General features: G+C 35.4%; 9 protein-coding genes and 1 long non-coding RNA gene across 18 annotated transcripts; 7 read left to right on the top strand and 3 right to left on the bottom strand.

Moving 5' to 3' along the window:
- The first annotated feature begins 2,132 nt into the window (after positions 1-2,132).
- Positions 2,133-5,298, top strand: LOC125214113 (uncharacterized). Of its 2 annotated transcripts, none has more exons than XM_048114998.1 (5): positions 2,133-2,482; positions 2,827-2,956; positions 4,178-4,398; positions 4,722-4,895; positions 5,044-5,298. In XM_048114998.1, exons 1-5 carry the CDS (start codon positions 2,279-2,281, stop codon positions 5,128-5,130), a joined length of 816 nt encoding a protein of 271 aa, XP_047970955.1. In that variant the 5' UTR covers positions 2,133-2,278; the 3' UTR covers positions 5,131-5,298. The 2 variants fall into 2 exon arrangements, with proteins under 2 accessions (XP_047970955.1, XP_047970956.1); XM_048114999.2 differs by having other exon boundaries at positions 2,134-2,482; positions 4,193-4,398.
- A 3,519-nt stretch (positions 5,299-8,817) lies between these two features.
- On the top strand, positions 8,818-10,018 carry LOC125209920 (aluminum-activated malate transporter 7-like). Its single transcript, XM_048109496.1, has 3 exons — positions 8,818-8,896; positions 9,356-9,456; positions 9,521-10,018. Exons 1-3 carry the CDS (start codon positions 8,818-8,820, stop codon positions 10,016-10,018), a joined length of 678 nt encoding a protein of 225 aa, XP_047965453.1.
- A 4,005-nt stretch (positions 10,019-14,023) lies between these two features.
- Positions 14,024-16,569, top strand: LOC125214111 (uncharacterized). Of its 2 annotated transcripts, none has more exons than XM_048114995.2 (6): positions 14,024-14,324; positions 14,801-14,930; positions 15,109-15,329; positions 15,602-15,775; positions 15,882-15,975; positions 16,258-16,569. In XM_048114995.2, exons 1-5 carry the CDS (start codon positions 14,121-14,123, stop codon positions 15,966-15,968), a joined length of 816 nt encoding a protein of 271 aa, XP_047970952.1. In that variant the 5' UTR covers positions 14,024-14,120; the 3' UTR covers positions 15,969-15,975; positions 16,258-16,569. The 2 variants fall into 2 exon arrangements, with proteins under 2 accessions (XP_047970952.1, XP_047970954.1); XM_048114997.2 differs by having other exon boundaries at positions 16,261-16,569.
- A 1,013-nt stretch (positions 16,570-17,582) lies between these two features.
- On the top strand, positions 17,583-21,765 carry LOC125213636 (signal recognition particle subunit SRP54 2-like). Its single transcript, XM_048114281.2, has 9 exons — positions 17,583-17,965; positions 18,543-18,642; positions 18,816-18,969; positions 19,715-19,865; positions 19,946-20,094; positions 20,327-20,427; positions 20,513-20,670; positions 21,030-21,144; positions 21,273-21,765. The coding sequence occupies exons 1-9, from the start codon at positions 17,735-17,737 to the stop codon at positions 21,599-21,601; spliced, it is 1,488 nt and encodes a 495-aa protein (XP_047970238.1). The 5' UTR covers positions 17,583-17,734; the 3' UTR covers positions 21,602-21,765.
- A 526-nt stretch (positions 21,766-22,291) lies between these two features.
- LOC125213637 (uncharacterized) lies at positions 22,292-24,393 on the bottom strand. The gene is made up of 2 exons (XR_016137073.1): positions 24,027-24,393; positions 22,292-22,602 (listed from the first exon to the last, which is right to left on the bottom strand). It is a non-coding gene; the product is annotated as an uncharacterized LOC125213637 (long non-coding RNA).
- Positions 24,394-33,211: 8,818 nt separating this feature from the next.
- Positions 33,212-34,718, top strand: LOC125213558 (anthocyanidin 3-O-glucosyltransferase 2-like). Its single transcript, XM_048114171.2, has one exon. The coding sequence runs from the start codon at positions 33,284-33,286 to the stop codon at positions 34,679-34,681; it is 1,398 nt and encodes a 465-aa protein (XP_047970128.1). The 5' UTR covers positions 33,212-33,283; the 3' UTR covers positions 34,682-34,718.
- Positions 34,719-34,907: 189 nt separating this feature from the next.
- On the top strand, positions 34,908-36,018 carry LOC125213559 (Hus1-like protein). Its single transcript, XM_048114172.2, has one exon. It carries the CDS (start codon positions 34,912-34,914, stop codon positions 35,854-35,856), a length of 945 nt encoding a protein of 314 aa, XP_047970129.1. The 5' UTR covers positions 34,908-34,911; the 3' UTR covers positions 35,857-36,018.
- Positions 35,730-38,509, bottom strand: LOC125213556 (protein FAR1-RELATED SEQUENCE 6-like). Of its 5 annotated transcripts, XM_089068063.1 has the most exons (3): positions 38,387-38,509; positions 36,020-37,917; positions 35,730-35,852 (listed from the first exon to the last, which is right to left on the bottom strand). In XM_089068063.1, exons 2-3 carry the CDS (start codon positions 37,915-37,917, stop codon positions 35,810-35,812), a joined length of 1,941 nt encoding a protein of 646 aa, XP_088924189.1. In that variant the 5' UTR covers positions 38,387-38,509; the 3' UTR covers positions 35,730-35,809. The 5 variants fall into 5 exon arrangements, with proteins under 5 accessions (XP_088924189.1, XP_088924190.1, XP_088924187.1 ...); XM_089068064.1 differs by lacking the exon at positions 35,730-35,852 and having other exon boundaries at positions 35,962-37,841; XM_089068061.1 differs by lacking the exon at positions 35,730-35,852 and having other exon boundaries at positions 35,962-37,917.
- A 3,080-nt stretch (positions 38,510-41,589) lies between these two features.
- Positions 41,590-47,561, bottom strand: MMH-1 (MUTM homolog-1). Of its 2 annotated transcripts, none has more exons than XM_048116538.2 (10): positions 47,241-47,561; positions 46,872-46,923; positions 45,912-45,969; positions 45,467-45,535; positions 45,210-45,335; positions 43,711-43,761; positions 43,359-43,436; positions 43,172-43,271; positions 42,475-42,509; positions 41,590-42,390 (listed from the first exon to the last, which is right to left on the bottom strand). In XM_048116538.2, the coding sequence occupies exons 1-10, from the start codon at positions 47,467-47,469 to the stop codon at positions 41,956-41,958; spliced, it is 1,233 nt and encodes a 410-aa protein (XP_047972495.1). In that variant the 5' UTR covers positions 47,470-47,561; the 3' UTR covers positions 41,590-41,955. The 2 variants fall into 2 exon arrangements, with proteins under 2 accessions (XP_047972495.1, XP_047972494.1); XM_048116537.2 differs by lacking the exon at positions 43,172-43,271 and adding an exon at positions 43,018-43,120 and having other exon boundaries at positions 47,241-47,559.
- Positions 47,562-56,329: 8,768 nt separating this feature from the next.
- Positions 56,330-61,691, top strand: LOC125209990 (putative N-acetylglucosaminyl-phosphatidylinositol de-N-acetylase). Of its 2 annotated transcripts, XM_048109570.2 has the most exons (11): positions 56,330-56,489; positions 58,191-58,396; positions 58,713-58,779; positions 58,911-58,981; positions 59,722-59,786; positions 59,901-59,945; positions 60,237-60,317; positions 60,478-60,545; positions 60,860-60,911; positions 61,098-61,258; positions 61,360-61,691. In XM_048109570.2, exons 2-11 carry the CDS (start codon positions 58,288-58,290, stop codon positions 61,424-61,426), a joined length of 786 nt encoding a protein of 261 aa, XP_047965527.1. In that variant the 5' UTR covers positions 56,330-56,489; positions 58,191-58,287; the 3' UTR covers positions 61,427-61,691. The 2 variants fall into 2 exon arrangements, with proteins under 2 accessions (XP_047965527.1, XP_047965528.1); XM_048109571.2 differs by lacking the exon at positions 56,330-56,489 and having other exon boundaries at positions 57,769-58,396; positions 58,719-58,779.
- Positions 61,692-68,629: the final 6,938 nt, after the last annotated feature.

Below are 68,629 nucleotides of genomic sequence, written 5' to 3' on the forward strand. Positions count from 1 at the left end.
AGGGGCTATCTTTGGCTATTCTTAAATGAAGAAAAGAATCTTTAAGCACCTAATATATAGTAGTATGTGTTGTAAAGGAAATCAGTAATTTAGGTTTGCTTGTCGATTTTTTAGCATGGTAGTATGATACAACCAATTGCTAGATTTTGGATAACTGAAATTGTGCTTGGCAGTGGCGGAGCCAGGAATTTTGCGGTGGGGTGTCCAAGAAGAAGAAAAATTATAGCGCTCCTTGTTAATAAATATAGATATCTTTCGATGATTTTGTCATCGAAATTAGTCGTAGGAAGACCCTTTTATGTTTTGTCTTTTTACATCATTTAGAATTAGAATATCTTAAAAATAAAGGAATGTTTTCACATATTTAGTACACAAGAAATAAATGCATATCAAAAAATTTAATCTAATCGAGAATAATTGATATAAAAACTTTGTGATGATCTTAAAAAAAATTACCTACTAATAAAATTAAGTTTTTCATAAGTAAAGCAATTGTTTAAGTGTACGAATTAAATTTTTTGATAAAACTATTAATTATATTACAATATTAATTAAAAAGTAGTTTAAAAATGTATATTCAATATTTACAAGTTACTGAACAAATAATATCCTTTCAAATTGTACACTTTAAAAGTCATGAATTAAACACATATCTAAAAAATGAATTGACAGTCTAAGTTATTGAATATATATAGCACATCTCTAAAATATAATTTGACAAAAAAAATTAGAATATATCATTAGATAAAAACAATCTTTCTTAGTGATTAGGTATAAATTTGCAAGAAATTGCTTACTAAATTTTGGGCAAATATTTAAAAAGGGAAGGCATGGCTGGGAATCAAACTCAGTACCTCTGGCACAACTGTAATCTGTAGCCAACTTAACTTGCCAACTGCGCTAACAAGTTATACCTCTATTGTTTCTGAATATATATAGGGAGTGTTCGGTTGGTAAGACTAAGTCTCATGATTAAATATGTATCATGTTTGGTTTATAAGATTGACTCCCTCAACTTAATCCTAGATGGATAGTCTCATGATAATTAGTCATAGCCTCCCTCCTCCAACTAAAATAATCCTACAACTTAATCCTAGATGGATAGTCTCATGATAATTAGTCATGACAACCGAATGCCACCATAATATACATAAAACTCGGATGGCTGGGGTCCAAGGGCCCCCCATGCCCCAGCGTAGCTCCGCCCCTGGTGCTTGGGGTAACCTTACCATATTATGATTTGATTTCAACTGATGCAATCCTTTGTTTTTTCATTTAACATGTTTGAACAAGAATCATTGCTTTATTGAAACTATGAAACGAGCTTTTTGTTTGGAATTGGTTCACCATTTGTGTATTTATCAACAGAGGAGACTAGCTAGATACTAAAGTTTTTTCAACGACTAGCACGTTTTCGTCTTGTTCAAAAACGGCGATTGCTAAATGACAAGCCACTATACGTAAATTGTGTATAGTTTGTACTATAAAACTAGTAAAGTATGAGAGATCATAATAAGATAATTATTGCACAAATGGAACATAATTATTTATGCAAAATAATTGAAATTAAATCATATCTATAGTCAATTGAAATAATAAACTCAAATTATAATCATAAACTAAAAAAAAAATGCAAATTCAATATAATAAATACATTTAACTCTAATTTGACTAACAACCATTATGAGTAAATATAAAATTAAAGAAAATGAATTCTAAGAATTTAAGAATATCAAGAAAAACAATACAAAATGAAAAAAAATCAATTCGAAAATTTTAAAAACAAGAGATATAGAATACAGAAAGTTTCAAAGTCTATATTATGAAATTTTAATTAATCATAATTTTCCTGGTTGCAGTTGTCATTTTTATTTACCATTCCATAAGCATAGTATGAAAGTAAAGCTTGTGTCCTTTTCTTTAGTTTATGTTGTACGGTATTCAACGTTATACCATCGTATCCAGAAATGGATATACTTTTATCGTAGTATTATTGTATACGTCTAATATTTTATATATATATTTTTATATATAATCCACACGCTAGAATGTTTAAAATGATAAAACTGAATTTTGAAAAGGAAAAAGAAACGGTAAATCCTCCCACTATAAAAGCCCACCGCGTAGATTATGTGTTGAGGAAAACATCTATCGAGGGAAACAAAAGCTTTGAATCTCTCCGACGCCCCTCAAAATCCTAACCCTAATCCCTTTTCAATTCCTATTCGTTTTAAATTCAAGGATCGAATTTATCATTATTTCTTTTTATTCGACAAAAATGTCAGCGATGGTGTGTGGCAAGAGGTCTTTCTTCGAGGATATCGACGCCGCCGCGGCGTCGCCGGCCAATTCATCGCCGCCGCCTTACAAGAAGTTCCGATGCTCTTCGTCGACGTCTCCGGTTCGGTTCACGTACTCGCCGCCGGTACAAACTAGTTCGGTTGATCAGCTCAAGGCTTTGTTTCCTGGATTAGAAATTCAGGTAAATCCGTGAATGTTTCAGGATATATTGGGTACAAACTAGCTCTTCTGGAATTGTTTGGCCAGAAATCTAGATTCAAAATTCCAATCTTTAAGCATTCTTTTACTGATGTTTTATAATAAATCTACTTCTCAATTTTCCCTTGGATATATTGGTCTTCAATGGAAGGAATACTTGTAACTTGCAATATGATTAATTGTATCATTTTAATCTTTAGCTCTATGCTTTTTGTAGAATTTGATTGGTGATTTTTCATTGCCCTTATGGATATTATTACAGCATTTTCATCTCATTAGACTTGTCTAGATTCGTGGCTTCTTATAATTTCATAACTATTTCATCAGCTTTTAGAGAAAGCTATTGAAGAGTCGGTTGAGGACTTGGATTTGGCTATAAAGAAACTTCATGAGTTTTGTCGTGGACATGTGAAGGACAAGGTTGACATTGCTGAAGAAAGTTCAACCATGGAAAACGGTATGTATTTACATTGAATCCACTATTAAGATGATGTAAGCACACATGGATTGATACTTAGGTTTGGGATACATGTTTAGCTTTCAGTCATTATGGTAAGCAGATGGCTCTAATTTCTCTTTTTGGAAAGATGTTTGCGTTTTCTTCTGGTTACTGATTTTGTTTTCTTCTACCGTATCTGTTTATTGACTCGAATATCAGATCAATTTATTTATTCATAGTTTTACACATGCTATCGTCCTAGCTGAAAATTATATTCAAACCAACCCCCCTTATAAAGCTCTTAGCCTCTTACACAATGCATGTTCCGCTTTTATAACTCTGGGTTATAGAAATCTAGGAAATTGGCAGACAAAAGATTTATTTAACTTGTGCAATTGCATTACATTTTACTGCCAATCTTATAGAAATCTCTGTACAGATGCTGGTGCCGCTGGGATGCCTTGGATTCCTATGCCTAGGCAGCACCAAGAGCCAGCCTCAAATTGTCTTTTTTTCGAGCTTTCATCATGAACCTTAGACATAGTTATGTGATTTATACAGTATGTATATTCTATTTTTTGACATTTTAATGTAAGTATACAAACTAAGTACGCGAATTAATAGGTAAAACTTGCAGCACACTCATAACATTGTGTAAAAAACTCCAAACTTTTTGTAATTTGCCATGCTAGCAGCTCCCGAGGCCCAATGGCATGCAATTGAGTCATATTCTGTAGCAACATGACTTCCATAGCCTCTTTAAGGAAAGTACCGTTTTGCTCTGTAATCCAGATAGTCATTTCTAGCTGACCTTAGAGATGTCCGGGCATATTTTTTTCAGAGATTGAAAGTATATTTTGTGCTAGTCAAAGTTCTGAACAATCAAGAGATAGCCCATTTATTTGGTGGTTAAAAGGAGGGACATATATGTGCAAGTAGCTGCAGTGCCAGTTGAAGGATTAAATGTTCCAGATCCAGAGCCTCGGGATTTGGCGTGCTAAAGCTTGATAGATTTTTCATGCTTGATCTATAACTCTAACTAATGTTGCTCATAGATAATCTTTGTTGGACATCTTTAGGCAATAGTGCCATGTTTATTGGCGTGTCCTGAAAAAGTTGCTCTTCAAAATTAATTTGACATTTACGGTTTTTGTGCTGGAGCATTCTAACTGTATAATGCCTTTTAGAATTAGAATTTGGATAGAAGATGTGATTATAGTGATGGATTTTGACTGGCAGTTGCATCCCAAACAGGTGGGGATTCAGTTCCTTTGCAGCAGCCTCAAACTCAAGACAACCTGCCGGCAGATGGTGCAGAATGGGTGGATTTATTTGTGAGGGAGATGACGAGTGCTACTAGTATAGATGATGCAAGACTCCGAGCATCCAGCATATTGGAGAGTTTGGAGAAATCTATCAGCTCTCGGGCCAGTGTTGAGGCAGCTCAAAGCTCTCATAAGGTCAGGATCATACTATGTGACTAAATTATGTACTACTATAAATTGTAGTAGTTGAAGTCTGGTCATGTGATTTGCAAAGTTTGGATACATATTAGCATTCATGGTGGATAAAGTTTGCATTGCCTTTGTGGAATTAGATAGGACCATCAATTATCAGCTAAAAATGATCAGCTCCATACCCTGACATCATCTGGGAAAAGATGATCTTCAATCTGATATGCTTTGATTGTTGATCCGGAAAGATATTACTGCTCTTTTGGTAGTAGCATACATGCAAATTGCAAAATCAAATTCCATAACTCTCCATCTTTGTATCCTTGTAGGAAAATTTGATGCTGAAGGAACATATCGAGGTTCTTCTCCGGGATAATGCCATCCTCAAGCGTGCTGTAGCAATCCAGTACGAGCGCCAAAAGGAAAATGATGAGAAGAGCCAAGAGGTGCAACATGCAAAGCAATTGTTAGCACAGTATCAGGAGCAGTTGCGAACTCTGGAGGTTAGTCTAGTGCAATGCATTTTACATTTTTTTGTGCTTAACAAATTCAAAATATTGGTGGTTTTGGTTTATTTGGTACTGTATATGAATATTTGGGTGAAAGTTGTTACTGTGTGTTAACTTGTATTTATGTTTGCTACTCGTACAGGCAAACAACTACGCCTTGACATTGCGTTTGCAGCACTCTCAACTAAGCAACTCGTTTCCTGGTCGTTACAATCCTGATGTATTCTAATCGATAGGTGGGGACTGACTTATTTTAGTTGTGTGCGCCGGCACGAACTGCTGCCTATGTTTTCTTTAGGCTGTAAAAGCCAAAATGTCCAATGCTAAGATCATGTACAAACCTTGATAGATATCTATCTATACCTATACATATATAAAAGCCGAGTTTTGAGCAATATTTTGAATGTGTATAAATTTTGGGAATAATTATAAATATTACTACTTAATAAGTTATGTTTATAATTTATGTAGCCAAGGGAAATGTTAATGCCATTAAATGTATAACTATATACTATGTAGTCAAATGAAGAATGTTAATGCCATTAATTTGGTATAACTATAAATTAATATCCACTAAACTATAAATTAATGTCGGCTAAAAGTATCTGAATCATTTAGCTATTTTTTCGAACAATATGTCATTTGCCATAATTTATTAAGGAGACGGCAACAGATTTATATACTACGGAGTATGTAGTCAAATGGAGGATGTTAATGCCATTAATTTGGTATAACTATAAATTAATATCCACTAAATTATAAATTAATGTCGACTAAAAGTATCTGAATCATTTAGCTATATTTTTAAACAATATGTCATTTGCCATAATTTATAAAAGAAACGGCAATAGATTTCATACAAAAAGAGCACCTAAGTCAACGAAATGGCAAAAGTTGTAATGTAGGGTAACAATATGTCATTTGCCATAATTTATAAAAGAAACGACAACAGATTTCATGCAAAAAGAGCACCTAAGTCAACGATGGCAAAAGTTGTAATGTAGGGTATGTAGTTGATTTTTGTTTGAAATTATTACATGTAGATGGTGAAAAATTGGCTTATGGAATAGATTGCGCCGGTGTAGGATAAGAAAGGTGCAGGAGATGATAACTGGTGATGAAGAAGGGCACCCGAGCTAGATGGAGGCGGATAAAAGATATCGGGAAAAATGATAAGGTAGAGATGTATTGGAGTACAAAGAGAAGTCGGAGGGTAATGTTTTAATATGAATAAGTTACTATACCTAATAAATTGTTTGTTAACAATATATTTTCTAATTAGTTGACCCAATTATATAGGTGAAGGATTTACATGATTATTTTTTTATGAGACATATATGATATAACAAATTCTTATGGATTTATGTGATGACTTGGATTAATGTGATGAATTTATTATTTAATTTAATAAATTACTCTCTTCGTCCGCCATTAAATGTCTCATATTTGACCGACACAGGTTTTAAGAAATTGTTTGACTTTATAAAGTAAAGTGGGTAGAAAAGTTGGTGGAATGTGAGACTTACTTTTATATATTGGTTTTGTAATAAAATGTGAGTGAAATGAGTTAGTGGAATGTAGGGTACACCTACCAATTATGGTAAAAGAGAAATGAGACATTTATTGGCAGACGGACGAAGAAGAAAAAATGAGACATTTAATCGCGGACAGACGGAGTAGATCTTTGAAATTGATAAAATATGAAGGTAGATTATATTTATTATATTTTTCTATGACAATGGCTCCATATTTTGAACATTATAAATTGTATATTAATAAATGGTGTTAGACATTAAATTTTACTATTTATTGTTTAAATAAGATTGTTCTTTTTATATCCAAAAATGTTTTAATCAATATATGTGTTTTCGTTGTTTTAATATAATTTTAAATATTATACTAATTGCATAATTGATTTTAACATTTTTTTTACTTAAATTACTCTAGATTGACATTATAGTTATTAGTTGTGATTAATTTTACTATATTATAATTTTATTTTTATACTTAATTATTGCTATATTCATACATCTATTTAATAAAAAAAATTTATAGGAGTATTAAATATACAAATTGTAACTTGCGGAAGTACAATTGTATATGAAATTGAGAAAACCATCTTAAACCTACTTACCACATCTTTTCCGAAAAAAATGATCAATAAAGATTGCCTATTAATTCTCGTGATAATCTGAATTCCTAACCTATTGAATTGAGAAAAAATGTTTTGTCAACTGAGTAGTGTTTCATCGTCTTCTTATTTTAGTATTTTTATTGTACGGAATGTGTTCAAATAAATAATAAGCCAGATTTTTATAATTAAAATTTGAAGATAATTTATAATAGAAATATTTAGGAATAAATAGAATATATAAGAAAAAAGTAGAGAATTCTAGAAGAGAAAAAAAGTAGGATGAAAACTTTAGAACAAATACATATGCCGTCTATATATATGCCTATTGTAAATATTTTGTAGATGTTACGTTTTTCGCAAGTTTAGTTTTTTAGTTTTGAAATTCGAGTGATGATAAAGTGATATATTAAATTAATTTTCGTAAAATTAATTGAACCGTGCATCGCACGGGAGTAGATACTAGTATATATAAAGTTGGGGCTGATTGTTTGCTGATTAATCTTCTTCGTTGGGTCACGTTTAAATTTTCAATGAATACTAGTACTAGTAAATTTTATTAGTCTAATTAAGTTGAGTTTGCTATTAGAATTAAGCCAAAATAAATAGGACTGTCAAGCTTTATGTAAAAAATCTGATAAGTTATCAATTAATCGTGTATATCAAAATAATTTTAGATTTTTCAAATTTTTATAAATAATTATTTTGATAAAATGAAACCTAATAAAATAGAGAGATTTCGGTATATGAGGCTCAATTCACTGACCTTTCGAATTGAGAGATTAAATTCGCTGACCTTTCAGAATATGGGCTCGGGGCATGCAAATTTTTCAGAATAAAGGTTTTTTACTTTTTTATATTTGTTCTATTCTTTTTTCTTATCTTCCGTTCCTAAATAATTATAATTGACCAAATTACCCTCTAATCTAATTTTATCAAAAATTCAATCTTCTCCACTCCAAACCAGATTATCCATTCCACCCCAAAAATTCAATCGGAACTCTCACATCACAAATCATTTCCCTTTTCAAATTTATGAAAAACCAGTCACTCTGGGAGTTCTATAATATATTAATATTAAATTGATATTTAATTATGTATCATCCTTCTTAATCCTAATCCATGTTTGCAATATTTGATCAAGCATTACACGCGTTAATTAAGATGGAGACTGAAAGAATAGTGAACCACTCACCCATTGCTGCTTTTAAAACTATATATAAATATGCATAGAAAACCAACAGACATGGTCACACACCTTTAAAAAGAATTAAAAAATTGGAAAAATTAAGAGTGAATTATTCGGCCATTACAGCATTTCTGTTTCTCCAAATAATCTCCATTTTTGTTTCTCCAAATAATCTCCATTTGCTGTTCATCGCTGCTTCGACTAACTCGTGAATTGTGATAGACAGTGGAGCACATAAAATTTTGATAAATTAGGTTAGAGAGTAGTTTGGTCAATTATAATTATTTAGGAATGAAAAATAAGGAAAAAGAAGAGAACAAATATAGAAAAAGTAAAAAACACTTATTCTGAAAATTCGCATGCCCCGAACCCATATTCTGAAAGGTCAGCGAATTTAATCCTTCATTTCGAAAGGTCAGCGAATTGAGCCCAATATTCCGAAATCTCTCAAAATACTAGGTACTAAAGAGTTATACATATGAATTGATGTACTCCACTCAGGTGGTAGAGCTTGTGGCTTTCAACCATGTGGTTTTGAGTTCGATTCCCACCAATGAAAATATAAACTCCCTTTCCCGTTGACCATCACGACCGTCATGGGCGTATTTGAGTATACCGAAAACAATTTTGCAGGAGCGACGCTGGAGAAAGGACTCATGAACCGAGTGTCGTATTGTAATTCGTTTGATTTTGAGATCGTGATTTCTCATTTCGATTTCTCATTTCATTTTTAGAACGGACTGAACCGAGTGTCGTATTATAATTTGTTTGATTTTGAGATCTTTGCTACTTACGTCATTTTTGTACTTAGAATGGTTAACAATATAAGGAAGATGACCGAAAACGGACCGAAAATGTCATGTGTCAATATGTTGAAATTCGCACGGTGCTTGAAATGCTTGAATTTCGCACGGTGCTTGAAATGCTTAAATTCACACGGTGCTTGAAATTTGCCATTAATTTTGAGATATTTGCTACTTACGCTTTCGTCCTTAGAATGGTTAACAATGCATAGAAGATGACCGAAAACGGACTAAATATGTCATGTATTTTTTTGATGAAATTTAATGTTATAGATTTTTTGATGAAATTTAATGTATTGATCTAATAATTATTTGTTTCTCTTTGTATTAGCTTTCGGCGGTGTGTATTTTCAAGAATCACACGACGATGATATAGAGGCACTCAAAGATTACAAGAGTGTACTCGAATACAAAGGCAAGGAGGACTCACTGGTGAGTAGTCTATTTAGAGATAGTGCTTGAAATTTGATGTTTACTAAATTAATTGCACGTGTAGGTCAATTTCGCACAGTGGGAGCCGGGGCACAAGAAGTTCCAGTGTTGTCACCCATGGGACCAGTACCTCGTGACCGGGTCGGCTACCCGGCAATGCGCCTACAAGATTGAAGCGCTCAACTACTATCTCGTCTCGGACGTGCAGACGCCATTGGAGCTCTGGATGAAGATCCGAGACTTATGCACGGATATCAGCATCGAGTGCGGCTTAGCCCTAAAGGAGGTCGCGGCCAGGCTTCGGACGATGAAGTCGTCCTTGTACAGCGAGATACACATCGCGGACGCGAAGGCCACAGCTGAGACACTCAAGGGCATGCTGGAGACCGAGTTTTGGCACCACGGTAAGTTCCTGGACGCAGTCTCAACTGTGGCGATGGCGTCACAGCTGATCGAAATTGTGGCGTGCACGGCCAAGATCATAGACTCTGAGGAGGTGCTGTCTACAGAGGCCAAGTTCGAGAAATCCGACTTGGCGTTGACTGCAATGGTTGAATTATAGACCACCAATTGAAGCTAAGAGAAAGTAAAGTAAAGTAGATGATGAAATAAAGTAAGAATGATTAAATGTATTTTATTTTTGGCCAAAAATTAAAATGACACAACTATGTTGGGACATTCTAAAAAGAGAATATGAATCAACTTAGTTGGGATGAAAGGAGTAGTATTTTTAAAACACATTATTTAAAAGTAGAAGTATTAGTTATAATTGGAAAAGAAGAATAAATGGAATCAAAGTCAAAAGCCAATAAGATAAGTAAATACTTTTTCAAGCGTAATCCGTAAATCACATTTGCTATCAAAATAGAGTGATGATAAATAACCAAATTTTGTACACTCAAAAAAAGTTATACTATTAGTAATTTGATGTATTAATTATATATTAAAATAATAAGTGTAGTTAGGGGACAAGTTAAAAACACTTGATTAGTCTTCATCCTCATTTTCATTTTTTTTTATATTTGAATTGCCTTTATATTACTTTTCAAATTTGAATTAAAGTATGCATTAATTATATTTTATGGTTCCGAAAAAGTAAAAATTTAAACACAAATCATTAATATATGACTACAATATGTTTTAATAAATGCATAAATAAACCAGTTTTTTTCTTAAATAAATCAGTTTTTATTGTGCAAAATTCGGTCATATAGATTTATTGATCAAAATATAGCTGAACCGAGACCTTGACTGAGATAATACAAGTTGGGAGAATAAATCTTGGCAACATAGATAGGACTGCTTCAGTTTCGGAAACTACACCTTTAAAGCATCGGGAAAACTGAGGTGGATCCCCTATGGTGCACAAAATCGTGGATCCCCTATAGTGCACAAAATCACACCAGCTTGTGTCGTGCTTAATACACAAGTTTTTAGGAACAAAACGCAGCATTCTTAGTTCTTCTCTTTTTTCCAATATTTTCGTTCTTTGTTTAATGCTTTCTCGTCTTTCTCTACTCTTAATATTTTGTGCACCATAGGGGAGAGGTCTTCTTGAAAAATCAATCTAGCAGTGTAGGGGAGAGGTCTTTCTCTTACCTTTTTTTTCATGAAAAATTAATTTCCAAATGGAGAGTTATTTAAGAAGGTATTAGACATTTTTTACATTTTTAAGAGGTATCTTTACCTCCCCATGAATGGAGAGGTAAAATCTTATTACTATCAATCTACCATGTTTACTTCTTTTCATGAAAAACCCTTCTTTAAGGGGAAAGATAGTTGAGAAGGTATTACACTTTATGTTTTTTAATGTATTTTATACTATTATTTTATTTTTAAAAAACAATTTACCTTTCTATATACCTTCTCCCTTTGGAATGTGTTATTTTTTAGAAGGGTATATTTCACTTTTTAAGAAGGTAAATGCATAATATACCTCTATATACTTCTCCCCTTTTAGATGGGCGAGGGTAAATGGAGAGGCATAGAGAAGTAACTATCATATTTACCTCTTCTTCATAAAATTTTATGCTCAAATGGAAAGGGTATTTGAGGAGGTATTATATCTTCTTTAATTTTGAGAAGGTATCTTTACTTACCTCTTCTCGATATAAAAGGTAAGAAGTTAGTTATTTTGTTTGCCTTTTTAATTTACCTTCTTTTCTTGGAGTTCATTACGTTTTAAGAAAGTATAATAACTTTTTTGATAAGGTAAATGAGAAATATACCTTCTCAATATACTTTTCTTCCTTGGAGTTTATTACGTTTGAAATCCTTGCAATTTTAGGTTATAAGCGACGTTAGGCCTGTCAAATCGGGTACCCGCGGATACCTATCCGAAATTTTCGGGTACCCGATCCCGAAATTTCCAAAAATCAATACCCGATACCCGATCCGAATTTGATTTCGGGTACCCGGATACCCGGCTCGGGTATCCAGTCCCGAAAAATCGGGTATCCAGTCCCGATTGTAATTTTGATTTTAATTATTTTTAAAAAATTAAATACAAATTTTTAGAATTTATTTAATAGTACTATTATTTAGCTCTAATGATCAAGACACCATTTTTCTCTAGTGTTTCAGAATCAAGACGTCATTTTTCTTCTTCTGTTTTAGAATCAAGATCCCATTTCCTATGTTTTTAGAATCAAGACACAAATTTTCTTTTGTGTTTTAGATTAGAATCGAAGCTTAGAATTATAAATTCATTGTAATTCTTAAGGCATAAAATTTTCCCTTCAAACATAATCTAAGAATCATAACAACTCAAATAAGGTGGAGGCAGTGACAGAACTACTATTCCGGCGTCTTCGGAGGCTTTGGCAGTTGCAGATGGCGGAAGAAAAGGAGGCGGCAGCTGGGCAGTAGAGAGCAGGAGCCGAGAGGAGACGGAGAGACTGCCGAGAGGAGAGCACGTGATGCTGGGAGAGGAAACGCCGCCGCAGCAGCAGTGGGCGGCGGCGGAGGGAGGCGCAAGCGAGGGCAGAGCAGGAGAGGTGGCGCTATGAATTTTTGGGCTACTGGTATACGACCTAAGTCACTAATTACACTAACTATTAACTAAACTCTAATTAAAAAAGAAAATTATACTTTATTTAATTAGAATAAAAATGTAATTTATTACTTAATTAAAAAAATCGGATATTTCGGGTATACCCGATCGGGTATCGGGTTATCCGATACCCGATAATCTAAAATTCTCAATACCCGACCCCGATCCGAAACCCGATTTTTCGGGTTTCGGGTATCCAATTACCCGATTTTTTCGGGTTTGGATAACGGGTATCCAATACCCAATATCCATTTTGACAGGCCTAAGCGACGTCGTTAATTTGTATAAGGAATATTGGTTAATTTAATAATGTCAACAATGATATTGATTGCATAATCATATCATAATTTTGGTAGACATGTTAAATTAGCATAAGATAATTAATTAAGATGGGCTTTAAGATAGATATTCTATCTCAATCTTTTGTGTTGTTATATAATCCACCAATTTGAACTAATTCGCTTCGGACCTCAGTGGGCCGAGATGGGCTTTTGATGATCTAACAAGGCCTAATTTCAACTACCAAACCGCTAAATAATCCATATAATTCATAGATGTTGGTCTATTTAGGCTACCAAACAAGCATATTATCACATTGAATTTTAAGTTAATATGGAAAAATCAGAATTTGTTGAAACATTAGATCTAAACACTAAACTTTAGTATTTTTTTATTACGTGTAATTGAAAAATATTAAGCAAAACAATTTTGCATATCTTACTATAACACACAGTATTGAAACATTTCAATTGTCGAAATTGCAAATTGGTTTATTTCGAAGACTCTTGAGAATTCACCTTGTACAAAATATGTGTGAATCAAAATTCAAAATACATAAAGGTGCTAAAATACCTACCAACATTAACGTATAAAATGATAATATTCCCTAAACAAATGAGCCACAACATATATATCTAAAATAATAAAACGAAGAAATACTCTTACATTTACCGTTGTTCTCAAATGATCAAATGTTGGTCAAACAAACCAATACTCCGTCCGTCTCACTCAGCCATTTTCCTTTTATTTTTATCCAAATCAAAATCACCACTTTCTTCCTTTGGTATCATACTCATTGAAAATCTACTTTTAATATATGCATATATTATAAAAGTAATTTTTTTTTTTTTCATTATCTAGTTTAATACGCACATTGAATATCTTATGTTTGACGTATTATAATGTTATCTCAACACATTAAATATCTTATATTTGGCGTATTACAACGTATATCAAATTGATATTGTAATTTTGATATTTGTTGTATTTTTTTATATGATAAATAATCTATAATAAATTGGATATTTCAGGTACACAAAATATATAAATTAAGCATTCTGGGTCTTGCTCCACGAGATAAACAATAAATTAGAATTAATAAATAAAGTAAAATTAGTAAATTAGAATACGTTACATTTTGCATACCATAGTTGATTAAAAGATAGCGTAAAATTGAAGTTTTGAAAGGGGAAAAAAAACGTTAATTCACCCACTATAAAAGACCACCGTCATCAAAATCATAACCCTAATTCCCAATTCAATTCCCATCCAATTTGAATTCCAGGAAGATACGACTACTCGAATTCAAATTATTTGTTTTTATTCCATAAAAATGTCAGCGATCGTGTGTGGAAAGAGGTCCTACTTCGAGGACATCGACGCCGGGGCGTCTTCACCGGCCGCTGCATCGCTGCCAGCTTACAAGAAGCTCCGATGTTCTTCTTCCACGTCGCCGGTTCGGTTCACGTACTCTCCGCCGGTACAAACTAGTTCGGTTGATCAGCTCAAGGATTTGTTTCCTGGACTGGAAATCCAGGTGAATGTTTAACTATTATGGTAGGTTTAGTATATATTGGCTGCTAGGCTTTCACACTTCTGGGATTTTAGGTGTTAATGGAAGAAATGAATTGTTCATTCTGCTAGATATATTTATTCACGGAATTGTTATTCTGGAATTGTTTATTTGGAAATTCGGGTTCGAAATTCCCATCATTAAGCATTCTTTTGTGATGTGTAATACTCCAACAATAAGTTTCTTTATAATTTAATGCCTGAGTTCAGATTTATCGCCTTGGATACCTAATATATATTGCTCGTCAATGAATTGAATAATTGTAACTTGCAATTGACTAATGTATACTGTTAATCTCGGGTTCTATGCCATTTTGTAGAACTTGATTGGTGATTTTGCATTACCCTAATGGATAGTATTTGGTATGGTTATCACATATTAATCTCATTAGACTTGTCTAGATGTGTGGCTTCTTATAATTTCATGACTACTTTTATCAGATTTTAGAGAAAGCTCTGGAAGAGTCTGTCAATAACTTGGATTTGGCTATAAAGAAACTTCATGAGTTTTGTCGTGGACATGTGAATGACAAGATTGACACAACTGGAGAAAATGCAACCATGGAAAAAGGTATGTAATTATGTATTTACATTGAATCTACTATTGATGATGTAAGATCACATGGATTGATACTATTACTTAGTTTGTGGCACTGGATATTGTGCTGGAGCATTCTAACTGTATAATGCTTTTTAGCATTTGCAATTTGTACAGAGGGTGTGATTATAATGATGGATTTTGACTGCAGTTGCATCACAAACCAGCGGGGATTCAGTTCCTTTGCAGGAGCCTCAAACTCAAAACAATCTGCCGGCAGATGGTGCAGAATGGGTGGATTTATTTGTGAGGGAGATGATGAGTGCTACTAGTATAGATGATGCAAGATTCCGAGCAGCCAGCATACTGGAGAGTTTGGAGAAATCTATAAGCTCTCGGGCCAGTGTTGAGGCAGCTCAAAACTCTCATAAGGTCAGGATCATACTATGTAATCAGTTCCATACCCTGACATACATATTAGCATTCATGGAAGATTAAGTTTGCATTGCCTTAGTAGAATTAGAAAGGACCCATCGATTATCAGCTAAATATGATCACTTCCATACCCTGACATCCTGTGGGAAAAATATAATTTTGAATCTGATATGCTTTGATTGTTGATCTGGAAAGGTATAAATGCTCTTACAATTGCATGCAAATTGAAAAATCGAGTTCCATCACTATCTAACTTTGTGTCCTTGTAGGAAAATTTGATGCTGAAGGAACATATCGAGGTTCTTCTCCGGGATAATGCCATCCTCAAACGTGCTGTAGCCATCCAGTACGATCGCCAAAAGGAAAATGATGAGAAGAGCCAAGAGGTGCAACATGTAAAGCAATTGTTAGCACAGTATCAGGAGCAGATTCGAACTCTTGAGGTTAGTTTAGCACATGGCGGTTTTGGTTTATTAGGTACTGTATATAAATATTTGGATTAAAATTGTTACCCGTGTAAACTTGAATTTGTTGTTGCTACTCGTACAGGCAAAGAACTACGCCTTGACACTGAGTTTGCAGCACTCTCAGCTAAACAACTCATTTCCTGGGCATTGCAATCCTGATGTATTCTAATAAATAGGTGGGTAATTGACTTATTTGTGTGTGTGGGCACGAACTACTGCCTAGGTTTTCTATAGGTTGTAAGCTCAAACTACTAAGATCATGTATAAAACCTTGATATGGAGTATATAAAATGCCATATGTAAAGTTGGGGCTATTCATTTGCTGATTATCTCAATGTTGGTTAAGCTAATATTGTTGAGTGTATGGTATGTTAGATAAGTTGAATAGATAAATTTGACATACTATTAGTTTGTATTTCCCTTATTATTTACTGAAGTAACAGCGTGTTTACTCTCAGCAGCCGCGCTTGGTGGAACAAGGAGTCGGATTCGTTGACGTTGTGGTTTCTGTTGAGAATTTTTGTTGAGGATTTGTTATAGTGCATTGTGATTTTGTTACGGTTGTGTTTTGGTTTGTGCGTATTTCACTGCTACAAGTGTTTTTAATTAAAGCAATTTTTCGATTTCCCAGTGATTGAATCATAGTATAACTAGGAAGTTACTGATGTAAATTATAGTGTTGATCATTATTTTTTGTATTGAAGCGTAATTGTCCGAGAATGATGGGCACTTCGCATGGATGACCAAATGTAATTGAATATATTTTCCAAGTTATTGTTGTAATTGGCATTGAAATGTAATAGTATGTCATATGATTACGGTCATGTGATTGTTTATGGGAACCTAGTTTTTTGTCTAGGTCATATGGTTTTAATTAGAATGATTAGTTGAACTACCCATAGTTAGCAATTTGTTAAATTATGATTAATAATTGTAGTGCACTATAATAATAGTAGCTTGTATTTTTATAATAAGATTTATAAAATATAGTGAATTTTACGGTGGGACAAAAGGACAGTATTCTCAAATTCAAAGCCATCTCCAAATGCGAAGCTTTTGCAATGCATTTGTTGTTATTGTCAATCATGTTTGTCTGCATTCAGTTAATGTTTCTACCTTATACTAAGTAGACAATGATTGGGTTACAATCGAGAGTTGTGTTTTCAATATAAAAATATACTCATTTGAGTATGGTTTTTTTATTTGTGAGCCAATATGAAATTGATAGTGAGAGAGCACTAGTCGGCAATTTCCCAAGGTACATACCTTTGTAACAACACCCAAGTATTTAGACTCAACACATGATATACAAATGAAATACTCCATACTTCGGGAAATGAACTATTTAGGGGTATATTGATATGAGTGAATATCCGGCCGTCGGAATGAAAGTGTTTTTTTTTTTTTTTTTTTTTTTTTTTTTTTTAACTCGCAGTAAGCCAAAAGATACCCTACTAGAGTTATTTAAACATTTCTTTATTAATTTTATCATTTTATTCAAAACATTGAATTTCTCAGTTTATTTTTAACCTTTATTGGTATATTAATTTCATTCTAAAATTTTAAACTCGTCGATTATATTTCAAAATTTTCACTTAGTTTTTGAGATAATTATTTCTAAAATACCAAATAGGAGTAATTTACTAAAAAATACTAGTACTACGGAGTAGTATATCATCTTCCGATGCCGTTGACAAAAATCGTCATAAAATGATAAAATATAAAATAATAGTAGTAATTCTTAAATTTCAAAATTTACATAAATTTGTTAAAACCAGAGTGGATTATTGTTTGGAAAGATCCAAATTCCGAATTCCCAATCTATTGATTCTTACGTTTGTAGATATCGCCGTCTTCCACAACACCCTGATTCCTCTCTTCCCCGTGAACCAGGCTAATCCCTAAACCTAATTGGATCATCGACGATCAGCGAAGATGGTGCTCGCTCAGTTAGGAGGAAGCATCTCGCGTGCTCTTCAACAGATGAGCAATGCCACCATTATTGACGAGAAAGTGCTCAACGATTGTCTCAACGAGATCACGCGTGCGCTTCTCCAATCCGATGTCCAGTTCAAGCTCGTTCGCGATATGCAGACCAATATCAAGAAGATCGTCAACCTCGATGATCTCGCCGCTGGCCACAATAAACGTAAAATCATTCAACAGGTCAAGGCTTTATTCTATATTTTTTGGTTCTATTGACTGTTGATCTTTTCAATTCAGCTCAATTTCTGTTCTAGTTTAAGATTTTGAGAGCGTAGAAGAACTTTTACCCGGAGAGGTTAATTAAGGAAGAAATTAGATGAGGAAATAAATGTTTGAACACAATTATCTAACTGTGTGAACTCCAGAGTTCAACTATCTTATCATCCATCTTGAAATTTTCATGATGCCTAAATGGTAGAGAAGATTTGCCTTTTAATGCAAGGGTATTAAAATCTTATTCCAAATGCAATATGAAAAGTTTCTCTTAAGTTCAGGTTGCATATGTTGCTAGTATTTGGTCCATTGCGTCACTAGTTTAACTTTTCTAAAACTGTTTTGCTTATAAGCTCGCTGTTGAGCAATGCTAGAATATGCAATTACCCCTGTATCTTTGTTTGGCTTTGTTCTGTTATTGTGCGCTTCCATCCCCATTTCCTGGCCCGTTGTGGAAGGATGCAAAATATGCAGCAGTCTTGGTTTGTCTGTTTTAACGCCTCTGCTATTCTTACTTTTTTTTCTTTTCCCTTGCTTACTACAGGCTGTTTTTAATGAGCTATGCACGATACTGGATCCAGGGAAGCCTGCTTTCACTCCAAAGAAAGGGAAAACTAGTGTTGTAATGTTTGTTGGTCTACAAGGTATGCTGCTACCTTGACATTAGAGCATGTTTAGCCCATTATAGGCGTTCGTGTGGATTGTATGTTGCTCTGTTTAGAGTTGGAGTTCTCATAATCTTGATGCCATTAATATTTCTGTTACCACTTGTGATATGTATATGCATTAATATTTGCTGGCTTGGATCGTATTCCAGGATCTGGGAAAACAACCACCTGTACAAAGTACGCATATTACCACCAGAAGAAAGGCTACAAACCAGCACTTGTTTGTGCAGATACATTTAGAGCTGGTGCTTTTGACCAGTTAAAGCAGAATGCCACAAAAGCTAAAATTCCTTTTTATGGAAGGTATGTTTTAAGTTTTATAGTATCAATTTTAGCTTCGGAAATCCTGTTAAAATTACCCCTCGTCAGCCTTGTTGTGCTGAAGAACCGAAAAATTTCTTTTGTTGGCTCAAGTACCAGAGCATATGGACTCTTTCATTCCATGATAAATGAGGTCATCTAAACGTAGTTTCATCATATGAATTAAACTGAATTTCCACTATGCAGTACCCTTATTCTGTTTTAGAAGGTGAGGAGTTGGGGGTGGTTGTAGGGGCTGTATATAGGGAAGTAGGATAATGCATCATCAAGTGAAAATCTTCTCCCCCTCTTTAGCAAATATGCCGAAGTTTTTATTGGTAATTAGAAAGTTGAGTTAACTTCTCAGTAATATTCTGGAACTCTTCTTGTGAAGATTTTGAACACTCGTGATAAACAAAAAACTAATCCTTGCACTTCACTATAGTTTTTCATTTTCTATCATATCTTTCAAACTTCAAAGTACAGATATAGGTTCCTAAAGAAAAACTTGGGCCTGACTTGGTGGAATATTATACAACTAGCATGTTACTTTATCTGGACCTCCTATTTGTATTGTGTATTGTGTATTGTTTCTGGTGTAATTAAGAAATGTATGCAATATTTTTAGTTTTTTAATTCTATACTTGGGTATTGTTTGTTTCTATTAGATGCTCAATTCTTCTGCAGATAGGTATGTGTAATCTTGTTTCCAATTTGAATTTGGTATATATAATGTGTATTGTAACAGCTATACGGAATCCGATCCCGTAAGAATTGCAGTAGAAGGAGTTGAGAGATTTAAGAAGGAAAATTGTGATCTCATAATTGTTGATACCAGTGGACGTCACAAGCAGGAAGCAGCACTTTTTGAAGAGATGCGTCAAGTTTCTGAAGCAACTGTATGCCTCTATTGTATTTTCTGATGTTTTAATTGGATCAAGAAACTGATAATGATGAGCTCCTCTTTTTGATGCTCCAGAAACCAGATCTTGTTTTATTTGTCATGGATAGCAGTATCGGTCAAGCTGCATTTGACCAGGCTCAAGCATTCAAGCAAAGTGTTCCTGTTGGTGCCGTGATTGTCACAAAGATGGATGGCCATGCTAAGGGAGGGGGTGCTCTCAGCGCGTAAGTTTAGAAAAGTAACGCATTGTACTTTCCAATTCAAGTAATACATAATGGCGAACACAATATCTTGTCACATGCTGGTCCAACATATGTTGTGAAGGGTTAGAGAATTTTCGCATGGAGTCTGTTGGCTCTGCTTGTAGCATAAGTATAACTTAGGTTAAGGCATAACCTAGGATGTCATGATATTGAATCTAATGGAAAGTGTCGTGATCCTTTACTACATTTACAGAGTTGCAGCAACTAAAAGTCCAGTCATATTTATTGGGACGGGTGAACACATGGATGAGTTCGAGATATTTGATGTCAAACCTTTTGTCAGCCGTCTTTTAGGTTAGTATTCCTAATTATGGTTGCAATTATTTTGTTTCTAGTCTTCTTCAGACAAGCCATATATTAATGTAATTGAATTCCACAGGTATGGGTGATTGGTCTGGTTTTATGGACAAAATTCAAGAAGTCGTTCCGATGGATCAACAGCCTGAGCTTCTCCAAAAGCTCTCTGAAGGCAATTTTACTTTGAGGATCATGTATGAGCAATTTCAGAATATACTTAAAATGGGCCCTATTGGTCAGGTCTGGTAGTTGACTGCCTATCTCAATTGATTTATATATGCTTGCTCTGTTTTTATAGCTGTCAATGTTGTGACATCACCGCTGCTTCCTTTACTTGGGTTCGTGTTTTGCTTCACCTTTTAGTAGAAGTTTGAACAACATAGTCTTTGAAGGATATAGATATTTTGCTGTTCATGATAAAGACAAATGGCTTAATGATAGTATGATATATATTGATCTGGGTTTTTGTAGTTAAAGTTATTATGTTCACAATGCTTCCCAGGGATTTCCTGAAAGTAATTGCTTGAACTAAGATTGTCTATGAATGAAACTTTTGCAGTAGTTGCGTACTTAACTGACACACATTTTCTTGTTTGAAGGTATTCTCTATGCTTCCAGGATTTAGTCAAGAACTGATGCCTAAGGGCCGTGAAAAGGAAAGCCAGGCAAAGATTAAGAGATATATGACAATGATGGATTCTATGACTAATGAAGGCAAGTATTATTAGATGTCTTTAGCTTTAGGTGTTTACTATAGTCCAGAATTTCTTAATTTTATAAAATAATATCATGCATAAATCACAATTTATATTGCATAAACTTACCCAATAAGTTATTAACAGAGTTGGATTGCACCAACCCGAAAATCATGAATGAATCCCGTATCATACGGATAGCTAGAGGGTGTGGTCGTCCTATAAGGGATGTGATGGAAATGTTGGAAGAGTACAAGCGGCTAGCCAAGATCTGGAGCAAGATGAAGGGTCTTAAGATCCCAAAGAAAGGAGATATGAGTGCACTTTCGCGAAACATGAACGCGCAACACATGAGCAAAGTCCTTCCGCCCCAGATGCTGAAGCAGATTGGAGGTATGGGTGGCTTACAAAGCTTGATGAAGCAGATGGGTTCTTCCAAGGATATGATGGGTATGTTTGGCGGTGCGGACAAGTAGACTGTTGTGCTCAAGCACAGCTTGTTTCAGTCCTCAAGCTCCAAATTACAGATTGCGATGCTCGGCGAAGATTCCATTTATTTATTGACAGATCACGTATGCAATTGTAATTCTCAATATAGCTACCACTCGTTCTAATATCTAATGGCAGTCTTTTTTGTTTTCTTGTGTTTGTTCATCTATTAGATGTTATTGAACTTCCATATATACTCCTACATTGTAACTTAATCTAGTAGAGACCCTGTATAATTAGATCCAAGTCTGGTCTTAAGGAAGAAGTGCTTCTCAGTATCGGAAAAATATTATCTTCATCTTGGAAAGAATAGCACGAGTATTAGTACAAAATAAATATAACATATACATGGTCAATACAAATACATTATTTGATGTGTTTCTTTGGAGCAGAGCACACATGCCTTGCTGAGATAAATGGTCAATACAAATGCATTTTGTTTCCTCAAAATGGCACTGTCAATGAAAATTTGTGTTAGCATCTTCCTCAATTCATCATCTGTTGTCATCAAGTAATCACTCTCATGCCTTGAACTCGAGACTGGAATGGCCACTTCCTGTCCAAGGATTTGCGCCAGTTTAATGAACACGCAAAACGCTAGAGAGGTAGCCAAAACAGAACATCTAGAATGCAAGTCCAGGCAACAATATTTAAACTAGGAGTGGTGGCACCTTAAATATTACAACACAAATTATCATTATGCATTACTACCATCATAATACTGTTACATTGCCGATTGTCTGTAATCTTGGACATTTTATTAAACAAGTAGCATGGTTGACAACATAATGGAGGAATGTATATTAGGTTGCGGACAGGAGGGAGTAAAATGGCAAGGAAACATATTGGCATCACATGTTGAGATGGGTCGATCTGCTCCTTAAATGATACCACAAGTTATTATACGTAAGATGCTCCATGAAGGAACTGTGACACAACAACACCATCATGTGTGGAAATCATGAGAGCAGATTGTGTTCACTCCAGCCTACATTGAGAAAAGAGGCTCATAATTCTACTAAGCATGGCCAAAATTTCATGCAATTACATAAACAGTAAATGATCAATTTTATGCATACCGCAATTCACAAAAACTAACACATTAGGCACAAATTTTATGCAGAATAGGTAATTGAATGATTTCTTGATTTTGAAAAGAAACTTTGATTTGGTTAACCCAGCAAGGTTTTATTAAAAAAATGAACACAGTAGGCACAAATTTGATGCAGATTCCAAGTTCAAAAATGCATATTTGATACCAAGATTTAAGTTAGTAGAGAGAAGAGGAATACAAAATATAACAAGGTTGGTCACTTCGTTACGTCCACAAGTGAAATTCCCATAGGTCCTTCAATCATATATTATTGCAACTTTCTTTTATGCAGCGACTATTTATTTGTATCAATGAATAGCACATGAAAAGTATTGGACATACTAAAATTTTGTGGCTGGAGAGTTAATAGGAAACAAATAAGGAACGATAATATGACTATGATGTGGAAGAGCTCATGAGCAGCAGAACCCAACTGCGTGAAGAGTGACAACGCTTATAAGACATGTCGTTTACATTCTTTTTTAATTAAATTCATTACAGTGATAACTTGTTTGTTATACTCCATTAAACTTAGCAATAATAATAATAATAATCATGAGAGCATATCACTTCAGCATCAAACCAAATGAGATTTCACATAGCACCATCACAAAATGATATATTACTATTCTGGGGATCTATTCTATAAGTATCAGTTTCCCTTTCACACTCCCTCAAACTAGTCATGCAATTACTATTCAAAGTGTTCAACATAACAAAAGCAAAAGATGTTCACTTATGCACAAAGTGCAACAATTCGTGGTTGAAAATCTAGATGGGAAACAGCCAGGCCACAGGATGACATATGTATGCATTTCCCGAGGAAGAAGTTCATAACTATAGTCAAGTTTTTGAACGATAGAAAGCAATAGGGTTATGCTGTGGGTGGGAAATATCATACCCAAACATGGCATTTTCCACATTAACATTTGAATTAAAAGTGAATACAGAAAAGCTAACACCATTACTGGCACAACATCTGGGGAAAAGATGCATACTAACATCATATTATCATACCACACAATCACCATAAATACATGTGTGTCAGTGTGTGTATGTGGAGAAGAGTCACTATCACTGTATCACACATCAAAAGTATGAATAATGCTCGTAAAACAAATCATATCATTTGAACTTAAAAGCATAACAACCCTACGATCCATTCAAATTGGTCTGACAATTGTAATCATTTCAAATATCACTACCTAACCTGAGTAAAAGACATCATCTGCGCTATTATCCAACATGCGAAATGGATCCTGCAACTAACAAACTTTATCGATATGAAAATTCAGCAGCTATAGATAAAGATAAATTACCCAATTGCGGAGAGGAGGGCTTCAAAGTTCAATCCATTCCAAGAGGCAGCTGCGAGATCGAGATGTATTCCTCTCTTTCATTGTAACTTCTATCGGTTACCAATCGAAATCGAGGCGACGAGAGAGGGCTCAATAAAACCGAATTCGAATAGTGGATACTGTTTGATGAAATGTTTTTGAGAAAATTTGCGAGATTATTGATGTAGAGAGAACAGACTTCCGACAAATTGTAAACGGCTCCCTGTACTTGTACGTATTTAGTATTGAGCCTTGATATTCTTTAAAATAGCATACGCAACCTATAATAATTATCCCGACATTGTGATAGAATTTAGGTTATATTTTCGGTTGAATATAGAATCGAACCCAATCAAAAATCAAGTAAATTTACTAATAATCTGATTCTTTTTGTTATTTTATTTTCAAACTTCATCACTTTATTTTTCAAAAAATAACATAGTAAAACAATTACTAGATGATTTTGAAATGTATTTTGGTTTAACATTAAAAATTATAGCCATTATTCTCACTTTTGATCTTTTTTTTACTACTCCCTTCGTCCCTAAAAATTTATCACTTATTTTTATTTTTGTCCATCCCTAAAAGTTGTCACATTTTACTTTTATCATTTTTTACAGTGGACCTCACTTCCACTTACTCATTCACAGTCACATTTTATTATATAAAAATATAAAAGTATGACTCATATGTCACTAACTTTTTCAACCGACTTTTTATTACATTTCTTAAAACTCATGCCGGGTCAAATGGTGATAAATTATAAGGGACGAAAGAAGTGCAATGTGGCTCATATAGGAAAAATGGTTGTGAAATCATCATTTTCTCTTTAGAATTAGTATTAATTGTTATTATATGGGAGCCAAATTTGGAATGAGACGCACTTTGTGTGTGTGTGTATAGTAAAACGAAATTCAAAGGTTTAGGGTTTATTGTCAAGAATTAACATGTAAATATTGTCTGAAAAAGATTCAACCCGAATGATTTGTAAATTGTAATCAAATGATACAACAGCCCAATAGCTAGAATTAGTGTCAAACCCTACTTGAATGTACAATATTCATAGACGGTAAAAATAAGTTTTAGTGAAGAAGTAAGAAAAAGATTGATGAAAAAATAAAGTTGGGTTGATGATGATCTCATCTGGGGTATGTTTTGATGATATCATTTGAAAAGAATAGAGAGAGACAGAGCAAAGATGGATGCAGAAAGCTAGCTATGGAAAATGATAGGTTTGTGATATGTTTGAGTACCTGAGATCCGTGTAAAACGGGCATCTATACATACACACGTATCATATCATTAATTCTCTCTCTTGAATAACAAACCAAACAATTATACCCATTTTTGTGATACAAACCAAACTCCTGAAATGACATTCTTTACCCACTCGTGTACAGATACAGGGGCCCTGGCCCCACTAATTCTTTATACCATGCCATCCACGGCTGCTCAATCATTCTCCTATTTCATTATCATCACCATCATACATTATACACAACACGCGTGAAGTGAGAATAAAATAGAGATAAATGTATTTCTATTTTTTTTTTAAATGAGTCATTTTTATTAGGACAGATCTTCATTGGAATACATCGTAAAAAAGGTGAGGGTGGAGTATTATATAATGAGGACCCCACTTCTATGAGAGACAAACACAAAGGGTTGGAGTATACTTGAAAATTCAACATATCGTACCTGTCGGTCTCTCTCTCTATTTTCTTCAATATTCTAGCTAGCTAGCTGATTGAACTTATGAATTGCTATAGTTCTTTCAAGTTACGTCTGCTTAAATTTCAAAAAAAAAGACACTCTATAAAGTATGGATCTCCTTTACCAAATTTACCCAAGATAGGTTATTGCAAACAAAAGATCATTACTCACATCTTTATATATAAATCTTGCCAATCATAAATTAGCCTACAGCTAATTAAGTGATTCTATTGCATGATAATACAAGACACCATAAGTTTTCTGGAAATATAAAAAAAATTGTAGAAAAATACAGTTGGATCTTGAAATCATTCATGCTGCGATATGTTTTGAGAAGTCTGAAAGTTAGGGTATGCTTGTTTTGCTACAAATTAAAGCATAAAGCTACTATTAATTTGGTTGATTGTTTTAACTATTATAAAATAAAGTGTAATTAAGTGGTGAATTTATTTGACAATTAACCCTAACAAGTAATAATATATAGTATCCACCTACAGGCACATGGATATATGCATATATACAGCATAAATTGCCATCCCTCGATATTAATTGACATAAACTAGAAGAGTGAAGGTACAGAAATTGATATACATATATAGCTAGGTTTTAGTACTTATAAACTGAATTATGATATATAATCACGAGATTAATTTATAATGAGCAGCAAGCAGATCATACTTGGGACTTATTATGCAAATCCTTTAGAAGAATTGAACCACTAGATAAACACATGCAATATTACATACTATATGTCAAAATTAAGAAGCTTTTTTAAACCTTAAAATCCAAAATTGAGACTTAAATAGCCAACATATAAATGATGTCCTTAGTCGGATATGTTAAAGCTCAAAGAATGAGAGTAATTATATTGAAAAAACGCCATTTTCACTAATGAAACACTATGTAAAATGTAATTACATACCTCTACAGTTAGTTCGTCGACATTGTACGAGTTGATGTCTGCAATGGTACATTTTCTCTAAATTAGATGCAGATATACAACACAATTAATAAACATAATTACACAGTAATATTATTGAAATGCAAGATAATGTAATATATATAAAACCACAGTAAAAATGTGGGATAGAAAAAAAAAAGAAAAAACGAATTAGCATGAAGATGGTTGGTCGGATTCAATGGTGTGTAATTCTCCATTTCCACAATAAATTAGGGCCATTTGTGTCATAAACTGAAGAGAATTGTGTGTGATTGAGTTTAAATAAAATAATCCAGACTTTGGCATATCTTCCCACAGGTTTCTTGAACTTCGTCAATTCTTTGGAATTAGTATTCATCACAAAAGAAGTTCAAGAAAGCTGTGGAAAAGCATGACATGGATTAATTCTCATCTACATATTAAAAGAGAGAGTTTGATGAGCTTCAAGTGCAGACAGAAAACCAAAACCCTTGTTTCTCTGTGTGTGTATGTGTGGGCAAATTGGAAGAGAGAAACAATGAATGATGAGCAAGAAAGCGATGCTATTTATTTAAAACAAAAACAAAGAAAAAGTGATGGGCATCCCATAACTTGATGTGTCATTAATTTATTGTAATTTCTGAAAATGATTTATGTAATAACAAAAATACAGAAGCCATTTATATATTTATTGAGAAATAAATAGAATAAAATAGAATAAAATAAAATAAAATAAAAAAGGGGAGGACCACACTATATAATTCAGCAAACAATGTGTTTAAAAAATGCAGCTTTAGCAGAGCGTGGGGAGAAAGGTAGGGTTACCCTTCACGTTCTACCTATAATACTTACAAAATAGTGAGTGCGCAGGTGGGGTACTATACTATATACATATATCAAACTATATAAATATTTTTCAAAAAATTGGAATTATTATTCAAGAACTATATATATGTATTTTCTGAAAATTAAAAATATGTTGATAATTTGACACCCCATCACATGTCGACACTTATGATCTTTGTACTTGGAAGGGGAATTTGATGTGAAGCCACTGTTATTCTCTGTGTGATTGGAACCTCTAATTTTAAATTGATGTTGTTTATGCATCAATTTTTTTTTGCTTTTTTATGTTTGTATTTTTCTGCACTTATATTCATCTGATGATTCTGTTCCTCTATAGAATTATTTTCTACTTCTTGTGATTGTGTGATGTGAACTTCGGATTAATATATTTTTTGAAAAAAGGAAAGAAAAGGAAATAAAGAGCTGGAATTGATTCCAGCTATATATGATCTAATAAAGTTGTGTGTGTGCATTATAAAATCAATGCATATTCAAATCAATTCGACCAATATTTTTGTATATTTATGTATTCCTTCAGCCTTCTTAATTTGACCCTCTTCAGAAAAATTGCGGTGTAGTCAAACCCAATTACTGAGAAAAAAAATATATTTGCCCTAAAAAATGGAAATGTGAAAGAATTTGATTATTAATATTCTTATTTGTGTTAAAGCACCTATATCATCCTTTTTATTAACCTCTATGCTAGAATTCTCCCTCTCTCTATATATATATCTCATCCTTAAGGTAACGTATTCATAACCATACTGTGGTGCCACTTGTAGCACAATTAAATTTTGAGATTTTCACAGAAACTATAATCATGTTTCAATTTTTACTTATTAATAAACTTATTTACTAATTAGTTATTACTTGATCAATCATTATCTGCCATATTAATGGATGAGCATCTAGAGCTTTTTTTGTCTTTAGACATAGGATACTGAATTTTTTTTTATCAAAATACTCCATCATGTTTGTTATCAATCTTGAACAGTAAATGTCATCTTAATTACATGGATACATAAATATCCTAAATTAATTGGTAGATAAGTAATCTTTTTTGAATCAATATTTATGCTATCATATATATCAATAATCAATGTGAAGTTTTAATCTAAATTTGGATTCAAATATGAATAGTGTGTAACTTATTTTATACAGGGATTGGGAGAGAAGACACATGAGGTATAGTAATTTGTGAAATTGGGCGAACACGAGTGAAATATATCCACGTAAACTTGGTACTACTCATGAAGTTGAAGATTCCAATGAGCTGGTAATGATAGGCCAACAATAGATAACACAATTACTAGTACTACTATAGAGTGGGGACATGATAACTTTGACACTAGTTCAATTTCATTGTCTTGTCTTGTGACATTCTACAATTTCACTCTTTAGAATTGTAGTACTATATTTTTTCAAATTTTATAATATGCCGCAACATGGTAAAGAAATCACTGAAATTTACTGTGTGTCATTAAAAATGATGATCTTTCATAAATAATTAGGAAAAGAAATGGTAAGTCATTCATTTATGCTATAAGTAATTCTATATACTATATATATATATATAAACAAATGATTTAGGTTTTGAAAATATCTAACTACTACTATATACTAACTTATACTCTTACACTGGGTGCTTATTATATTAAGCTCTTACTACAGAAAACTGTCCGTTTACTAGTGAAAAATCTTGTTGCTAATTATTACTAATTCTGCTGGTAAAATTGGTTAGCAATGGATAACAAAAGATCTGTCCCACTGCTAAATACTTCGCTGCTAAATTTTAGCAATGACTAAATTGTGTTGCTAATATTTTAGTAACGAATTAGCAACATAACGAGTCCGTTGATAAATGTTGGCATCGAAAATGGATCAAAAATTTTACCAACAAACTCAGTTCGTTACTAACTGTTAGTAGCCGATTAGCAACGCCATTACTCTGCAGCTAAATTGTTGACATCAAAAAAGGATCGTAAATTTAACAGCAAATCCAATTCGTTACTAATTGTTAGTAGCGGATTAGCAACGAAATACAATACATGAGTTAATTAATTGCTTCGAAATTCATAAATTTTGCTTATATTATCTTCCATGGGTTTTAGTTTATAGAACAAACTCATAAATCTGATGAAATATTTGCTAATTTGAGTACACTTTGTCGTCTATATTTATTGATATTTAGCGAGACAAAAATTGAACGGTTAAATTAATAAATATAATTTGAAATAATGTATGTGTATATAAATTTAAATGATAGTACTTACTAGTAGTAAAAATAATAGTACTACTATAAAGAAGGAAATGAGAGATGGGATATGATGAATTATGAGAATGGTGATGGAGGAAAGTGTATGATAACGCAAGCAGAGAATGGGGTTGTCAGGAAATGCATAGCTATTTTAATACACATTGCATATGCAATTGTGTAATATACAACCTAACTTTGTTTATCATTATCCCACTGCCCACTTTCCAAAACCATGCGTGCACCTGCACCCCTGATCTCCACTTGAAACATCCATCCATCTCGAATAGTCTCGTACTCCCTCTGTCCCGAAAAAAATGACTCATTTTTTGGATAATACATGATTTTTTATACATACAGCTTTATTTTGTATGTGAAGAGAATAAAGTAAGAGAGAAAATAAAGTAAAATAAAAAAAAATTCCAATTTTAATAATGAGTCATCTTAATTAACACAAATAAAAAAAGAAAGTGGTTCAATTTCAAGTAGGATTTATTGAAAAAGTACTAATTGAAGTTGGAATACATTAGTATAGTGTATTATTTCCAAAAAAAAAGTTCTTAAATGAGTTTGTAACCAACAAATATTGTGCTGGTATATAATATAGTATAAGTAATAATTAGCATACTAAATATTAATTAAATCGCATGGGTTGGAATTGTTTTGTTATTTAAAATGTCGAGACAGCCAAACTACTGATGGGAAATCATTAAATGATCTGGGTTCGTTTAATCTACTGCTACATGCATGGTGTACCGTTTCAGGCTTTCAGCATACAAATTAATGAATGCAAAGTACTGAATATTTGTCAAAAAAAGAAATACTTTAATATATGGAATTAGTTTGTGTTACCAATGCAATATTATTTGTTTTAGTATACAAATGATCATATAGAGATTTGATTAAACAAAAACCCTAAATATTGTACAAACTCAAAACTATGATCTGGACCATTAAAAAATGTTAACAGATCAGAAAAAAGTATCAATGGAAAATGTCAACAGAATTTCAACAGTAGTCAATGATTGATGTTGTGTTGACATTGTGTTAATACTGTTTTGATATTAAAATCTTGAAATTTTACACTATATTGATATTGTATTGAAACTGTATTGGAGAGTTTTGAGTTTGTACCATATATAAGTTTGCATTTTATCACTACCCTGGTCATATAATACTAATATGGGCTTTCTTAATATAGCCCATTTCAGTGTAACAAATATATCTTACGACCCAATAAATTACAAAGATATAGGAAGCCATATAGTTAGGCCTGTCAAAATGGATAGCGAGTATTGGATATCCGATATCCAAACCCGAAAAAGTTGGGTAATTGGATACCCAAAACCCGATTTTTCAGGATTTGGAATGGGATCGGGTATTGAGAATTTTGGATTTTCGGGTATGGGATTTCCCGATATCCGATCGGGTATACCCGAATTATCCGATTTTTTTATAAATTAATAAATAGTGTATTAATTCTAGGCCCATTTTATACAACCCAATTTCCGCACTGCCCCCTCTTAATTGAATTCTAATTTTTAAAAATTTAGTAATTAAATATTATGTTTTTTAGTTTTTACTGAGCTTACTGCATACGGACACCAGACATGCCTCCCTCCCATCTCCTACTCTCGCCTGCACCTTCCTCCGCCGATGCCGTCTCCTCTCCCAGCGCCGCCGCCCTCGATCTCCGTCAGCTTGTCCACCAGTGAAGGTAAATACATGATCATTTTTTTATTGCAGGAATACTTTGACACACTATTCTCGTAATTTAGATTATAAGCATTTTTTATACATGTAGCAAATATACTAGTAAAAGTTTGTAGTTAATATTTTTTTAAAAATCAAAATTAAAATTAAAATTGAGACTGGATACCTGAGTCGGACATCCGGATATCCGAAATCAAAATCGGATCGGATATCGGGTACTAGAATTTAAAAAATTCGGGATTGGATATCCGAATTTTTCGGATCGGGTATCCGCGAATATCTAAGACAGACATACATATAGTACATGTATAAAAGGAACTTCAAAGGCTGACTTTTTAGGATTTCAGTTTTAATAAACTAGAACAATAATGAGTGATAGTATCAAAGAATTTATGACTATAATTTCACTCTTATTTCCTTGTACTCAAAAGACGAATTTATCATCTAAATTAAAGGCTCCTATGTCTGAGTCGAAAGAATAGTGAAGGGGTAAATCACGGATTAATTTCATTTTATTTCTCAAAAAAGCAGTCTTATATCCGGTATGTACAAGAAGCCATCGCAATAAATGACACTTCCACATTGTCGTTGTCATTGTCGGATTTCGAACTGTAACCTTAATTAATATTTTCTCCGTCCCATAAAAATATATATACTTTTTATTTTCGTCCGTCTTACAAAAATATATGCATTCCATTTTTGAAAAGTTATATCAATTTAATAATATAGTCCATATATCAATTAACACTACTTTAACTATCATTCTTCTATTCTCTCTTACTTTACTAATTTTTTCTTAATTCTCATGTCGTCCTAAATGCATATATTTTTTTAGGACAGAGGGAGAGTACTATTTCCTATAAAACTCATGTTGCATAATGATATGTTCACGTATTAATAGAAAAAGAGACGTAATAAGATAGAGAAAATGTTAGTATGATGGACTATCCCTGATCTTGTTTGAATATCGTATTATTTTAAAGGGTTTTTGATTTTTTAAACCAAAACCTTTCCCCGAATTCCGGTTTTTTCCATGAACTATGAGATTTATTTTTAAAACCACGAACTTTCATTTTGTTAGGATTTTCCCCTGGTGGGTCAACGACGAAACCCGGGTTGTCTACATGTCAATTTTAATCCTATTTGTCATTAAATTGATTACTTGGATACTATTTGGCACAATAATACATACAATCACAATTATTACATAACAAATGACAACTTTTGGATAAACAAAACACAACTTTAACATTTTGAATTATGCTATTCGGGTCGGAAATGTGCTATTTGGGTGGGGTTGGGAAAATCCTGACGAAATGAAAGTTCGTGGTTTTTAAAACAAATCTCATAGGTCATGGGAAAAACCGGAATTCGAGAAAAGGTTTTGGTTTAAAAAGCCAAAAACCCTATTTTAAATAATCAAACAATTTATTATTCATTTGATCTTATTTAAAATTGAATATGTATTTTTTTTAAAGATATTCCACTGAAACTGACATAATTTCTCGATAAGAAAACACTATTCTCTCCCCTTGAAAAAGCATAATTTTGTAAATGTGGATAAACAATTGCAAAACTTTATATAGACGACTAGATGCATTATACTTATAAATAAGATAATTAATGATGACGTCCCGGATGACGCAAATCCGCAAACAATTTAATACTACTACAAATTTAATATAGTTTGATAAACAATGTCAAATGTTTGATTATCACTGCCAAAAATATCTTGATATATTATGATAGTTCCGCAACACAACACTTCTCTCTGTTTTTCACCCAAAACAATAGATGTCTGTTAATGCCAAAGCAACCCTTGTCTTCATCCCATTCCCTTCCATGAGCCACCTTGTGTCGGCAGTGGAGACGGCAAAGCTCCTCACCGCCCGAGACGAGAGCCTCATCGCCTCCATCCTGGTCATGAAGCTGCCCTCAGACACCAAGATCAGTTCCTACACCGAGACTTCACCCCACCCTCGGATAAACTTCCTACACATCCAACAAAACAAGTCTACCTCACCACCGCTGACAAAGAACCGGATGCTCGGGCTCGTGGAGAGCCACAAGGGTCCGGCCAGAGACGCTATCACAGCAATGATGCAGAGCCAGGATGGGAGGCTTGCTGCATTCATGCTTGACATGTTCACCACTCCCATGATCGATGTAGCCTATGAGCTAGCCGCCCCGCCTTACATCTTCTTCCCGTGTGGATCAGCTTCTCTTGGCCTTATGCTGCATCTCCAGAGCCTGCACGATGATCGTGGCGGGGACATGAGAGAGTACGGGGATTCAGATGCCGCGATTCATATCCCAACTCATGTCAATCCTGTACCTGCTAAGGTGTGGCCTGCTCGAATGTTCGACAAAGATATTGGTTTTCTTGATTTTGTCAGAAGGTATAAGGAGAGCAGAGGGTTTGTGATAAACACGTTTCTTGAGCTCGAGTCCCACGCCATTACCTCCCTCTCTGCGGATGAGAAGTTCCCACCGGTTTATCCAGTAGGCCCGATGATTCAGTCGGGAGGAGGAGGAGGAACTGATGAGATCATCGTGTGGCTAGATGAACAGCCTCGTTCATCGGTCGTGTTTCTCTGCTTTGGCACCAAAGGATGGTTCGAGGGTGACCAGGTGAAGGAGATTGCTGCTGCGCTGGAGAGGAGTGGAGTCCGGTTTCTGTGGTCGTTGAGAAAGCCGCCTCCTAAAGACACAATGGAGTCTCCGGGGGAATATGAGAATCCTGAACAAGTGTTGCCTCAAGGGTTCCTCGAGCGCAGTATGGGAGTCGGGAAGGTGATCGGCTGGGCGCCCCAGGTGGCTGTGCTGTCTCACCCTGCTGTGGGAGGATTTGTGTCGCACTGTGGTTGGAACTCGACTCTGGAAAGTGTGTGGTGTGGAGTGCCTGTGGCAGCATGGCCGTTGTCCGCGGAGCAGCAGGCCAATGCATTCCTGTTGATCAAAGAGTTGGAAATGGCTGTTGAGATCAAGATGGACTACAGGAAGAGTAGTGATGTGATTGTGGATGCGGAAACGATAGAGGCTGCAATCCGGCAGCTGATGGACCCGGAGAACAAGATCCGACTCAAGGTGAAAGAGATGCGTGAGCAGAGTATAACAGCCGTTGTACAAGGAGGCTCGTCGTATAACTACTTAGGTCGCCTTATTGAGAATGTCATGGAGAATAATTTTTGAAGTGCAATTTAATTGGTAAGACGCTCATGAAATGTTATTATTGATCTTTTTAAAAATAACAATAAATAAATAAATGAAAAAAAAAAGAGAGAGAAAATTCGATTTGGCGGGAAACAGATATCATAAAACTCCCTCCAATTCAAGACCATTTCCCAAAACCCTTTCTCCTAAATCTTCAGCTTCTTCTTCTTTCCTCCAATTTCTCTCACACACACACACACAATTGAAAGATGAAATTCAAAGCATTCCTCACAGACAACGGCATCAATCTGTTGGAGAAGCGGATCCTAGCCGCCCTGGACAAAATGGGGCGGGTATGCCACCTGTACCTGACCCGCGACCACGCCTTCTTCCTCCACAACCTCCTCTCCGTCGACGGCGTCCACTCCGTCGCTCAATTCAGCAAGGAATCCCTCTTCCACGACTACCGCATCTCCAGCAACAACGACGACCGCATCGCCTTCTCCGTCGATCTCTCCCTCCTCCACCGCGCCCTCCGCTCCGTCCTCGCCGTCCGCGACTCCAATTCCAACGCCCTCCTCATCAAGCTGGTCAAAAAGCTCCCCCCAAATTCCACCCAAGCCACGCCGTTCCTCACCTTCGAGGCCAGGGGCCACCGATCCGCCGTCGTCCAGGACGTCCCCATCTCCAAACCCCTCTCCCGAGCCGACGTCCAAGAGCTCCACCTCGCCGTCGAGAGCTGCGAGCAGCTCCCGGCGACTCTCGTCATGGCGCCGGAGCTCAGTTCTCTCCACAGTTTCGTCGACGGGATGAAGCACGTCGGGGACGTGATGGCGGTCTCGGTGAGCAAGTATGGGGACCTGCATTTGCAGATATCCACATCGCTGATCGCGCTGGGGGCCGAGTTCAGGAAGCTGAAGGTCTTGGGGGAGAGGGCCGATCCGGTGGCCGAGGACAACGGGCTTGGCGCGAAGACGAGGGTGGAGAGAGGCGTGCAGAGGGGGGATGCGATGACTGTGCAGGTGAGCGTGAAGCATTTCTTCAAGAGCCTTCAGTGTAGTTTGGCGAAGCCCGACTGCGCCTTCTTTGGGATCGCTCCGCAGGGTGCTTGCCTCATGGTGTTCTTCCAGTTCTTTGTTCCCGGGACGAGGGTCACGGATAAGTCGTTTAGCCTGCACTGCAAGCTGCCTGTGCTCGACACCGGCTCCAGCTGAGGATAAAGATTAGCAATGTTGATTTACATTTGAGGCCTGTACTTGATGCTATGTTGCAATACTAGTGATACAAACTCTCACGTGTTGAATTGCATTTTTATCTGTTCATGACTGTTGATCATCTTGAATAACAAATTTGTTCATCAACGATTGAGCAACGAACCTGTATCGATCATGTGATTTCCTTCCTTCCTCGACCACCTTTGTAACGCTCCTGTACAAGTTATCGTATCTGTGGACTGGGTTCTTGATATCAATACCGTCCAATCTGTAATCGAAAGTGTAATTACGGTTGGTGTCCTTCCTCCACCGTGCAAGGATATATTGAGGTGGGATTTCGTCTAATCCGACTTGGTTGATAACACACAAGGCATGTCTGCACAGATAACCCCTGAGGTTGAATAGGGCACACACACATAGCACCTCAACTGCGTCACTAGAATTGTACATCACCTCGAAATCTCTTGTTTCCTTCCTGTTTTCCCCAACTTGGACGTCTTCTTTGACTATAAAAGTTGCGACTGACCCCTCAACGCTCTTCTGCCTTAAACCATAACATGAGTACACACCCTCCACTTCCTGTTGAAAATGTTCAAATATGTTCTTTGTGTATAATTTTGATAGCTGCAACTCGAAAAACAATCGTGTCTTGAGCAGAGGACTTGATTTATTGGACTCTATGTCAGATAATGTCTCTCTGTGGTGAATATCCTGCTGAGCTTGATCATAACTCGAAAATAACTCTCTTAACGAAGTATGTTGCCTCAAATATTCTTGAAAAGGTGAATCCACAGGAAACATTCCTGCACAAAAGATCTCTTTCAGATAGACTGGAACCCACCGCCTACGATCTTCATATAAGTTTTGAAGCCATTTGTGATTCTGAAGCCCATGGCTCAGCACCAAGTCCTCCCAAGCTGCTTCAAATTCATCTGATCTCAGCGAGTGATAAACCGCTCTACTAAGCCCGTTTCTGATTGCCTCGCATGCCTCCAGACATGCTACTTCATGCAAAATCATCTTCATTATGTTTGTCAAAGAAAGACAATGCGATGCTCTAGGAAAAACCTCAGCAACAGCAGTCTGCAGGGCTTTGCACTCGCTGGTAATGATGGTTTGAGGAGACCGTCCGACCATATATGTTAGCCATGCTCTACACAGCCATACAAATGACTCCACAGTCTGAACTGAAACCAAACCACAGCCTAGTGGCACAGTCTGCGCATGGTGATTGATACCGGTAAACACCACCAGTGGAACCTCGTAGTTTTCTGTTAAATTTGTAGTATTGATGAATAAAACATCACCAAAATAACTGTAGGCAGCCCTACACCTAGCTTCAGCCCAGAAAACATTGCGTAAACATCCTTTCTCATTAATGTCCATCGAGTAAAAGAAACTAGCATCATTCAACTGCATCCTCGTGAAAAACTTGAGCATTTCCTGAGAATCCCCCGGTTTGAGCTTCAGTTTGTCATCGCCCTGATCAATAGTATCCCCAAAATCACATTCCTCAATATCATCCGCATCAATTACCACCGTTCTAAACAACCTGATTGTTTGAACTTGGTCGGCACCATTTATTGGCAAAGGCCTCTTACTTCCGGGATCTGATATCTTATGAGACTTATAAATGTTAGCATTTGCCGGAGTGGTTAGATGGTTATGCTCTAGCTCGGTTTCTATAATTCTCCACCTCTTGTTATCCATCAACCTAAATTTGATCATTGCAGGACAGCCAGTCCGAGTTTCAGGTCTTGGCCGGTTGGCATCGGTTTTCTTCTTGAAGCCAGCGCTACTGCAGCTCAATTTCCCTCGGTACCTCTCCTTGCTCTTTCTATACCATGTATTACTTACTCTTACTCCGAACCCTTGTTGTTTTGCATAACAGTTGTAGAAGAAATAAACATCATCGTAGGACTCGAATTCCATCCCAACAGCAGGATCATCACCTTGTAAAACCTCACCACTTTGTCCAACATATTCTGTCATTGCAAATTCTCCATCAATCTCAAACTCCTCATCATATGTAGGTTCACTATTGAGACAAACATCATCCATCTATATGAAACAAGTAATTAGGGGATGTAATTGCTAAAGAAAACTTGTCTTGTAATTGCAAATTCAAGCTAACATAATGCATCCAGACACTAGAATCAATTTACAGATATGGAAGAAAACATAGAACTGGAATTCAACAAAGCAGCAGCAAAGTTCCCAGTTCCAGCAACAAATTCTTACTCAAATTCAGCTTAATATGTAGCTTAGAAAAACTATTTGATCCTGTTTGATTCACTTGAATTAAAAAATAATCGCATGGCAAGATTTGCTAACTCCTAAGTTCCAGCATTAACATTGAAAACAGAATACAATAATTAAAAAGAATTTGTAACTCGACCTTGAATCCGAAAAGCAATTCATGGATTTTAAAAATGTGGAGCATTGACATTCAACGTCGAACTATTATACAATTAAATAGAAATTAAACAAATATACAAAAAGGAACGCACACACAGAGGGATATGCTTACTCGTACTCTGGGTTAATCGGCGGCGCGGCCGGGAAATTGCGGCGGAGCAGTCCTGGGGATGAAGTTGGGTGTACAGAAAAAGCTATGCCTCCACAGTTCACATTATCACATCCTCGCATATTGGATGAATTGTCGGATGTACCCTTGCATAATTTTATTTCAGTCTAATTAATTTCATAAGAGCATCCTCCCTCATCCGTGCTCTTAGCTAAGAGCACGGAAGTAGGCCCGGATCCACTTTTACTCCTTATCCTTAGACAAGAGCACAACACTCACATCCGTGCTCAAGGACAAACTCAAGGGTCCCACCATTCTATTATTCAATTTAAATACTTCAATTACTAAAAACATTTCTACATTATAAAAATACATTAAAAAATAAAAATTACATAATTAAAATCCTAGAAAACAAAAAAAATACATAATTAAAATCCTATAAATTAAAAATTACATAATTAAAGACTAAACCCCATGGAATACTAGTCCTCTATCTCCAATTTTCTCTTGATTCCCACATGTGTTGCAAGTTGGTCGGGAGTCATGTTAGACGTATCGGTCGTATTGAGTTAACCCAAGAGGGCCCACAACGAGTTGGTCGAGGGTTGAGGTGGCACAAAGGGAGCGGGGGCAGTGGCGGATGGAGTCGGGGCGCGACGGTGGTTGGCCGTCGCCTTCTTCCTTCCTTGCGGCAGGCGGGAACTGCTCGGGCCAGTGTCGGGGCTACCCAAGTTAGTTCCGGCAAGCTGGGTAGCCACATCATCGGAGGCGCCGTCAGATAGGGCTACTGACCTCGACCGTTTGCTGGAGGAGCTGGAGGAGGATGCTACTACGCCACCCTTATACTTCGGATGTTGGCGCTCCTCCTGCCAATAACTGAGGTACTTGAACGGTTTCAACTCCAAGCTTTGATAGGTCGCCAAGGCGGCACTGATGATATCGAGCTTGCTCTTGCCGCTCCCCGCCGCCCGCTCTTCCTGTTGGTAATACCCCTGAAACTTACCGATTGCCTCGTTAGTTCTGAAGATGCAATTGCGCACCATACTATCATTGCGATAGATAGTTCCCCCGGCCGGGTTTCATTGTAAAGACGAGTGATGCGCCACCAATACGTTTTCCCGGTTTGGTTCGTGCCAACATCTGGGTCTTCGGAGACTGCTAAGTAGGCTTTGAACATCTGCATCATCTCATCTGGAGTGTACGGGGTGCGGGTACCACGAGTAGGAGGAGTAGAAGTAGAAGTAGGAGTACGAGCAGAGCTGCCGCTCCCTCCCGATCCAGGTTCGGGTACCCACCCGAACCTGGGGGCATCTTAGTCGTCCACCGGGTAAGGCCGGTAGCCACCCGGAACTTGAGAACCTTGGGTTTGAGGAGGGGCCGAAAATTGCGTTTTCGGGCTAGAGAATGGCTCGGAGCCGAACCATTCATGGTACCAACCTCGGGAGCCGGAGGGGTGATCGCCGGAGCCGGACATTGTGTAGTGTGGTGGGAATTTAGATGAGAGAATATGAGAAAAAAGATGAGAATTGATGAGAAAATACATGAGAGAATTTAGATGATAGAATAGATGAGAATTGTGTAGTGTTATGAGATTTTTTTGTATTGAAGTGGAGGTATTTATTAATGAAAATGTGAATTTTGGAAAAAAAATTTAAAAATAAATTAAAAATGTGTATAAAACGGTTATAATTTATTGTGAAGTGGAATTTTTTTTTATTTAAAAACGTTTTTTAATTAATTTTGAATTTTTTAAAAAAATAAAAAATCAAATTTTTCAACGGCTATGTCGTTGGCCAATCAGGAGCTGCCACGTATGGCTGCTCGGCAGCACGGACGTGCTCTTATTTAAGAGCAGCGTCGTGCCGTTGGCACGGACGGACAGCATGCATCGGCGAACGAGCAATGTCCCTACCTCTGGCACGGACGGACGGGGTACCGCTGTGGGTGCTCTAATAATTTATACTTTTATTTAAGGCCATACCGTTTAGCGAATTGGCGATTAGACCCTAAATATGCATAAATTTTGGAATTGATGTTAAAGTTTTAGTATTGGTTGTATTATGGTTATTGGAAGGGAGAGTAACAATTTATATTGTGATTCGAGACCAAGGGTGTTCACTGGCGAATTCAATTACTATTCACCATGATGATTTATAGACATTTCAAGGGGGGACAATAGGCTTAAGGATTAAAGGTTGTTTTACTCATAGGCAAGGACATAAATGACCACTTCTCAAAAGTATTGTTAACTTGATAAATCGATTACATGATTAGATTACGGTGTCTGGATAATCATTAGCGTTTAAGGAAAAGTTGTTCTAGTTTTTTTTTTTTTGGGTTACAAAGGAAAAGTTGTTCTAGTTAATAATGAAAAAATTTGAAAAAACTCGATTAAAAGATTTATTTTTTTCCTAAATTCACGCTAAAATATCTATATTATAATTATGGAAAATCAAATCTTCAAATTTTATCTTATCGTGCAATCTTCATTTCAACCGTTCAAAATCCATCAACAAACATCAATGAAAGATTTTGTTTATTTTCAAATAATAGCACATTTTTTCAAATGAGTAGTGTATGAACTAAATAAATGTTGGTAATAAACTAAATGAGTAATGAACTAATTATAACATTTTAACAAAATACAGGAATGATAACGACAAAGTTATAGTCATTGCACGTATCATGAACTAAATAAATGTAATAATGAACGTTGGTAATAAACCAATTATAACATTTTAACAAAATACAATAATGAATAATGATAGCAATTAACATCTGCATCTCCTACGCTGAACTTTCTAATCGATTACTCTAACATTAACCCTACCTATCTCGTCTCTCTAACACACTACTCCTTCCTATGGCTGGTTTAGCTCGGGATAAACCGATACCGGTTGCCTGGGGAATGTCAGACAAGTATCTGCCTCAGTCAGTTCTGGTAAACAATTTCTAACAAATTGTCAGTTTCTGCAAACACGAACCTCTGATAAACATTTCATATTTACAGGCCGGAGAAAGTTGTTGGCAGCTTGAGACTATTTTTCTCGTGCCTCTCGTCACAACTCAGTAAGAAGGTAGATATTGGCATCCATGTAAATTTGCTACAGATGCAGCAGCCCAGTCAGTATAGACTGTTCAACTCAGAAAAATTGTAAATTGAGGTACTAAATGGGTGATATGTTAATGGAAAAAAGAAGCAAAAATGAAGACATATTCACAGCTTTGCACACAGCATTGTCAGTAAAAGTGGATGTAGAAGTCAGTGCAAATAAACCACTTGTACTGTACGTGTACAAAATTCCTTGCACCAAAACCATGAGAGATGCTCTGCTTAGGTCCGAAAGACTACTATGAATTTCGAGTCTGTCCTAGAGTCTCATAAATAAGAAAGAGCAATCAATATAAATTACACAAAATTAGCAGCTCTTTCTGTTAGAAATCCTACATCTCCCCTTACCAGAACTTGGAAGGAGAGACAAGATTAATCAGGTAGATTAGTAGTAGTTCTTTTACTCGAAGCAGAGTTCATTTCTGGGATGCTACTTCCCTGTTCTTCCATTCATTGCCTTCTAAGCGTCTTCTTCCCCATCCTCGATTCCATTTTCACTAGAATTACTGAGGCTGTCATCAACTTCCTTGTGCTTTCTCTTTGCAGCAGCACCTTTCCCTCTAGTTTGTCTCTGCTCCGCTGCACCAGTTTTGCCTCCCTTGGGTTTGCTCTTTGTAGGAGGCTTCTTCGCCCCTCGTTTTCTCTTTGAAGATACATCATCGCCTTCATCGCCATCAGAGTCTTTGACACTGGCACTGGGCTTTTTCTTTGAGGGCTTACTGGCACCACCTGTCTTCCTCCCTTTAGTGACTTTTGGTTCCATTGGCTCATCCTCCGATCCCGACTCATCAACACCACCACCATATCCAGCAGTAGTGCGCTTGGATCTTTTATCTGTCTCTTTTACAGCTTGATTGCCACTCAACTTTTGTAACTCAGGGACATAAGCTGTTGTCTGCAATAGATAAGAATAAAATCTCAAGGGGGGGAAGTGCCACGATAAATCATAAAGCAAATGCTTAGTTTTGAATGGACACACCCTGCCACCAGCTTTGATGAAGTCGATTTTCTTCCCTGAAAAAAAACAGAAATCTTTTTTAGCATTCTGATACAAAACTGAAACATCTAAATTGGGAGTAACATCACACAGTAACAACATAAGGAGTAGAACTTAGGTTTCCAATTTCCTTCCAAAACTAGAAAAGTGGTGGTACCATGTGATTCAGTTCAGCTGCAAGATGTTGAAACTTATCTAGGTATTATCAAGTTTATAGCCAGTCTTCTCACATTCCAAATTTTAGACACTATGCAATATGCACAATAATGGAATAAGCATTGGCAAAGGCTATGAACTGAAACCAACAGACTGAAGTTGAACAAAAAGAATGACTAAGGCATCACTCAGCCAAAAGACACCAGGAAAATACATATATCATCTCAACAATATTTTTAAAGAAATCACTTGGTATCATCAATTAAGCTATTGATTCAATCAATAACATCATTGCACTACTTATAAAAATTTAAAAAGTATTGATGAAAGGCCACACATTAAAGAGCACTGCACAGGTCAAGAGCCAACCATCAACAAAAGCCTTGCCAGGTTTCTTTTCCCTAGAATGGAAAATCCAATCATCAGGGAATTGACTACTGTCGGCCCCAACCTCAAGAGCCTTTTCAGTTACCTGTACAATAAACCGTATGTCAAATTTACCATAAATGTCCAAACATCTCACCATTTATTTTTCCTGGTTTCTTGTACCAGCGAACATGAAACAACCATTCAGTAGGAAAGCGAAGGCTTTCGGCATCAACTTCAACGGCAAAGTCTGTAACCTAAAAGTGTTGTCTCTAGTAACATCCAGATGGAGCAAGCATGATGCAAAAAGAAACGTACATGTAAACAAACACTATCTATAATACCTCATTAATGCACTTGAGCAAGGTTGCACAGCTTTCTTTGGACAGGCTGGAAGCAGTTTGCTGGGGGTGAATTCTTGCCTGTCAAAACACAATCAATTGGTCATGGTCTCATGGATGCAGTGCTTACAGTATTTCAGTTATATTTTATAGGTTAAAAGGTGATAGAACAATTAAATGCAAGCCAATATGTTGAACTGAAGCTGCCTATACTTGGTTGTTGAAAATCACAGCCCCAGGTTTAAACTAAAAGTAAGGCACAGTCAATTAATCTGACAGAAGCAAGCCACCTCTATATCAGCACTTCACATCAGTTTTTCTCAAGTATAGGTGATGGAAAATAAAGCAGACTAACTTGGTATAGAACTTCATCAGCCATCCAATTGCCAATGCCTGAAATAAAACCCTGCAGAGAAGACCAGGCATCTAATGAGTCATGTTACCAGATCACAAATACTAGAGTATATCTTAATAATTACGCTGAAATATCTGAACAGATCTCCATACTATGAAAAAAAAAAAAGAAAAAAAATGCTTATTTAACCAGGTCAGAGTAAGCAAAGTGTTATTAATTACTCATAATCTCATATCAATCAGAAATTAATGAATTCACACATTTTATCTGAATGACATGACACGTATACTAACCTTATATGAACAATTACATAAATAAAAATATGCAGAAAACTAGAATCCTTTTTCAATTGAAAACCCCAATGCGGAAACATCACAGCCTATGAAGCAAAGTTGTGTCACTAAATCTGACACAAATAAACTACAGTTCAATCCTCTATTAATGGTTTTTAACAGGAGATATTAGCCATTATTATTATGTTTACCTAGTTAATCTATTATGATCCTTTACCATCGAATATATACATACAACATGAAATAAGGATTGGCCCTCAGCAGAGAGCTTATCTAATTTGTTATGCCTGAGTGGATCCATTAGTTGATGTGTTTTACGAAATCCTTCTTTCTCCTCAAACATATAAGCGTACAGGATATTTCATTATTCTGGGAACCTCCATCCATAAGGAGAGCTACACAATCTCTCGGGTAATTAAGACAACCATTTAATGCACGGATCTATTGGCGTAAATAAAACCACCAAGCAGATCTACAAGATAGCTTGGTTACAAGCACATTCATGCTCCTCTACCTAAACCCGGTGATTATTGGTATTTCTTATAGCAAGCAAAAGAGCTTAGACATAACAGGTAGCCAACTCTAGCAACTGATTTTTATTACTTTGACCACCTACACCTAGATGGTGTTCTGATACATGATTCCTTCCCTCCCCTGCATGCTTTCTTGGCCTTACACTTGATCATTTCATGATTAAGCTTGTCACTCATTTCCGCTTGTACAGAGAGAATACTTGCAAGTTCTTTTAGATAGATATACCTAAGCCAGATAAGAGCACCTGCCATTAACAATCTAGTCCAAAGCCATTTTCTAAGTCAAAGTTACACACAAATGGGTGGCAGGATTTAATTCTTTTTCATAATATGAGAGGGTAGCATGCCTATGTTCATCCGATTTTCTTTCTGATATTCAATATAAAATCTTCTTGATGTTTTTATATTTTATGTCAGAAGCTCAAGATTGATCTCAATGCAAATAGAAGTAAGGTCAACCAAATTTAGTATGAAGCTTCAAAAAAAAGATCTTCATCTTTATAAACCTACTTTTTCAATAACATAAGTTAGAATCTAAATGTGGTATCACCACAAAAAAAATTGATTAGGGGTTATTGATGCAGTAATAATTGTACAGCATAAGAATATTCCTTTTACAGTCTTCTCACCCCACAAACTCAATAGTACATGTTAAAGTTAAACTATTAAAAACCTGGTCAAGTAAAAGAGCCTTAATTCCAATGTTCTTCTTTCTCAATGAGTTGCTCAGTTCGTCTTCTGTCATCGGCTCCATCAATGCATCAGGTCCAAGCTCAGAGATTGGGGGAACAGAAACAGGCTGTAAAACCTCAGGTGCATATATTTCAGTTGATATATTTAAGAGAAGAAAAAGACAAACATAGATTTAAAAAAATCAATGCATAAACAGAATCTGCACTCTGCAAATGGGGATACAGTTTCGCGTATTACATTGTCAAGTAGGCGAACTTTAGCAAACCGCCTCTTGTCAGTAAATGAGAATTCCATGCCATCAGCTAGCTGAATAAAAATAAATAGATTTGTCATTTCAGCATGTAGACATCAATGTTGGCGTATGCAACAAATATTTTCTTATGTCAAGCATGCTATAGAGAACACCATGAGAAATCTTTATCTGTCCACCTAATGGAAACATCAGAACCTTACTGCATGGCATTGCATAAAGGGTCTGATTACATAATGGATGTATAATGATTAATGATGCAAATTAAACACGTTACACGTATATGTGCATGTAAAATACCCTTCTTATCTTTTCCTCTGAATTGCAGCATGCACTGTGAATTAACAAATAATGTGGTATATAAAAATTCATAGCTTTATTATTTAAGAGTGAACAGTTTCAACTTAATCAAAACAAAGAACAGGATCTCACTTCAACGAATAACTTGGAATACTTGGATGGCCATTCATCTGTATCCTTCACTGCGGACCTGTTAATGGTAACATAAGTAATACAAATGATAAAATAGGCAAAAAAATGATAATACAGCATTTGGCTGAATTCCATTCTATAACAGCTAACCGTCGCCTCATTTTTTTATAACCTACAGCACTTTTGTAATTTTAATTGGGTCTACCATCCTGAGTTCTTGGATGGACTGTAAAAGTAAGGAGGCATGTTTAATACTATTTCATTCTACCATCAAGTGTCAAAGGTAGACATGTATTCCTGAAATTAATTAAGTCCAAGTAAAATCCCTATCGTGAAGAAAGAAATACTTATTTCCTATACAGGATTCAGATAAGCAATCATCCATTATTCAAGACTAGGATGGCCAAATTAAAAATCTCACAGTTAAACAAATGCAGCTGCCTCATTCTTACACTGTATAACCATGACAACCTCATGAGCCACATCGATACATCCCACTACCAGCTCTATTACTTTCTTCTTTTATTCTTACATTCTTTAAGTAAGAAGAATAAAATTGCAAGATAAAAAGAAATGGTACAAAGACAAGAGTCATCACGACATACGATTTTCAGTCTCTAGCTACCTCTGGCATGATGAAAGCTTTATATCGATATGACTTGAAAAATCTCAAGTATCTCTCAAGTCTCAACTTAATCCTACCCCAGACCAGACCTCTGCTAAACAATTATTTCTATCTTCATAGATCCTTCTATTCCCTGAAGCCAAAGGGACCAACCAAAGGATAGAACCCCCCATAAACATATGCCCTTTTATTGATATAAAACCTCCAAGGATAGACCACCAGATTGTTGTCACAGAGCACTGTAAGATCGATAGTAAGCTTGAAACCCAGAGACTATATGCAACACACTTGAGACAAATTGAACAACACATAAAATGAGATGCTAACATGCTTACCTTTTATATTTGGTGACCTCAACTCCCTTGATATACACAGCCCCGGCCATTCCTGAAAGAAACAAAGTTCTTTAACCTTCTACTCACCACACGCCACAAAACAGCAGCCATATATCATTATGATATTGTTAGCAACAGGGTTCGAATTAGTAGGCTTCAGGAATGATGTAAACGTAGCATTCTTCTAGCTGTACGAAGTGATATCATTGATCAATTAATCAACTTGTCCAGGTTAATCAGTCACTCTGATATTTTCTCATTTGAAAAATACACCGAAATCCAATCAAGCACATTGTAATAATAACTCGAAAACGAAAGCCCACAGAAATGCACGGAATTTAGGGTTTAATAAAAAAAGCCAAACAGTACCGAATTGGAAAGACGGGAAAGGAGGGGAGTCGAGTTGAATCCACATGTTCTTTCCCTTCCGATGAACGGCCACAATAGTTTTTCCAAGAAGCGCTGCCTCGAAGTCCTTGGGAGATACACCGTCAATGACTTTGGAATCATCAGCTACAATCGCTTTTATTATCTTCTTCCCGATGGTGTTCTCAGCCAGCGCCCGACGCGCCGCCTCAACCTCAGGTAGCTCCGGCATTGTAGGGTGGCAGTACAACTTCTCTGCTACAACGCAGAGAGAGAGAGAGTGAAGTGGTCTGGTGAGGTTATCAAAACGCAGCCAAATACCCACTAAACGTAATACTTTGACATAATCCCTTATTTCCTTTTATTCATTGAGTGAATGCATAAACGCTACCTCATCTTTCACTTTGCATGTAAATAGTACATGATTTTTATAAATTTTATATCATTTTTGATTCCTATAAGAGCATTCCCAACAGTTTTCCTAAAACCTCCCTTATTTCTCCCTAACTCCTGCCACATCAGCGCCATAATTTATCCCCAGTTTTTAGCCAATTTTTAGTCAACTGCTCCAATGGTTTCTCCCTTATTTCTCCCTAACTCAACATTTCATTTTTACATCATCACTAATTTAAATGTTTTATTTTTGTATATAATAAAGCTAGCTAATTTAATTTATAAGACGATTCAGAATTCATTAAATATAGATGGAGAGGGAGAAAATAAATGAAGAGAGAAAAGGGATGAGGATGAGGAGAGAATGAAGACAGAAAAGGGATGAGGATGGGGAGAGAATGAAGAGAAGGTGTGTATTTATAGGGGGGAAATTAAAAAAAAAACAAAAAATATATTTATCGTCGAATTATCGCCCACAGTGGTCGGCGATAATCCGGTGATTTTTCGCCGGTTGGCGATAAAACGGGAGGAAAAATCGCCGAATTATCGCCGACCTCTCCCATTGGTCGGCGATAACTCGGCGATAGACGGCGAAAAAACGCCGACTTTTAGCCGGCACCATTTGGAGTGCTCTAAATCACATTTTTGGTACCTGATATAATTTTCTTCCCAAAATGCCCTATAAACAAATATATTTTCCCATTTATGTCATAGATGATATTTTGGACATACATAAAATTAATACCAAAAGTGATATTATAATATCTTCTCTCATTTTCCTCACTTTTTATACTATTATTATTAGTCAATATTAATATTATTATTTTGATGTTATAAATTAATAATTAATTCATTTTTAATATCATTCAAATATACTTAAATATAATTATAGTTATAATTATATTTAATTATTATCTTGTTGTTATAATACTAAAAAGTAACTAATAAATAATTGTAGTATAATTACATAAATTATGAATCAAATAATAATAATAATAATAATAATAATAATAATAATAGCCTTAATAATAATTTAACATTGTGAATTATAGTCATAATGATATAAAAAGTTGAATATTTTTAGTTAGGTGTTTCAACCTTAAAATGAGTATAAAATAATTTAATAAAGATATTCAATTGATTTAATTACTTTATATAATTAATTTAATTAGGTATTTTATTTTTCATTTATATTATGAATTTGGACGAAGAGAAAAGTAAAAAAGAAGGAAAAGGAAATATAGAAAAAAGAAAAAAGAAAGGAAGATAAAATATTAAAAGAAAGAAGAAAATGAAGAAAAAAGAAAGAAGAAGAAACTAAAGAAGAAAAGGAGAAATAAGAAAGGAAGAAAAAATAATCACACATTTGGTACTATTTAAATAAATTTCCAAAAATATCCTCCATGAAAAAAAATCACATTTTTGGTACCTAGGGTTATTTTTGTCACAGGGTACCAAAAACGATATAAAATAAAGACCAGGTACCATTTATGTGCGAAAGTGAAAAATCAAGTACCATTGATGTAGTTCACTCTTATCCATTTGCTATTTTAAATAATATCAGTGCATATCAACATTAATTTTAGATTGTAAATTAATTAAATAAAATTAAAAATAATATTATTATATTAAAATTATAAACAAAAAATGTACTGCATATACTTAAGGGGTGTGTTATATTGTTAACTCATAACTTAATTGTTAACTACAACTAAATAATAGTCATTAGATATTCAAATTAAGGGCTTAGATCATTAATCCCTGAATGTCAATACGATCAACGAAAAACGTCAATAAGGCCATAAGATTAATTCCAAAAAATATCAATGTGTTATTAATGTCAATTAACTACATATTTAGTTATAACTAACTTTTAAAAGAAATCTCAAAAGTTTAAATTCATATAACAGGGGAGTGTTATATTGCTAACTAAAGAGCGAAGGTGTGAGTTGTGTGTTGTTATATAAAATAGAACTTCCCCGATCCAGAGAATCCACTAGACACTGGGTCTAGAAACTCAGAGAATCCCCGGGTTACTTTGTCGTTGGGCACACAATCACTTTCTTCTCCTTTCAAAACCCTCAACCCGCTATACTAAAAAGATTAGTACAGGGAAGCAGGGACCGAATCCACAGAGACAGATGTGTAAGTAAACATGCTGAAAGACTTGGAAACTATTTTTGGCTGCTGCCACGCAATTTTATCAGGGTTGAGATTTAATTCCTAGACTCTAGAAATGAAATGTCTTATCCTAACAGCTAGATCTAGGCAGAGATAACAGAACATGCATAATGGTGACCAAGCTTCGAACAGCGAAGACTTGGGAAATCCAAAACACAAACAAAAGCAAATAAAGGATTGTATCTTCGCCTCCCTTGGAGACGGTGTTACACCACAACGGAATTGAAACGTGAACCCCTAAGATGATTCCCCTAAAAGTGTGTGTGAAGAGAAAATGGAAAAGCTAAGCTAAGAGCTGATGATGCCAAAAAGGAGGACTCTCTTCATGTTAAATGCGTGCTCTTATTTATAGGGGGGGGAGCTTCTAGACTCTTCCCGGTGTTTCCCATTTTGCCCTCCTTGCGGGTGCTCCTTCGTCTAGTAAACTCTTCCCTTTTTCTGCTCACTTTTCCCGCCAGCTTCTTCCTCCAGGTAATTTTCTCTTTCTCCCTGGGGCTGGCATTTTCTCTACACACCTGGTTTATAAAGCTTTGTTAGACCCAGGAAATCACATAATTTATCTCATAACCAATGCATGAATTAGCCTTATCAAAATGCTCACACTTAAACCATACTTGTCCTCAAGTATAAAGACAAGAAAGAAAGAAATAAGGCGAATTTCAATGTATGGTTATTCCATGACCGACTCCTAAACACTCCTAGACCTAGACACCCTGCAGACATACAAAAGAAAAGGAAAGAAAAACAAACACTTAAGAAAATAAAACACATAGGCATGAACTAGTTCAAACTTTTAAGCAGTCGTCCCCACAAGTTGAAGGTCAATCAAATAGTCTACACACTCCAAATCCTCCCCTTCCCTTCATCTACCTAGTCGGTTTGTCAGCTCGTCCAGATAGCCTACAGCTTACAAACTGTTGGATTCCCTCGATCACTCATTCCTCACCAGGGATGTTAGGATCGACCACTCTAAGTTATTTCCTGCCACTGATGCCTCGGGTTATGAGAATTTCTCCTTCTATCCTCCTTTCCTATTTTTTCTCTCTTTTTTCCCCTAACTTCGTCCAACTTATACCTCCTCATTTTTCCTGGATTCCGTCCAGCTTATACCTCCTTTTTTTCCTAAACTTCGTCCAGCTTATACCTCCAGATGTTTGATAATTTTTTTTCTCCTTTCTAAATTCTTCTCCCTAAGCATCAGGTGGCAGTCCCTTTTAAACATGTTAGCACTCAATGTTAAGGATTATAACTCACTTATGTAGTGGGGCTTCACATCTAGGTTAGCTAAGGCACTTTCTATCGTTCTTGTTGGAACATATATACTAAAAAGCATTTTTCGAGTTCATTTTGAATTTGATAAATTGCTTGTATATTGTAAACACTTTTCATTAATGAGAACAATAAATGTTTTCTTCACGCTGTGTATTTTACTTTAATGGGTATTGACCGTATTTAATTATATATTAAATTATATAATTAAAGCGCCAGAAAGTAAAATCAGTCTAAGTCTTCTACATTGAAGGTTGGGTCGTGGAACAGGTCATCACAGTAGGTGGCCCAACCGGTACCTTGTAGAAGTAAAACTTTTTCACAACCTAGATAGGCTTTGGCTACCTATCGTGAAAGGTTGCAGTGTCCATCCGAAAGTCGTCTTTACCTTGAGAATGACTAGTGACACTGGTGTGGTATAGCATTGAATGGATCTAAAGTATAGACACGTCTTTGTTGCTATCTACTGTAAGACGATGTCTCGGAGATTTAATATTTCCTAATCTTTGTAATAATATAGGACACACGTTATTTAATCATACGCTGCTTTGACTTATCAATAGGTGCGGGTTTTTCGTAAGCCAATATTCCTGATATCTTGGGTAGTAGTAATTAATAACTAGTATGGTGTCAGTTTTATTATTACATTGAATCGTGTGCCTGCGTGGTTTGACTATATCCCCAAGAGGTGTTCGAGAGAAGTTCTATTATTCGGAAACCCGACCGGTTTGGATTTAATCCAAGAATAAATAGAAAAGGAAAAGTATATTTTGATATGCATCTCGTACTAGACAAACTCTTGGAAATAAAAAGATATTAATTAATTTAAAGTCTATAGCAGACTAGAAATTAATTAATGGATATAAAAAGTCTTAGACACGGGAAATAATATATTAAAGAGGTTAACTCGGATTGCTTGTAATCACATATTGGATGGGCGGTCAGTATTTCTTCGATGGTGGCATAAGAAATATTCCATTGGCCTTATATTGAATTATTAGTTATAATTTAATTTATAAAGAAGGTCCAATTGGGGAGGCCCAATCCAAGCCCCATAGAACTCTAACCTAGCCCATCATAAACTCTATAAATAAGGATGTAAGGAGATGAGACAAGATACATTACACAAAAACCTAAACCTAGCCTCCAAGCTTGCAATTTTCGAGCTCCTCACTAATAGGAGATTTCGAAATTTGCATAGTGTGTGCAATTGGTTTTTCTTGTCTTCTCCTTCAAGATCCTTATAATTTCTAAGAGATTCCTCCCACGAGGAATTTAGATCTATAGAGTCAAGGGTCATAGGTAGAAGATCTTTCGTCTTGCAATCAACATCAAACTTCAAGATCTACACGTAGAGAAGTAGCGAGCCACTTCGATTCTTTGGAGAATCATAATTGTAAGTATTCAACATCATAATTTAATTCTAAATTATGTGATTAATTGCGTAATAATATGTCTCTACATGTTCAAGCATGAAATTGAATCGATCCACATAATCTCCTAAATAGATTCTTTTGTGGATTGATTTAATTTGCAATTTCCGCTGCGATTATACCCAACAGTTCTTGCAATTCTTAGAGTATTGATACGCCATGGAGAGTCTATAGGCGTGGAAATAGAGAGGTGGTTTGGCCTGCCAAGTCGACGGAGTAAAGAAGGGGAGCGTTTGCACAAATATCTCAATTATAGTTATCAACATAATTAGTTTGTTGCATTTATTATTTGCATATTAGTTGGTTGCAAGGATTTCTCATTTTAGTTTAAATCTATATATAATGAGTAATTATCAATTATATTTAATTTTTTATTGTGATAGATTTTTATCTTCCTACTCCATTATTTATTGTTTAAATAATATATTATGTGATATATAATGAGTAATTATCCATTGTATTTAATTCTTTATTGTGATAGACTTTTATCTTCCTACTCCATGATTTATTGTTTAAACATTATATTATGTGATTTGTTTCAAATTTATTATGCTTCAATGTTGATTTGTATAGATTTTTTATTCTCATATTAACTAAAATTGTTACTCATATTGTTCATTGTTAATATTAATTATAATTTATTACTTAATTTAAAATTTAAAATTAATATTTTAAAAATATATTAATATGTGCATAGCACAGGCGTGATACTAGTTCAAATTAAGGGCTTAGATCATTAATCCCTAAATGTCAATACGATCAACGAAAAACGTCAATAAGGCCATATGATTAATTCCAAAAAATAATGATATGGGTATTAATGTCAATTAACTACATGTTTAGTTCTAACTAACTTTTAAAAGAAATCCAAAAACTTTAAATTCATATAACATATATCAAATTAAAGATAATTTCATAAGGATTCCAACGATATCCTGCATGCATATGTTCCGATGTCAAAATTTGAAAAAAAAAATCAAAATTTTTTAATTTTTTCGTACAAGTAGAAATGCCAACATACTATATAAAATATGTCAATATAATACATGTAGAATGTCAATATAAGCAATGGGTTAACATTCTTAAAGCATTGTGTTGATATTTTTGAAACACTATATTGACATTTTCATCCAAAACTCTAATTTGGAGTTTTTTTTTTTGTTTTTTTTTTATTTTATTAATAAAAACGAAAGTTACACGTGGCAAATTGTAGACCACACGTTTTCTAAAATCTTATGGCCTTAAATTAGTTGTAGTTAGCAATTAAATGATAAGTTAGCAATTGATCTCTCCCCTCATATAACATATATCAAATTAAAGATAATTTCATAAGGATTCCAACGATATCCTACATGCATGTTTTTGGAATATTATGAGCAGCTACTATAGAAGTAATATTGAACTCTCCCCATCCAAATCCGAAATTATAAGTAATCCGAGTTTCCGTTTTAATTTTCATTTCCGGTATTTAAGATAAAAATGTCCATTAATTAATTAATGTCTGTTATGGACTTAATTAATTAACTTCTTATTAATTCCAAGAGTGGACTTAGCATGAAACGCTTATTTATTATTCATAGAGTGATCAAATTCCAACTAGCTAGGTTCCGAATAATAAAACCTTGTTTCGCGCTCCTCTTGGGGATATTATCAAACGAGACTCACCTCGCGCACGATTCAATATAATAGCAATCCTAGCACCGCTAGATATTAATCACCACTACCCAATATATCAGGGTTATTGAGTTACGAAAAATCCGCACCATTTGATAAGTCAAAGTAATGCATAATCAATACCACATGCTCAATGCTAACCTACATTGATTAAGAAACAAATATTTATCAAGACCTCGTCTTTCAGTAGATAGCCCAAGGACAAGTCTTGCTGTTAGATCCGTTCAGTGCTATACCACACCAATGTCATCTTATTTCAGTAAGGCTTAGAAATATGCGGACTGGCATTGCAACCTTTCACGATGGATAGTCTAATTCCATCTAGGTTGTGAAATTCTTCTTTTTCTTTGTTTAGGACTGACCGTGTTACCTTAAAGTGGACGCTGCCCACAACGGGTCTACTAAAACAAAGACTTAGACTTTGTTAAGTTAACTTATACATTTAAACATTGCGTTAAAATGACAACACTCTTAAAATGACACTGTGACACCATGCTAGACTGCAATATTATAAACGCTAGACTGCAATATCCAATACACTAGACTGCAATCTATAGATTGCAGTCCAGCGTATTGGATATTGCAGGCGGGAAAAATTGCAGACTAGCGTATTGGATATTGCAGTCCACGAAAATTTACCCTTGAGCAATTTTTATGATTGTCACATGACAGCTGATTATTCGTCCATGTGTACAAATGATTGGCTAGGATTGGTGGTATGGTGTTACCTTAAGAGGTGTTGTCATTTTAACACAAACCTGTAATAACATCCATTAAATGTAAAACATAACAACATTATGACAAAAATAATTTGTTTTATTCCTTGGAAAATAAAATAAGAGTTTTACAGTATTCAATCACTCGAAACGTGAATTCTAGTATACAAATTCTAACAGTTCCAATGTCAAAATTTGAAAAAAATTTCGAAATTTTTTAATTTTTTCGTACAAGCAGAAATGTCAACATATTATATAAAATATGTCAATATAATATATGTAGAATGTCAATATAAGCAATGAGTTAACATTCTTAAAGCATTGTATTGATATTTTCGAAACACTATATTGACATTTTCATCCAAAACCCTAATTTGGAGTTTTTTTTTTTTATCTTTTTTTATTTTATTAATAAAAACGAAAATTACACGTGGCAAATTATAGATCACACGTTTTCTAAAATCTTATGGCCTTAAATTAGTCGTGGTTAGCAATTAAATGATGAGTTAGCAATTGATCATTCCCTTGTACTAATAACTACTAATTATGCAACTTCAACATATTAAACTTGAAATGACTAACAAATTACAAATATAGCTCTGAGACACAATGCATGAGTGGGAATCATTTAAATAACAACATTTGATTCAATTATGAGAAGAAAAAATAAAATAAGGTTCCATTTATAATTATTACAATACTAATTTAATGCTCAAACAAATATATCATAATAATTAAAAATACTACTCTATGAACGAAAAATAGTCATATTTTATCATTTTAGGATATGAAAAAAAAATAGTACCACCATTGAAAAATAGGCAGAAAGTTTTACTCATATGTTATATATTTTTTCTCCTTCATTTCTTTTTTTTTTCTTTTCTTTTTCTCCTTATCAAAATTTTCTTATATCTCTCGTATTTCACTAATTTTTCATTAAAACTCGTGTTGTTCATGAATAAAATAATTTCAGAGGGAGTATATTAAAGGCGAAAATATAACATCTCATGAAATATTTTCTATATAAAAATTCTTTAATATAAATAAATAGGTTTTAAATCAATGTTAGACAAATTTAAATAAACTTATTACTACTTTTTATATAGTCTATACATTTAATAACAATAAATTTAAAATATTGACATGGAGTGATAAATTATAAAAGAGTAAAGGCCACATGTGGTCCTTAACATATAGCGATTTTATCAATTTGGTCCTCACCATTATCCTTTTGATTATTTGGTCCTTCACAAATGAACTCAGACCAGAATCGGTCATAAATTAACATAACCGTCTATTTTAACGATCAACATCATTTAATTAAGTTTTGATCAAAATTAATCATTTTAATTATTTTGGAAAAATAAAAATATAATTGTTAAAAACACATAAACGAAGAACACTTCTTTCTTCCGCCGCGTGATCACGCGCCGCCGCCCACCGTCACAACGAGCACCGTTTTCACGGCCTCACCAAATCCAGCGGTGACTAACTGATTTCTTCGGAATGCCACACTCCGTCGTTCTTTTCCGCGCCGCACTTCATCATCCCTACTTTTTTAACCCTCTCTTCATCCTTCTTCTCAAGTACTCTTCTCTTCTTCCTTCTTTCCTTTCTTTTCTTCTACACACATATTCAAGTGCGAAATCCGGCACTACGCTAAGTTCTCAACTGTTATGGTGTACTGGATCCTTCTTCTTATCCAATTTTGGTTAATTATATAGTTTCACTGGTTTATTCATAGGTAATCTGACGAATTCCTCTTTATAACATGTCCCTTTTGTCAAATTGGGCTATTATACTTGATGTTGTGTTTCATTTGCTGTTGTAAAAGGTTTAGCGATTGTATGTTTTGAGCAATATGTTCATCAGCTACGGTAAGAGTAGAGGTTAAGCAATTGTGTGGTTTATGTCTAGTCAATTTAGGTATGAATCGGGCGGTTGTTGCAGCCGGAAAGAGGAAGAGAGCTAGTGAACCACCTCTAACAAGAGATGTGCAGCAGATCCTTCATTTGATCCTTAGCAAACAGGGCTCCGGCATTAAAATTTTACCTTGACTGGTCGAACGCGGCTGATTTTGAGTCGGAGTTCGTACATGAGGGTTTTGAGGCGGCATGGGTTGCGGCGGCGGGTGTTGAGTCGGCCGAGGGTTTGCATTTGGATGTAATTGTTTAAATATATTATGTTTCTTTTACTTTTTGCTAATATATAAATTAAGAACTTTAATTTGGTATAACTAATTATCATTACTAATTTAATTTTGGTCAAAACTTAATTAAATGATGTTGACCGTTAAAATAGACGGTTATGTTAATTTATGACCGATTTTGGTCTGAGTTCATTTGTGTGGGATCAAATAATTCAAAAGATAATATTAAGGACTAAATTGATAAAACGGAAGATGTTAATTTATGACCGATTTTGGTCTGAGTTCATTTGTGTGGGATCAAATAATTCAAAAGATAATATTAAGGACTAAATTGATAAAACGGAAGGACCACATTTGACTTTTTACTCTTATAAAAACAGTTAGCTAAACGATTCATTAAAATTAAAGCATTAAATAAGAATTAACTACTGCAGATCACATTAAAAAAAACATTCAACAAAATGCCAAATGAAATGGTTGTTGAAGTCTGCAACTGCAAGACTGCAATTGCCACTGAAACACCAGATCCGCCCACCTTCACGGCGGCCCGACCAACTCCGCCGCCTAGATACCATAAGATCGGCTCTCCGATTAGTCTTTCTTTGCTATGGAAATAATTGTTTTTTGAAACATTATTTAACCTTAAAAAGTACTTGGAATATCACGATTAGCTCCCTCAACCATTTATTGAAATTTTATTTTTATTCATAACCCAATTGATGATTGGCTATTGAAATTCTCACTTATGACTACGGTATTCTTATCACGGTGTTGGTATTTCTTGGGCAATTCCGTTCTATTCTGGAACATAGTTGCCGGAGAATTCAGGATCGCAGAGGATCGGAGAACGGCCATCGAGAATCAGTCGGAAGAACTGGAACTTAGAGAACTTGTAGAGCTAACGGATACTATATGATGTGATATAGAAAATAAGCATATTTGCATTCATTGATGTAATATGTGTATGCACATTGCATTTCATTTTTCAAGTCTTCTTCGTAACTCATAAACAACATAGTGTAACTGCCTGGCAGTTAACACAACTAAGCGCTAACACTCTTTTACTGCTAGCTTCTTCTTGTTGGCCATCTTCCTTTCTTTACATGCATCATTTTCTTATTATTTGATGTTTGTTCAGGCTTCACTTGAGGATCTTGAGCTGAAGTTGCTCGATGAAATGCCTCAGTGACTGATTGCGGCTACATTCCGTCTCATATTCCTGGGAAGAATCAAACATGACATGGATAGCCTTAATCTTAGCAGTGCTAGTGCTCTGGTTTGCTTCTCTCTGCAAAGTTTTTCTGGAATCTATGTCCGCTTCAAAATCAGCATTCTTAAATGATGGTAATTCATGTTTTTTGTCAATGAGCATGTGATGAACTGCAGCATTTCAAAACTAGGCTCACTTCGGTGCATTCACCCTAATTAAATCCCAGTTGTGATTAATAAATCCTAATTAAGTTTGAAATATGGCGGACGCACTGTGCACAACAGCACCAGGCTGCAAACAAGTTTTTGATACTCCACTTCTTAATTACTGTTTTATTCACTCTCCAAAAAGAAACTTGGTATGCTCATCAGCAATCCATAAATCTGCTCTGTGATTGGTTGTATATACACATATATACAATACTTGAATGTTTTTTGTTGGTTTCTTGAGTGGCAGGTGCTAGCTCTACAAGGAGAAATGTCTTGGTGGTTATTGCTCATCCTGATGATGAGTCTATGTAAGATTGAAATTTTGTTATTGCCATTTGATGTCAAACACCTTTTATGATTTGTTGAATACTTGTTCTCTATCTTTCTCGTGCTCGGTCCATTTGGGTTTAACGTATCGTTTATTGTTCCATGCATGCAGGTTCTTTGCTCCTGTGATTAATTACCTGACTTCCAGGCATCATAATGTGCACATACTTTGCATGTCAACTGGTAATGCTGCCACATGTACTTGTACAATTTTCATAATATGCCAATAGAATTTTACCCCACTCAATATTTGTTATCCCTGAATCCTAAACTACCAAATTTGTAACTAACAATGTTGTAAAAAAGTCATTACCTCATCATGATAGTTTCCAGAACCATTGGGCTTTATTTGTAGAGGTCATGAAACTTTTTTGAACAATTTTTGAACCACTTGTGACTGAAAAGATTTACGCTAAATCCATGCAAGAAAGTGTTGTTGAAGTTTTCTAAGGATTACTGATAGTTTTGGCTTCTTTTCAAGCATAGTATTCAATTGACAGAAATAAAATCATCAACCTTATCAGCCTAATAGCACTCCTACACCGGTTCCTTCTAAAATCAGAGGATATAAGGATATAAAATAATTAAAGTGGAGAACATGTTAGTAGGAGATAGCATAATATAGATAAGACTCTTCTCTACAATATTCTCTCTTACGTTACATTATCTATTATTTTTCCAAAACGAGTGCAAAAAGAAGCACCTCGCTTATGGTGGGACTGAGGGAGTACAATTTTAGATCTTCTAATCTATGTTAGAGGGATTTCATTTTTTTTATATCAGAGCTGTAACGAAATTTAGCTGTTAACATAGACCAAAACCAATTTATTGTTTGTAAAGATATTTGATTAGTTAGTACTCCATAGAATATTTTTCTCTTAGGTTTTGTGAATTACAACACTTGGTGCCTGGTGGTAGTGTAGGCAATGCAGATGGCATGGGAAGTGTTAGAAAAGAAGAGTTACAGCTGGCCTCTGTGGTTCTCAAGGTTTGAATTTTGATTTTTGGTTTGTGGATATTCTCCTAATTTCATCGTGAATGATTTCTATATGGTTCCTGACTAAAAACTTTTCCAAAAATACTCCAATTGCATTATATGCAGATTCTAGCACAGCAAGTGACCGTACTAGATCATCCAGATTTGCAGGTTTCTTTAGAAATCTCTCTCATATGTTGGCACTTAATCCCTCTGTCCCATTTAATGTGACTCATTTTCCTTTTCGGGATGTCTCACCTAAAGCGACACATTTCCTAAAATGGAAACATAATCATATACTTTATTATCTCTCCTACTTCATTCTCTCTCCACTCAACTCACAAAACAAAACTGCAAAAATACCATGCCGAAAAAGAAACCTTTCGCTTTAAGTGGGACAGAAGGAGTATTTTCTATTTATTTCAGGTGCTAACATAATGTTAAATTACATACTACTACTAGGATGGTTTTGGCAATGTGTGGAACTGGGATTTGTTGGCTAGCATCATTGATGAGGAAATTCGTACCCATTCTATTGACTTGGTAAGAATGTCCTGATTATCTCTACTTCTCCACTCAATGGACACTTATGTTGATAGTTTGAGTCGTTTGTGCTGGTGGAGCCACAATTTGGTAGCACCTGTGCTCATTCTTCAGTTTATTGATCCGGTATTATGTTAAGCTCTTGTGTTTTCGTTTCTAGATCATTACATTTGACAATTATGGTATCTCGGGTCATTGCAACCACTGTGACGTTCATCAAGGAGTAAGGTAAGAGCAAGAAACTCTTAGGTTATGCTCTGTTGGTCATATGTCAATTCAGAGAAGTTCCGGTGTTGTGTGCATGTGTTTAAATTGGAAATTAAGGAAATTCTAGTAGAATTGAGCAACATGTCAGTCTGTGAGATTGCTCAATGAGATGAATGCATGTCTTAGTTTTTCTTTTATTTAAAAAGATTGTATTGGAATGGTGGTTCGTTAATATTTTTCAACCAATACATATCCTAGGACTATTAACTGCAACTATGTTGGAGGCATTAGGTGAGGAACTTGACACTAATAAGCTTCTTTTCTTTTTAACCCAGAAAGCTCATGCATGATGCCTTGGGGGGAAGACATCTCGAGGCCTGGGAGATTGTAAGCTATCCTTGTCATTTGAAATCTAAATTCATGATTTAGATGTTTCTGCTCAACATTTGTAAATTGTCCTTATGTAATATCTTAAAGTCCGAAATTGGTCCCACATATTTTTCAAGTCTTAATAAGCTTTACAACTACAATATTTGGACTAAGTATATTTTTACAAGTTTTCATCATTTTCAGATAAGCCCTAACATAGTGCGCAAGTACATCGGACCATTGGATATTTGGTTATCCATCATGTTTAGCCGACTTGATAAAGATGGACTATCACATTGCTTGCTTAACTTAGATCTCCGTAAAAGTTATGCAGCTATGGCTCAACACTCCAGCCAATGGGTTTGGTTCGTCTTTCTTGTGAACTCATATCAAAAATTTTCTTTTTCAATTTCTGGTGCATATATTTATGACTAATTCTTTCTTCTGGTTTTACTTCCTAATGCAGGTTCCGAAAACTTTTTGTAACATTTTCGAGTTGTACCTATGTTAGCACCCTTAAGAAGATCGCGTAAGTCTGCAGCCGAAGGTACATTGATCTAGACGGAGGTCACGGAGCTATGATTTATGGTCTTACATCACCCATGGTGATTGGCGAGTGGAATGAACTGATACATGATAGTACTATGACTAGCACTGTTTTCATTTCTATTCCACAACATTAGTTTTGAATAACGAGTTTATTGTGTGTGGGGATTTTGGATGAAATGGCTATGGACGACTGGTGGCTTGGTGCCAACATATATATTTATCTTTTTGGATGACTTAATTTTTTAAAAACAGTGGCTATATGTCTGGAACCAAAACTGTCGCCGCCTTTTAATGTTAACACAGCCAGACTAACTCTCTTTGATTATCTCACACACTCACAGCATGAATAATCGCACACACAGAGAAAACACACATTGATTTTTTGATGAAAAGTAGAGAGAGTTTTCTTGGAGAAAGGTATTTCCCTTTATTGATTAATTCTGACTCTACAAGATACAAGAACCGAGCTATTTAAAGCTGGCATAAGAGTGGTAACTGCCACTAACTAACTGAATCAAGAAAGAAGAAACTTAAACCTCCAACGGCTATTTCCTAACAAACTAACTAACTCTAACGGCTAGTTTCTGGATGCTTCTTTCTCCTCTTCTGCCTTTCTTCTTCTAAGTCTGAGACTGAAATGTGCACTCACTTCTTACAATTCTCCACCTGAGTACACACTTTAGTCTTTGAGGCAAACCTTGATCAATGTCTTGCAATGATCAAACTTGTCAGCTGGATTATGTAAGTGTCAATCTTGACAACCTTCACTCTTCCCTTTTCTGTTTCATCCCTGATAAAATAAGCCTGACATCTATGTGTTTGCCTCTTTCATGAAAATATTGATGTTTAGCCAAACACATAGCTGAGCTGCTGTCACAATGTACCGCCATGGTTCTCTGATCAAAACCAAAGTCTGAAATCACACCTTGAATCCAGAAGCTCTCTTGTATTTCTCTTGCCTTTATCTCTAGCAATCTGGTACTCTCTAGTAGTCTCTGATGTACCTCCACCTTGACTAGAAGCACCTACATCTTCAGCCTCTGACTCACTCACAGAATCACTAACTCCACCTACATCTTGGCCACCTGACTCCACCTTAAAGAAGTCACTGTCAGCTTCATCAGGAATTGGATCCTTCTTCAGATAGGGCATGTGAGTTTCAGTGAACACCACATCCCTACTGATGATCACCTTTTGCTTACCAGGCTCAATACACCAGAGCCTATACACTTTAACCCCCTTCTGATAGCCTAGCATAATACACTTCAGAGCCCTAGCTTCAAGCTTACTTTGTCTAGTATGTGCAAATGCTGCACATCCATACACCTTGTACTTTGAGTAATCACTATGAGCTCCATACCACATGTAATCTGGAGTTTCTGACTTTAGAGCTGTAGTAGGGCACTTGTTGATTAGATAGGCAGCAGTATACACTGCCTCTCTCCAGAATTTGCTGCTCAAACCAGAGCTTAGAAGTAGGCATCTCACCCTCTCCAAAATAGTCCTGTTCATCCTCTCTGCAACCCCATTTTATTGGGGGTTGCATGGGACTGTCCTATGCCTTTTCATGCCCTTCTCTTTACATCACATGTCAAACTCAGTAGAAAGATATTCTAGGCCATTATCAGTCCTATGGCATTTCACATTCCTACCTTTCTCTAACTCTACCTCCTTGCACCACATTTTAAATTTCTCAAAAGTTTATGATTTTTCTCTCAGAATATAAACCCACAGCTTCCTTGTATAATCATCAATAATAGACAAGTAGTATCTTCCTCCACCAACAGAATTAACAGGAGAAGGACCCATAGGTCACTGTGTATGTAGTCAAAAGGAGTTGTAGATGAGTGTATACCTGTAGGATATGGGGCTTTCTTTGCTTTCCCCATAACGCAATGTTCACAGGAATCTAACTTGCTGCAGACTTCTCTAGGGATTAGACCCTTTTTCACCCATTCTTCATGCTTACCTCAGCTGGATGGCCTAATCTCATGTTCCACAGCTTCATATTATCAGTAGATATTGAATGGCTTTCTCCATCAACAGCCTCAACAGTTAGGTAGTAAAGTGTATACTCTTTTTCACTAGAATTTTTCCCTGACTCATCAAGATATTGAAACCTTTCTTTTCACGCACCCCCAAAGAGATCAGATTCCTCTTAACTTCAGGAATGAACCTTACTTCTGTCAAGATCTTGATAGAGCCATCTTGAAGCCTCAGCTTCACCTTCCCAACTCCTCTAATCTTACTGATGTGGTTATTTCCAAGTAGAACTGTTTCATCTGCCTCCTTGAGATCATGAAACCAGCTCTTGTTGGGCCACATATGGAAACTGCACTCAGAGTCCATAATCCACCTCTGATTTACCCCCTTATCTACTACATTCAGAAGTTGGGCAGGAGGATCTACACCCTCTACACAATCAGAGGTGTTCTGCCCCTTGCCCTCAGATGCTTGCTTCCTCTTCCAAGCGAAGCAATCTTTCTTTAGATGCCCAGGCTTCTTGCACCAGTGGCATGACCTGGTTTCCTTTTGAGTATCAGAAGTGGATCCCTTGGAATTATCCTCATACTTCTTCTTGAATTTTGGCTTCTTGAATTTCTTTACATTTAAGGCCTCTGAGGCTTGCAGATCAGACCCCTTGCTGGTATTTCTCTGAAGCTCTTTAGCCATCAGAGCTGAATAAACTTCTGTGTATGTGATAGGCTTGTCTCTGCCATAGATGATGGCATCACTCAGTTGATCATAAGAGCTAGGTAGGGCATTGAGTGTAAGGATGACCTTATCTTCATTTGAAATCTTGACATCCACGGAGCCAAGATCATCAATAATCTTGTTGAACTCCTCCAGCTGCTCTATGATAGATCTGTCAGTAGCAAAGTTGTAAGAGTAGAGCCTCTTCTTCAGATAAAGTCCATTTGCTAGAGACTTAACCAAATAGACCTCATCTAATTTCTCCAGAATCTCCATACCAGTCTTGCATTCTTGCACATCCCTTAGAACTTTGTCTCCCAAGCACAAGATGACTGCACTGTGGACCTTGAGTTGCATTTCATCCATCTTGGCCTGAGTTTTTTCATCAAGAACTGCTGGAGCCTTCCCTTTCTCTGTTGCAAATGTGAGAACCGCAGCTAAACCCTGCTGAATCAACACAACCTTCATTTTAATCTTTCATAGGCCATAATCATTTTTGCCTGTAAACTTCTCTGCATCTAGCCTTGCTGCCATCTTGAAAATCGTCTGGAACTCAGCTTCAAGATTTCCCATCGGACGGCGCCACTTTTTAACATAGCAAGACTAACTCTCTTTGATTATCTCACACACTCACAGCATGAACAATCACACACACACACAGAGAAAACACACACTGATTTCTTGATGAAAAGTAGAGAGAGTTTTCTTGGAGAAAGGTATTCTCTTTATTGATTAATTCTGGCTCTACAAGATACAAGAACCGAGCTATTTAAAGCTGGCATAAGAGTGGTAACTGCCACTAACTAACTGAATCAAGAAACAAGAAACTTAAGCCTCCAACGGCTATTTCCTAACAAACTAACTAACTCTAACGGCTAGTTTCTGGATGTTTCTTTCTCTTCTCTTCTGCCTTTCTTCTTCTAAGTCTGAGACTGAAATGTGCACTCATTCTTACATTTAAGATTTCAGTTTCACAAAAGACATAATTTCATTGCAGCAAAAAAAGCGATTCCATCACTTGGTGGCCCCCACACTTTGGCCCGACATCATGTAAGGGGTTCAATTAGGGTACGTAGTAACCTATTAAGGGGGAGGCCTTAACCCACTAGCTGCCAGAAGCCCATCTTTCAAGGTTTTATATTTGTGCATTTGTGCTTGAGAGATGGAAGCAATTACACGATAGTAGTGGAATTTGAACCTAAACTCATTGCAATAAGATCTGCCCCTCCGTTGTCAACTGTGCTGCCTATGCGGGCTAAAAAAGAAGAAAGAAAAAGAAGACATAATTTCATACACAAGGTGTATGTGAAGCTAACATTTCTACCATTTAAAAAAAGGAATCAACTTTTCAGTCAGTTCGGATTTAGCAGCTTCAATCTAATCAGAAATAAATTTAATTGAAATAAAGTCCGGAGCTGTTGTCCTAGCGGCAAGGAGCTTAGATATTATTATATGAGGTGCCGAGTTCGAGTCCTCTAATTTCCTCATTTCTATAGAAGAAGAAAAAAATAAGAAAGAAGTAGTGTTAATAGAATGTGGGGTCTATATTATTAGTAAGAGAAAAGTTGTTGAAAACTTTCCTTTTTTAAATGTGCTTTATTTTTCGTGGACAGCTAAAAATGGCAAATGTGCTCTATTTTACGTTCCTTATTTCTATATAAGAAGGAAAAAATAAGAAAGAAGTAGTGTTAATGGAAGGTGGGGTCTATATTATTAGTAAGAGAGAAGTTGTTGAAAACTTTCCTTTTTTAAATGTGCTTTATTTTTCGTGGACAGCCAAAAATGGCAAATATACTCTATTTTTTGTGGACAGAGGGAGCGTGAATTAAAATTATTCCCTAGCCACGTACATATAACAATTGTAAAATACTCCTCTTTGAAAAATAAGACCAAAATAATTTAATTTAGAAGGGAGAACATTGAATCCGAGTTTAGACTACTACCACATCTATCATACAAAAATAGTACATTTTTGTTTATTAATTATACCGAAAATGTTAGATATGTCCACACTAATGCATTCAGGTCAGAACGCTAAGTATAAGTAAAACTCAAAACACTTGCAGTCCATTGGATCTTATGATCTAACGGTTAGATTAATGCCACGTGTCATCTAATGATGTAGAATTTTAGACTAATAATGTAGCTCGGATAATAATGTAGCATTTTAGTTTAATAATGTATAGTTTTAGTCTTACAATGTAAATTTCTAGTCTAATATTGTACCTCGGCTAATAATGTAGATTTTTAGTATGATAATATAACTAATCACAACCATCCAATCTAATGATCCAAGGGCTGTGATTAGTGCTGTGTTTTACACTAAGATGCTGTAAGGACCCTAACACACCCCTATGGACACATTATTATTATTATTATTATTATTATTATTATTATTATTATTATTATTATTATTATTATTATTATTATTATTTCTAAATACGTTGATAATTATAAAATATTAAAACCTATACAAAATCTAAATAATACTCCATTAAACCTAAAACTCCTTAAATTTAGATTCTGTGCCTCTCTCCACAAAATGATTACAAATGAAAAAAGGAAAGGAGAAAGGTATAGGTTCGAGTTTGGTACCAAACTATTTTCAAGATTGTTGTCTTTATCGTGCTAATTTGCCTGTATTAGGCAACTTCATACTGTCGTCGCATTGTAATTATTGAGTAAAATACAAAAAGTTTCACCATCCTCGTAGGAAATCGAGAAAATCTTGGAACTATTCAAATTTCAACCATCCACCAACCCTTATAAAGCTGGAAATCCACCCTAAACTTTAGTCAAAGTTAACTAATACAAGGAAAATATCTACATCGTGCGTCTAATTTTGTAACATAGTGTAGTGTTTTTTTTTTTTTTTATTTTAGGCTAATTACGACCAGTTTTCGATTGAGTTGCAATAATAGCCTAAATACCAAAATATGCAAAACCAGTTCTTCAAGGGTATAATGACAATATTAAATACTGTATGATATAAAATTGTAATATGGCACGTGAGATGTGACACATCTCTCCAAGATTGGAGAATTGGTCATGTATCATATTTGCAATATTAGTACTCCGTATTCGTTAATTTATCTTGCATAACTTTTAAGTTAATTAATTTTTTATAATTCGGTCAAAAGATTGGATTGAACAAAGTTCATTCATATAACCTTATAGATTAATGTTGCCTAGCACATATAATGTGGGACCTTAATATCGTGCAATAATTAGCGCGCGATATGCAGATTCTACTTCGAAACCTAGAATACGAAAATATTAATCTATATTTGAGAAGCTATCAAATATAAATATTTGTCTGATCTTAAAAGAGGTTAATCCCGGTTCGAATGCAATAATTTTGATCTACTATATGAAATCGATACATGTTACGTAAAAAACACCCAGAAAACTAATTATCATGATCTATAGAGTAAAGGCCAAAATTGGTCCTAAACATATTACTCCCTCCGTCCCAAGATAAGTGACCTACTTCTTTTGGGCACAGGATTTAAGGAATGGTATTTAAATAAGTTAAAGTGGAGAAAGTAAAGTATGAGAGAGGGAAAAGTAGAGGAGAGAAGAGAGAATAAAGTAGGTGGAATATAAAGTAAGAGAGATGACTTTTTGCTAAAAATGGAAATATGTCACTTATAGTGGGACACCCCAAAAAGGAATACAATTCACTAATCTTGGGACGGAGGGAGCACCTTTTTGGTCATAAACTTTATCTTTTGGATTTTTTGGTCCTGCACATATGGAAATTTGATCTTTTGGTCTTCCGTCAATAGTTCCGTTGAAAACTAACGGTCAACGGCGAGTTTGACCAAATTAAACTCTTAATTCTAATTTTTAAGTCACTAATTAATCTCCTAATTATTTTAACAAATATCCATTTAAAATTAGAATTAAATATAGGATTTTTATTTTCTTGGTGGAGGCAGGAGTAATGGCGGCTGGATTAGGGGCTGAAGAAGACGTAGCGGAGATAGATGAATCATCGGTGGCTAGCTTCACAGCCGCGGTGGCCTGAGCCACTAGTTTGCGGACTTTTTGGGGGAGAATTGGAATTTTGGAGGGATTGTGGGAGATCTCGGTGGGGATGGCGTGGGATGCCTCGGGTACGGAGGTGGCGGGCTGGGGGTGAGGGATTTGGAGATTGAGGTCGGAATTGGGCGGTGATGGATGGGAGTTAGAATCTTGATGCGAATTGGGTTTTTCGATTTGGAATTCTGGTTTAGGTAGGGCTTCGATTTGGGTGTGAGCCTGCTCACCCATGAGCATCTGTTGCAGCATGGAGGGGTAGTGAGGGAGAGAGTGTCGGCGACGGCGACGATGGTGGGTGGGGATTATGAAGGAAGAAGATGAAAGATTAGAGGAATGAAGAAGAAAGAATTAAGAGTTTAATTTGGAGATTAATTAATGACTTAAAAATTAGAATTAAGAGTTTAATTTGGTCAAAAATTGCCATTAACCGTTAGTTTTTAACGGTACTA

The sequence above is a fragment of the Salvia hispanica genome, chromosome 3, assembly GCF_029641045.1.
Source record: "Salvia hispanica isolate PSC_SH4W2 chromosome 3, Shi_PSC_v1, whole genome shotgun sequence".
Lineage (NCBI taxonomy): Eukaryota > Viridiplantae > Streptophyta > Magnoliopsida > Lamiales > Lamiaceae > Salvia > Salvia hispanica.

Coding starts and splice junctions, on each gene's coding strand:
- LOC125214113 (XM_048114998.1), top strand. CDS start 2,279: ATGTCAGCGATGGTGTGTGGCAAGAGGTCTTTCTTCGAGGATATCGAC. Junction 2,483..2,826: donor TTCCTGGATTAGAAATTCAG/GTAAATCCGTGA, acceptor CTATTTCATCAG/CTTTTAGAGAAAGCTATTGA. Junction 2,957..4,177: donor AAGTTCAACCATGGAAAACG/GTATGTATTTAC, acceptor TTTGACTGGCAG/TTGCATCCCAAACAGGTGGG.
- LOC125209920 (XM_048109496.1), top strand. CDS start 8,818: ATGGGCGTATTTGAGTATACCGAAAACAATTTTGCAGGAGCGACGCTG. Junction 8,897..9,355: donor CATGAACCGAGTGTCGTATT/GTAATTCGTTTG, acceptor TCTTTGTATTAG/CTTTCGGCGGTGTGTATTTT. Junction 9,457..9,520: donor AAGGCAAGGAGGACTCACTG/GTGAGTAGTCTA, acceptor TTGCACGTGTAG/GTCAATTTCGCACAGTGGGA.
- LOC125214111 (XM_048114995.2), top strand. CDS start 14,121: ATGTCAGCGATCGTGTGTGGAAAGAGGTCCTACTTCGAGGACATCGAC. Junction 14,325..14,800: donor TTCCTGGACTGGAAATCCAG/GTGAATGTTTAA, acceptor TACTTTTATCAG/ATTTTAGAGAAAGCTCTGGA. Junction 14,931..15,108: donor AAATGCAACCATGGAAAAAG/GTATGTAATTAT, acceptor TTTTGACTGCAG/TTGCATCACAAACCAGCGGG.
- LOC125213636 (XM_048114281.2), top strand. CDS start 17,735: ATGGTGCTCGCTCAGTTAGGAGGAAGCATCTCGCGTGCTCTTCAACAG. Junction 18,970..19,714: donor AAAATTCCTTTTTATGGAAG/GTATGTTTTAAG, acceptor GTATTGTAACAG/CTATACGGAATCCGATCCCG. Junction 20,095..20,326: donor GGAGGGGGTGCTCTCAGCGC/GTAAGTTTAGAA, acceptor CTACATTTACAG/AGTTGCAGCAACTAAAAGTC.
- LOC125213558 (XM_048114171.2), top strand. CDS start 33,284: ATGTCTGTTAATGCCAAAGCAACCCTTGTCTTCATCCCATTCCCTTCC.
- LOC125213559 (XM_048114172.2), top strand. CDS start 34,912: ATGAAATTCAAAGCATTCCTCACAGACAACGGCATCAATCTGTTGGAG.
- LOC125213556 (XM_089068061.1), bottom strand. CDS start 37,917: ATGGATGATGTTTGTCTCAATAGTGAACCTACATATGATGAGGAGTTT.
- MMH-1 (XM_048116537.2), bottom strand. CDS start 47,469: ATGCCGGAGCTACCTGAGGTTGAGGCGGCGCGTCGGGCGCTGGCTGAG. Junction 43,121..43,358: donor TGCTCAAGTGCATTAATGAG/GTATTATAGATA, acceptor TTTATTGTACAG/GTAACTGAAAAGGCTCTTGA. Junction 42,510..43,017: donor TGGCAAGGCTTTTGTTGATG/GTTGGCTCTTGA, acceptor GTTTTTTTTCAG/GGAAGAAAATCGACTTCATC.
- LOC125209990 (XM_048109570.2), top strand. CDS start 58,288: ATGACATGGATAGCCTTAATCTTAGCAGTGCTAGTGCTCTGGTTTGCT. Junction 59,787..59,900: donor TGGCCTCTGTGGTTCTCAAG/GTTTGAATTTTG, acceptor CATTATATGCAG/ATTCTAGCACAGCAAGTGAC. Junction 59,946..60,236: donor TAGATCATCCAGATTTGCAG/GTTTCTTTAGAA, acceptor TACTACTACTAG/GATGGTTTTGGCAATGTGTG.